The sequence below is a fragment of the Pseudopodoces humilis genome, chromosome 9 (assembly GCF_049639895.1).
Source record: "Pseudopodoces humilis isolate 2021_Gansu_Grassland_sample_001 chromosome 9, ASM4963989v1, whole genome shotgun sequence".
NCBI lineage: Eukaryota > Metazoa > Chordata > Aves > Passeriformes > Paridae > Pseudopodoces > Pseudopodoces humilis.
Genome location: NC_142208.1, coordinates 27,105,655 through 27,177,743, shown reverse-complemented (window position 1 = coordinate 27,177,743; position 72,089 = coordinate 27,105,655). Strand labels below are relative to the sequence as shown.

The 72,089-nt window shown below is 38.7% G+C and overlaps 1 long non-coding RNA gene across 1 annotated transcript; it reads left to right on the top strand.

Moving 5' to 3' along the window:
- The first annotated feature begins 24,542 nt into the window (after nucleotides 1-24,542).
- Nucleotides 24,543-67,211, top strand: LOC148183800 (uncharacterized). Its single transcript, XR_015773237.1, has 5 exons — nucleotides 24,543-24,589; nucleotides 52,406-52,476; nucleotides 53,479-53,569; nucleotides 58,219-58,294; nucleotides 67,087-67,211. It is a non-coding gene; the product is annotated as an uncharacterized LOC148183800 (long non-coding RNA).
- Nucleotides 67,212-72,089: the final 4,878 nt, after the last annotated feature.

Here is a 72,089-nt window from a genome sequence, read left to right as displayed (position 1 = left end):
GTTTAATCCAGAGAGAAAGTCAACAGACTTTGTCAGGATTCCTGTGAAGGAAATCCTTAATGATCTGTTTATGTTTGTGTCATGGAACTTTCTGAAGAACACCAAATCTTCCCCCTTCCCTGTGAATCCTTGTTTTTCCTTCTGGCTGGTGGTGCTGAGTGCAGGATTGCTCTGCAGTCCTCAGCACAGGATGCTGGTACTATCCTATTAAATGGATGACCTTGTGTCATTTGCTGCTCCTCAGGTGTTCAACAAGTGTTTTCTGAAAGATAACCCCTGGAGCTCTTGAAATTCAGTAGTGGTATCAAATAATTAACTGAAGGTCAGAGGCAGTCCCTGCTACATCTAATTTGTAAGCAGCTCTTGAGGAGAAGCTGCACGTGGTGTACATTCTAATGGAGATCTCCATTTCAGACCATATTATAGGAGTCCTTGGGGATAACAGTGGCAGAAGTTCAGATGTTTAGGAAACTGTAAATACAGACTTCAGGCAGGTGCTTCTGTCAGTGTGCTTAATGTAAAGTGTATAATCGCTGAAGACTGCACTCAGGTACAAGCACATATCGTGTTCCATTCAGGTTAGAAGCTGCAAGTTCAAGCATTAGGATGTAGCTGTCTGCAGAAAATCACTTTACAAACAGCAAGAGAGTATGTTCCATTTCAGGAGAAATGGTAGGGTACCTCCTCAGCTGGAAATCTTGTGCTAGACCCAAAAGAAGCCACATTTGCAGTGAGCAGTTATGCTCAGCTTCTAACTGGAATTCCTGAAAAATAAGACTTAAATCAATAAATTTAGATTACAGTGTTACCAAGCTGAAGAAAACAAAAAAAGAGGAATTTATAGTTAATATCGGAATGTTAGCCTGTTTGAGATCTCTCATAAGTTAGCATGATTCCAAAGTAGATTTTTCAGATATAAATTTTTGGTTTTATCTTCTTATGTTTATAAATAGGTGTCTTAAAATGTCCCTTGGGAAGCAAAATTTGAAAGCAAATATAACCAAGGAACTTGTCCCCTATAGTTTCAAGAAAAGTTATATTACATGACTTTCATAATACTTAATCTTTAGATTTATCTAGACCTATTTCTTTAGATTTTTTTAAAAATTAAAAATACTTATTCATTACACACTAATAAGCCTATTTGTGCTGTCTGAACAGTCTGCAAGTTGTATAACAGATCACTTAACAATTTTTTCAAGATTTTAATTAGGCAAAAAATAATTAACTGTTGAACTGGTTAATCTGACTTAGTGTTGAGCTGAAAAGTCTCTAGCAATCCAAACCAAATTTTCCATTGGCAAAATGACGCATTTTCTTTGTCCAAAGTTGGTTTCTTTTGTTCACACACAGGGAGTCTTCAGTGAAGAAAAATAATTCAGCCTTACTTTCTCTTGTATTGGATGTTACTGAATGATTTTGATGTGTTATTTATCTCCAAAGGAATTTTGCTGGACTCATGTATCATTATATATCTCTATATGACGTTATCTTTCTAGGTAATTTTCCACACTTTTTCAGTATCCTAATGTGTATTTAAAAAAACACTGATGGATAAGCTACTGGATAAATAGATTTTAGATAATCTCTTCATGATTTTTCACCCCTAGTTCTCTTCATTTAACAGCACACTTGTTCTACACCGGAACTAAATCTTATATTTTCCTGAAAAAAAGGTACATGAAGGTTATGAAAAGACAGCTTTGAAAGCAGGGATTTTAGTTTAATCTAATTTTGGACTGGTCATTTAAAAAAAAAAATACAGCAGTGGGCAAATGGTGTTTTTCATTGTTTGTTTCAGCTTTGTGATCCTTGCTTACCTGTGATAACTGTTTGCTCAGGGAGATAAATCAGCAGTGGGGCTCTGTTGAGATCAGGGGACACAGCACAAAGCTCTGCTGTCCCCAGATGGGGCTGGTGCTCCACGGTGGCACAGTGAGGTGAGACAATGTGAAATTCCTTCATATCAGCTGCAAAGTGTTTTTCATGGGATAATTGATAAGATGGGGAAAAGAAGAGAAGACAGACACCCTGAAGCAATTGGAGGGAAAGCAAGAGATGGATCAGCTTCATATTTGACTCTTGGTGCAGTTAACATTTGAACAGCTGAAGTTTATGGGGATTATTCCAAGTCACACATAGTGTTCTACCTATCTGCAGGAATCAATCATACTGCTACTGATGATAAAAAAAAACAAAAACAAACAAAGGTGGAAGGTGAAGAAACATCAGTTTCTTTCATTGTTGACTATTTGGCTTCTTTCCTTGCCGCAGATGACACAGGGAAATGAAGACAGTGGAGATAAAAGTACAGGAGCTTCAGACTTGTCAAAAAAGACACAATACTTTCTGTATACTTTCTGACAACTAAACAATAAAATTATATGCTCAGTACTTTCTTTTCTTCTGTCAAAACTAATTTGAAGAGAAGGCATAGGCTAGTGCTAGGTCACTGCCACACCTTTAGAAATTTGTGCTGTGTACAGATCAGTTTGAAGAACTTAAATATTTCCCTGCCTAGGCTGAAAAAGAAGTCTTTATAATTCCATCCAGGGGTGTCCTTTTAAACAACTGAGAGACCTGCAGATAAATTAGGGCCATCCATGGAGAAGGAGTAGGGTTGTGATTCACCAAACCCTTCTGGGAGCTCGATACCCAGCTGCTACAGCAAGATTGTATTAGAATGTTTGATATCAATTTCTATAAACCTGTATGACTGCAGGTGAGCTCTGTCTGAGAGCCCTGTGTCCTGACATCAGTGGGCAAAGATCTAACCTCTCAAATTGTTCAAACCTAATTGTTTGAGCAATTGGAGATTCAAAACTGAATGCTGGTTTAACTGTGTAACCTCATATCCATCCTAGGATGTGGAGAATGGTGATAAAGGTCTTTTAACTTCCCCACCTACAAGAATTTCACAAGCTCTACGGTTTTCTCCCCAGTGTGCCAATGCTGCCTCAGTTTGGGAAAGTTTTTTGTGCTGATTCATTGGGGATTTTTTTGCTGTTTTTTTTTCCTAGCACCTGTACAATATATTTGAAGAAAAAGACACTTCATACTGCTGGAGATGAGGGGAGTGTGAACTGATTTGTGAGTTAGAGCAGTTATCTTCCCCACTCAAGGAATGATGTCTTGTCCATAAAGCTGGTGTGGTTCTGCTGTTGGCTCAGTCTTGGCCAGCTGTGGTGATATCCCTTCAACTGGCTGGCAGGCTGCTTCATCCTGACCTTTTCCAGCCAAAAGGGGGATATCAGCTCTCTGATATCACCTCTAAAGCCAGACACAGTCACTGGATACACGAATCTCTGTGTATGTCTGAGGAATATTCAGCACTATATAAATAGGATAGCTTCAATGTACCTTGGGCAAAGGCATGAGGAGATACGTGTACCTTGTTTGTTAAAAGCTCTGGGTCTCAAGCTGAACATCTGGAAAGGAAATAAAGGTTTTGCTTCATCTTTTTGCAAAGCTTGAGTTAGTGTAACTTGTTTGTCATAGGGTTTTCTCTGTATTATTGGTCAGGATTCTAAAAGCAGCACTGTATAACCCTTTCCCACAGACTCACAAAGTCTTTAGGAAGCTCTGAAAGAAGCTCAATTTCAGAGAACAGAAAATAAGTAAGGCTCATTAACACTGAGACCAGATTTTCTAGAGCTGGAGGGGATTTTACACTGAAATTCCTTTGAAAATCAAACGTAATGAGCACCTATTTCTTTAATAGCCTTTGAGAATTACCCCTTAAAAATTTGTGCTGCAAGATTCCTGGAAGAAGTTAGTCAGTAAAAGAGTGACCAGCCTCAGGACTACTGTTATACAGGTTTTATAAGTATTTCACTATGTTCACAAGTTTCCTAACTTTTCTTATGAAGAAGTCAAGCAGCAGGTGTATAGTTTTTTCTGTCTCACCTCTTGCTCTATGGTAAATGTCTTATCTGTCAACTGGGTTTCTCTCTCTTTCTACCTCTACGGAACTGAGGGGTTTAAGCATGAGGAGAGAAAGAAATGGCTTTAATTTAATACATCACTTTTGTTCTCTAATATTCAATCATCTTTGTACTTTACTAGGGAGAATACCCCAGACATGAGGCATCAAAAGGTAGATGACTACAGGGAGAGGATGCTGTCACCAGCAGCACTGGGAGGGTGTTATTTCCAGCATTTAAACACCCTTAGAATCATTCTTCATCATGGTGTTAGAGGAGTAACATAGTCCTGGCTCATGCTGGCAAACATCAAAAGAGTAATCCCAAATCCTGTCACAATGCAGTGAATAATCACCAGGAGTTATGTAGGCTGCTGGATACCCTACCAAGACAAGCAGGAAAGCTTCAGCATCTGGCTCTGCACTACAGTTACCAAGGACCTGCCTGGGTCTATCCTGCAGAGCTGCCAGCTCCAACAGAGGCTTTTATGGGAGAGCCACCCCTTGGAAGCCCTGCATTGTTTTACTGAGTGTCTGCCACACTGGTAGTGGAAATAAAGGCACTGCTTGGAGGCAGAACTGCTGGGGGAGAAACAGCAGAGATCACTCTGTATGTGGTCTGTGTGTGTGTGAGGGAGGCCCAAGAAGAGAGAAAACCAGAGGAAAATAGAGGAGAAGGGCTTTGGTGTTTCTGTACCCTGGGGAACAGCTGACAGGTGGCAAAGAGAGTGTGAGCTGGGAGAGCCTGCTTGTAGGGTCCTGAAAGTAAGAACCTGCTAGCAAGATGCCAGTCAGGACTAATGACAAATGAATCTCAGGGCTCCTGATCCGATGGTGATGCAAAGGAGTTCAGGCTGACACTGGAGCAGAGTTTCTCCATGAATAGCTCAACACCTCGTGCTGCTCCCTGGGAGCAGGAGGATGCAGTGTGATGGGCACTGTACTGTGCTCTTGCCTCATACCAAGGGCTTTAATAGTCCTAGGGACAGTCAAAATAGCAGCCTGTCTTTTCCTAATCAGATCTAATATTTAATTTCAGTTCTCTAAAGTAGACATGAAAGGAATACAGAAATTGTCATTACAGTTTATACATAAAATTGTACCAGCTGGTTATCTGTAGCTATGCTGGTTGTTTTCAGGTGCTGTGAAAAAGAGTAAGCAGCTCTGCAGATGATGAATAATCTAACGAAGTCAGGAAAAGCTGCATAATTAAGCAAGGTTGAGGTAAAACCACAGCTATTTTGGAAGAGTTCTAACTTTAACAAGGCCAAGATTTTACCTTAGGTCTTCATAGAATAGTTTACCACTAAAGAATTTTTTTTCCTGAGCCCTGAAGGATGAAGCTTATAGCCTTAATTTTATTTATCCCTTCTTATGTAACCATGAATGCTCTCGTTAGCCACATAAATGTCTAACACTCTTTCAAATACTGGTAAACTCAGCCACTCATTAGTAGCCCAAGGGCAAAATAATTCTTTTCACCAGTGCTGCAGATTTATAAAGTTTGAGACTTATAACATTTTTCTCTTAGGTGGGCCAGGAATATGCTTGACTCATTTTCTTACAGTTAGAAAATTATTATTAAAAAGTTTTCAAACTTTAGCTATTGGAAAACATCTGCATTTTATTCTGTGGATCTTTTTCACCTGAGAAATAGTTGCAAATATTTGTTGAGATCAGCTTATGTGGGGGTTTCAGGGACATCTTTCAAATTTCCTGCATTTTGAAGAATATCACACACATTTCTGTGGGGATGATTTACTTCCCTTCCACACAGATCCAATCTCCCTAACTCTGACTGCTGAAAACTATTTCCACTGTGAATTTAAAAATATGGTAGCTAAAAGAAATGGCTTTCTGTTTCTCCATGGCTCTTATTTTTCAGTGTTTCATTTGGAGTTTTCATTGCATGTGTTTTCTCACATTTACCCTCTAGCAGCTTTTTGTGTGTGATTTATGATGTAGTCAACATGTTTTGAGCACACTTCAGCTGATCAAGAAGAAGCTATTTTAAAGAGAAAAGATGACTGCAGACAGAAAAAAAAAGTCTCAAAAACATTAAAATAAATTTGATGGTAATGGTAATAGCTTTGTTCAAACATTACTGTCTGAGGGGCCTTGGTAAACAGCTCTGTCATTGAATGGTTGTGTGATACCAAATGACTTCCCTACAAATATTGTTTTCCCTAATCCCTCTCATGTCTTCCTTGTCAGCACTGATATCTTCAGAGGCAAGATGAGCTGTTTGCTCTTGTAGTGCCTGCAGTGAGGCTTGGGATGCAGCTGAGCTGGTCACAGTTCACTGAAATCAAAGAGTGGGATCCCTCTCCCTCCTTCCTTGGCTCTGGAACTCATCTGTTTGCATGGGGAGCCAGTTTCCCTCTCAGGGCTTTGTTTTTTGCCAAGATAATTTTCTTCTCTTTTGTTAAATGGAATTGGTGCACCATGGGATCAGACCTGTGCCACAGCTGTCTCAAGGTAAAGCACTGCCAGTGCATGGCATTAGCAGGAGAGGGTTGGATGATGTGTTGCTGATTTGGTCTGAAAACTGCTGTAATCTGTGTAATGATGAGTTGTGGCATTGCTCTAGCCCAGTACAAGCTTCCACTGTGAGTTTGGATGAGCAATGCTGTGCTCTTGTGCCCGACATCTGTGTTACTACAAGAAGGTAATCTTGTTAAGATTAAGATTAAGATTAAGAAGGACATCTGTTACTACAGACAGGCTTCAAAATCAATGGTGTGGCTGCAAGCTATTTGTTGAGAGTCTGAAGAATTCAGAGCACTGATTGTTACTGTATCAACATAAGCCAACATTTCAATTTACTTGCTTTTTTTAAGCAGATATCCAAGTTTCCAAGTATTCAGTCATCACTTCACCTCCCTATTTCTCACTAACTTTGTAATATTTTATCAGTGATGGATAACTCTGAATTTAGGTTGTTACCATATGTGGGTCAGATTGCATAGATGTTGGAGCGTTGTGTCAGGCTGGCAGGTTTGACAAACCAGGCCACTGTTTTGACAGAGATGTCTTTTTATCTTCCTTTCTGGGCTGAAACTCAGTACTTGTCACAGAGATGTTCCTTTAGCAGCCTCAGGAAGGAGCTGAAAGCTGTCAAATAAGAAACTACAGTACCTCAGCTTTGTGCTGCTAATGTGACTGAGGAAGGGGACAAGGTATCCTGGAAACATTTCTGTCCCTGCTAGCCTGGATGAGGTCCTGGCTGTGTCCCCTCTCCTTTCTGTAAGGTACAGCTGCCCACAGGTGAGATGCTGTGTTTTGGCAGGTGACAGGGACATAGGGGTGCAGACATGCAGTTTGTTGCTAACCAGTATACAAACTTCCCCGTTGCTTTCATTGTCTGCAGATGTTCTGAATTTTCCAGTGAGCAGTATGAGATTTCCTCTTCCCAGTATGCAAAGCAGCAGCTCACCTATGACCAAAATTTGTGTGGTGCTTTAGAGCAGCCAATTGTGCAGAGGCTTGCTGATTAAAGACACTTTTGAAAATGAGCAGCTGTTGTCAAATGTGGCTGATGCAGGTTTCAGAGACATTGCATGCTGTGGGAACACACCCCTCACTGATTTTGGCTGAAATACCATCGTTTCTGCCTCTGGTGCATGGCCCTTGCTGGCTCACCAGTCCCACCACTCTGGAAGGAGCTGGGCAAAGATGCTCCATCTCGCTTCAGGAGAATCATCTGCAGTAGCACAACCCTCTGGGCCTTTCAGAAGCACAGCTGTGTCCAAAGTGGATTCAGGGACTCTCATGCTGCCCCAGTGACTGGCAGAGCTGTGGGGATGCAGCCCCAGGCAGAAAACTCTCACAAGCAGAGGGAAGACCTCTCCCCAAACCCAGTGCCATGTTCACCAAGGCACATGGCCATCATTTGCCTGTGGACTCACACTTATGGGCAGTGTAGTCCATCCAAAATGTGTTTTAACTCCAGAACACACAGCCTGAGAGCTGGGACCTGGCTCTTCAGCCCATCCCATGGGCAGCCTGTTTCGTGCATGTTCATTGAGCTGTGTCTGGTTTAGTGTTTTAAGCTTGGAGAGAAAAGGCTTGTGAATTTGGACACAAAAGTCTCAGTCCAGTGCTGATTTTTCACTGAGGGTTCTCTGGCACCTTTTTTCCTCTATTAAAGATTGCTGTGTCCTAGAGACAATTTCCCTATTAAACAGAAGAGAATGACTATAATTTTGTCCTGCAGTACATATTCCAGATCACAAAGACATACCACAGCTATATTGACCATTATGGTTCCTCTGAGTTTTCCTCCATTAACCATAACAAAAGTTAATTAATTATTTAGGAAATGCAGCCTCTAAACACACTTCTAGTTTCACAGTTTTTTGTTACATCCTGTAGTGAACAAGATGGAGAGAAAGGATTGTTTAAAAATAGCTTTGGGGTAACACATTACTGAAGTAATTTCAAACAATCTGAAGGAGTCATTTGGAATGACAGCTTTTATTACTTCCTCTGTTAGTAGATTAGGGGGTAAAATGCAAGTCATTGAAATTAAGCAAGAAATATTTTTCCAGGTGTTTGTAGATGATACATTAAATAATTTAGTAGCTGGGAACAGTGTGTCATGCAGTCATTCAGCAGAAAGAAGAAAATTGAGGGTATAAAATTCCCCCAGCTCCTGTTCTGGTCTCACTGATGTTTACATCAGCAAAGAAATGGAATAAAAGTGACAAATCTGGCCAGTATATGGCTGTTTCATTCCAGTCTGCATTTTCTACTTGAAAATATACAACTGAGAGGCCCCCAGGTCTCTCTCTAATATCTTTCTGTTGCTCTAATTTTTCCTTCTTTCATAATTACAAGTGCTTCCAAATTATTAGCTACATGTGCATTCTGATTTTATGCTCTTCCCTTCCTAGAGGCCTTCTCTTTTCCTAAGTATGGGTTATGTATTTTGTACTCATTAACATCTAGTTTTGCCTTTGATCTTAGCTAATATCTCTACTATAAATTGTTCCTAGACTGGGCTATAACATCTTTTACAAGATCTACAAGTATGAGCATATAAGAGTGAGGTTATCAGCTAGCAGAGATTTTCATTTGCATCACTTTCATCAGGAAATAACATAATAATGCCACTGCAGTTCCAGTGCAGATCTCAGTCTGGCACAGATAAAATAGCTTATGGCTGTAGAGATTCATATTGATTCAAAACAGCTTGGTTAATGAAGATAATAGACACCATTATTCATTTTAAATTGGAGAGAGTGATGATGATGAGACAGACTACAAGTGAGTAAATAACTTTCATATATTTGTGCAAATTACTAACCCACTTGTAGCTTGAATGGCTATGTAGTTCATTTAATTTGATCATCTTTCTCAAAAAATATCTACGAATTGAATAGACTCTTCTCAAACATGAACATCAGTTGCTATTGTTGGTCCAGAAGGGTCATCTGAGTCTTAATCTGCAGATGGCTTGTGAGCACTTATTGAAGGTTTTATTTATTGAACTGTCTACATTTTTATTTTGGCAAACAAAAAGATTTTTTTGGTTAATGATGTCAAAATTAGATTTTCACCTTGGCTCTGCTTCAGAGAATCCAAACTAGTGACAAATTGGGACATTGGACTCTGAAAAGAAACTTCTTTGAGATGATGAGAAACTGAAAATTTCTGGTTTCATATCCTTGTGATTGCCTGCTGTAATTGGACAGTGTATCAAAAGAAGTTGTGTTATATCCATTCGTGGGGGTTTTCAAGACAGTCTCATTTGAAGTGGCAGGCTGGACTCAGAGGTCACTTTCTGGCAATATTTCTGTAGCTTTGTGATTTAAGTCATTTGGGATTACCCAAGAATCCACTGTCAGTTCTTCAGAATTTGAAACTTTCCATTTTCCTCTCTGAACGTTACCTAGTGTAATGAAATGTTGGAAAGTCCACAAAAGAGAGAATCTGGATTTCACTTGTTTTCAGTTTTTCCCTTTAAAGCTTGTCTGATTGCATAAATGTCATGTTCTTACATGATGCATCTACAAAGGAACATTTACACAAGAGGTCACAAATGTCAGGAGTGAGGTAGGTTTTAGGAGAGAACCAGATACTTGTAGAGATTTTGAACCTTTGATAGTTTACATGGAACAGAAAACAATACTGGATTAATCTAAGTTTCTCTGGATCACTGCAAATGTTTGAAAACTGTGATCCACAGCTCAATAATTCTCAAGGGAGGAGTTAAAATAACACTTGGATTTTCCTTTCCTTTTTTGCCTTTATTAATTCTGAGTCTCTAAAGTTCATTTCCTGTTCCCTCGTATTTCCCAACCCTTCAGCTTCTTGGTACTTTTAGAAATGTTATTCCACTACTTAAATTAGGTAGCATTATCTTTTCAAAAAATTATTTTATTCTCTTTTTTTTCCTCTTCTGGTATGGATCATTTGCTGTGAAGCAAAGAGAATAGTCATTGTTTTGGCAGTCAACACTGTATTTTATAAATTCACCTCATTACAGGTTTACTGATTTATATACTTTGCATATGGGTGTGTATAGAAATATGACTGAGTGAATGGGGAAATTATACTCCATTGATCTGGTCTGCTCCATCAATGCTTAGTGCTTTTTATTTTTGTATTAGTCCAGTGCTTGGAATAAGCAGCAGCCCCAGCCATCCCTCTCACAGCACTGTAAACTGCAACAAGACTGTAGGCTGCACAAATAATTGTTTTTTCATCTCTAGAGCACTTGGCTTCTGACCTCAGCGTTGACAAAAATTTCTGAAGCCCTGGTGCTGCTGGGCTTCTTGGGGCTCTAAGTGCTGTTCTGGCACAGAATTTGCATTAAGTACTTTGAAGCTCTTGGAAGAAAATCTTTCATTTTAGAAAGCAGCTGAAATAAGATCAACCTTGGTGTTTGTGCCTTCATAAGAAGCATGTTGTTTTCTTTAAATGTAAGGAGTTGGCCTGACATTTTCACAGGCACAACTGCGATTACGAGGCAGAAGTTTCCAAATACTAGACTTGAATTATACTCAGTTCCAAGCAGCTATTGCATTCTCTTCTCTGAGCTGTGTTTTGTTAATCACACATCCAGGTCTCAGGGCAGTTTAGAGAAAAACAAGTTCCTATTCTAGAAATGGTATTCTAAGAAGAGAATTTCGATAACCTTCACCCAAAAGACCTTTCTAAACCAGCTGCATAAAGAAAATATGATAATGTGTGAAAAAAGAATCCTGAGGCTCATCTTGCTCTGGTTGCATGCAGATCAGCTTTGCATTTGTCCTTGTATCTCCATGTATATTTAAATTACTTGCTTCTTCTTTGATAAAACCTGATTGTGCATCTCACTGGAAATCTGAGGTCTCAGTTTACATTTCTACTTTGTTGATAAGTCAGAGGCTCGTAATTTTAGACAAGGATATTGTTCTCCCCTGCTGTAGGGCAATATGGCAATATGTTGGAAAAAAACACACTTCTGATTTTATAAAGTAAACAGAAAAGCTTCTGTTTCCTTTAAAACTATATACAAGTCTTTTTGCAGACAAGCTGTGCCCGTGTGCCTGAGTTTGCCGTTTTCATTTCCTTTCATGTCTGCTACAAGAACTTTTAAAGTCAAGTTTTGACATATATTGGTAGCAGTGGCAAATCGAAAAGCACTTGAAACACACAAAGTGGTCTGAGGCCTTTGCTTTGCAGAGGAGTCAGGCTCTGAAGTAACTTCTGAGTGGTGAAAGATATCTCAGTACTTGAAAACCTCGAGCTGCCAAACTACCTGTGAGCTGAGGGAGTCTGCTCTGATCTACACTTCAGGCTGCCCTCTTGATCTGGCCATGCCTCTGATTCTATCTGTGTAACTTTTGATGCCTATTTTTCCTATAGATCAATAGTTTTGGAGTGTGGGTGTCTGGCAGACTGCTTCAGGCAGATCCTTACTACTCCTCAGTAAGAAAAGAGAGGCCAAGCTGAAATGTGGCAGGAGATAAGGACAGCAGTGAGAATAAGGCTGAGATAGAATGAATAAGAAAAAGAGGGCTAACATAGGCTAGGTATTACTGGTGTCTGTGTTAGAGGAGATTTGATAAGGCTACTGTATTGCCTTTCCTTAAAAAGTTGCAATAAATTCCTGTCTAACAATTGCTTATTTGATGTTTAATTAAAAAAACTTGGAACTTGCAATTTTCTTCTTAGTCTAAGCATATTATCTTCCTCCTCCTTCTGGGAGGGATAATTTAAATAGAAGTTTTGTTAAAGTAGATTTGAAGGGATGATAGAGGGCTTTTACAAGCCTCAATCAAACAGGAACAGTTTTCTGCAGATTTTTTTTCTGAAAGAGATGGATGCTGTTTTGCAAGTTCAGTTTTGAAGCAGTGGGATTCTTTAGAATTGCTCTGCTCATTAAAAACCAAACTTGCATTGGTGAAAAACAGCTCTCTGTCTAACTTCTTTCTGGGAAGAAAGGTAATGATTGAGGAAAGAGGGAAAAGCATAAATCAGATATTCCTTCTGTAATTCTCTCATTTATGAACTACTAGTATTTTAAATTAGGGTGATAATTGCTGTGCCTACCTTCTCCATGGATAAATCACAGTATACAGCTTTTCACCACTACAGAAATGTAACCACCTCTGAGGTGAGAGATTTGATCCCAGACAATGGATGAGAAAACATGGTCACCCCAATGAACGGTGGCATATCATCCTTGTCATTTCAAACTCCTCTTGTAGTCTTCCTCCCAGCTCATCTTGTGCTTCCCCACAACACAGACAAAGGAAAACAGCTTTTCCTTTCTTCCCTGGATGAGGGACTATGTGTGTATTCTGTTATCAAAGGTCACAGACACAGTAACCTCTCTCCTTAGTCTCTCACAATGGACAGACTCAATATTTCTCTGCATAAAAAAAGGCACAGTAAACATGATATTTTATATCAAAGGCACCATTGCCTGGTTCTGCATCAGAAATAACATGGAGCTCAGGATCCTTATTGATTAAAGCTCTTCCAGGACTGCAAGCAAACACTTGAAGAGCATTTGTTACTTTCTATGGAACCGACAAAATGTTCCGATAAATATTTGTACTTTATGGCTAGAAAGAAAAATCTATATTACCACAGGTCATATTATTCTGGGATGTATTTGCTTAGTGTTTCTAAAAGAAACACATAACAAACACAGATGGTCTTGTGCCCATGTAAGCTGACTTTGAACTGGACTTTTCCCAAAGGTCAAAACCTCATTGCTGACCTGAGCTTGCTGACAGCTGCAGGGGTAGCAGCAATTGTGACTCACCTTGTGCAAACACACATGATATTGACCCAAAATCTGCACCTTTGGGTATCTGTTTAAAGCTTTTTGAAAAAAAGCTACTGTAATTGCTAAGAAATTGAAATTGCTAAGAAATATACTAAAGAAGAAATATGCTTTAAGAAGAAATACACTAAAATGGGAATGTTAACAAAACCTGTGAGCTACTGCAGAATAATCTAGGATATGGTACAATTATATTAGTAAAAAATGCAATAAAAAAAAAAAATTATATCTAAAGAATGAAAACATGAAGTGAATGGACATGTCTTTTCTATTTGAAATATCTCCCGTTACCAGAAGGGAGAGGGTTGAAAATATGGTTACCCTGAAATCTGCATTTTCTCAATGTTGCTTTCTCACAAATTTTCACACACTTTCAATATTATTATGTCTCAGTATCTTATATCATAGGTAAGAAACTGTTATCTAACATGATAGATGCAATCCTTTGAATGTCAACTCTTATATTCCTAAACTGTTACAAGTAACAGTGTTTGTGTGAACCATTAGTGGTTTTCCCAGTGGTGAGCAGTGTATTGCACTGGCACTTCAGAAACTGGATTTCTGTTTCCACTTCTGGTGCTGAAGTATGAGACCTTATATTTTCCTTTCCTCTGTGCCCTCTATCTTTTTAGATTTGTGAGGTTTTATACCAAGTATTATAGTTTAATTCATACTTTAAAATGTCTATTCAATGGGCCTTGATTTCAGGCAATTACTTTAGAGGATCTCACAGAAGAAATGCATGATAATGACTATAAAAACAAGAAATGGGACACCCAACAATATCCATTTTAATGAACTTGAGAGAACATGTTTTTTTCTGGCTTTGCTGCCTGGGGCACAGCTTCACTCTTTCATTCCTGTTGTGTTGAAAGGAATATCAAAATTGCACCTGAAATGTAAGAACAGGAGGTAAAAGAGGGTGTAAGAGAGGTGATGAAGTAAGGGCAAGTTCATTAATGTTTTAAAAACTACATCTGACTCTCTAGGTGTGTGTGTGATAACTTTATGCCTTGTGATTTTCATACTAGTCTTTTCCTTCCCTTCAATTAACAAACTTTGATGTGCTGCTTTAGAAGGAGAAATGTGCAAATGATTTCATCATGGGATTTTTAATTTCCCTGGCAGCTGTGGTCCAGTCATACTGAGACATTCAGATGAATTCCTGCCTCTTCCCTGCACAGGATTTCTTTGGGGCAATAGCCATGGGAGCATACCTTCCACAGTAGTTGCAGCCAGAGCATCTTCCTCCCTTTCCTGCTTGTTGGTCAATCCCCATCTTCATCCAGATTATTTTTTTCCCAGACAATTTTCAGACAGATTGGTTTCCTAATCAGGTTTCCATCTCAGCAGATTAAGAGTGAGAGCAGGGTGACTAGGGGCAATATTGCCAATACCTTTGACCAGCAAGCATTGCTCCCAGTGGCAATCTGATAGAAATGTCACAGGACTGTGACATTTCCTTCCTACCTCATCACAAAATCTGTGCATTTTCCTTCTTCAGTATGCAGGGCAACACTGATCTGCCACATGCACTGATCTGCAGCTCTTACAATCATTCTTGTCATAATCAGACATACTATAAAATCATTAGATTAATTAGAGTAACCTTGCAGTAATAAGAAATGTGCAATTACTGCTGGAATTACATGAAACTGTTGTGTGCAGAAGGTTTGCCTTCTGCTTCTTGTAGAAACACAGTGAATTTAGGCACCTTCCCCTGTCAGAGCTGGTCCTCCTTGTACAAGACCAGCAATGCAGACAGATGGAGATGGTAAATTCCCTCCAGGACTCAGCTCTTTTACATTTAAACTGTCTATATATATATCTGTATATCATATAGACATAATTCTTGAGCTTAAACTGAGGCTTGTTGAAAGGCTTCTGCAGAATAGCTTGAAATTGGCCTGTCTCTTGCCTTAGCCATTCTTGTGACAAGAACATTTCCTGAAGCTTTTGTGTGATCCTCTTTAAAATGCAACATTATTTATAATATTTGGTTCTATACTTGAACAGTGGTATAGATGAATGAACCACTTCTACAACAAGTGATCCAAAAACATGAGATGATAAAGAATTTCCTAGTTTGCAGGCTGACTGTGCAATAGATTTATCCTTCTTAGAGTCACAGAATGTTTGCATGACTGTGAATTACTCTTGGGAGCCAGTGCTCCACATATGCAGCTCTGCAGGGAAGGTAGAGGGGCTTTTTATCAAGACATTGTGAAGCTGGAGAATCATTATTGCAAAACAGGTTGTGTGGAAGAAGTGCAGTAATAAAGCAAGGAGATTTCTGTAGCAGTTGCATTGTTTGAATTGAGGAAGCATTGTCATAATTTTGAAAACTTTCAGTATGACTTTCAGCTTGTATCTTGTTAGTTAACGGAGCAACATTATATTGGCTAGATGAGATCCTGAACTAATAGCTCTTTTTCACCTCTGTTTTGCAGTGTGATTTGTTCTTAGCTCCTACCTAAGATATTAGTCTCCTGTACTGTCCTGGTATTATTAAGAAATTATTATTCTGAGCACAGAACTAACTTTTACTGGCAGAAAGAGCATCTTCAGGGGTTGCTATAGCAAATATAACGTTGAAATCCCCTTGGCAGCAGTGAGATGGAGCCCTGTTAATATGCAGAGTATATTCCCTAGTTCAGAAAATCATGCATTATTTTGCTTGATTGTATTAACGTCCCAACATATTTATTTCAGCTGCATGAGTACAATTGGTCAGATATGAAAGAAAATTTTCCCTGTTGAGTTGCATTATGTGTAAATTATATGGGAAAGTAGGTAGTGGCACTGTAGGCAGGTAGCATTGTATGGGTTCGTAGGAAGCAACAGAAGCTTGTCTGTGTAGTTGTGTCCATCAAAGATTTTTGCTTCCATTTCCTGAAGTGAATGGCAGGACCTCAGTTTTTACTGTTCTGCATCTCTGACAGTGTTGGTTATCTGAAATTTTGGTGAAATCGTGACCTGTGCCAACTTAGAACCAGTACTGAGCTAGGTTTTGCCCAGTCTTTACACATTCACATCTGTGGTTCTTTGGAGTGTAAAAAGTTTCTCTGCTTTTCCAAGTGCTGTTTCCTAGCAAAAATCCTGAACAAGTAACACAGCAAGCCAGAGCTGATGCAGCTGTGTTTGCAAGTAAGGGATGAGCCAGTGTTCCAGCAAGGCAAGTGCATTTCCTTGTCTCTGTGTTGCATGAAGGTGTCTTGTAGGGTCTGTATTGAGACTTCTGACTTGTAAACGAGTGCATTTTGGGCCTCGTTGTACTGGCAAGGCACTAAATAATTAAAAGAAAAGAAATAGAAGTGCTCTCTGCCAAACAATTGCAAAATAGGGACTTGAGTGTACTACTGTAGATATGGGAATGAGTCCTTCATTCTGAAAAACAAAAATAAAGGGACTGTGCTTGCACGAAAACAGAACAATTTTTTAGTGATTAAAAACCACTGAGTGAAGACAGCAAAGATTTATCAAAAATAAGTTAACTTTTTCTTCTGATAAAGTTTAGGTAGCTGAATTTTCTTAGGCCTAATTCTCTGTAATTCTGTAAAGTGTATGCTACAGTGACACAAGGATATTTACTAATCAGTCATGGCTGAAAAAGAAATAACAATGAAAGGAAACTGCTGGACTGAAGGATGATCACCATTGGATTCCTCAAATATAAGCCTTGCTTAATACTCCCATTAATAAACTTGTCACAAAGTATAGAAGCACTTGAAATAAATTTGTTGATCTCACAGAGCTGAAGCTGTCAGTACACAGAAATACTGAAATGCCACACCAGAACAACTGGATGACAGAAATAGCAAAAAATTAGCTGAAATTTAATGGAGGAAAGCACAGGGTCAAGCACAGAGGGATTAATGAGCAGAACTTTTGCTACTTGTTCAAGTGGCTCCAAGTGGAGATGAGAGCTGGAGAGAAAATCTGGGTGGTTTTCTTCAGCACCATTTGATTGGGAGCCACCAGTGTGTGAGAGAAGATGCAAAGAGGACTGAGGGGATGAATCAGGCCAAGGGACATTGTATTGTGCTCTGACAAAATGAAGTCTGAGAAGGAATATGAGTATTCTCTGCTGGGGAAAAACCCAAGATGAGTAATTTCAGGCACAGAGAGGCTGGAAAATTTGACCATAAATAGATCAGGAATAAAATAACAGAATTGCAGCCACCTAGAAGCAATATGGGTCAGCTTCCTATTAGAAATTGTGGGTCTAAGAAATATGGTCATTAGATACACAGTTTATAAAATATATGAATGCAGCCAAGAAATTAGGCTTCATGTTTGTAAACAAGTGTTTTGTCTAGTAAAATTAAAGCCATGTAAAACCAAAGTAAAAAAAAAATAAATAAATCTTTGTTGAACCAGCCTGTCCACTTAATAAGTTGCCTTTTACAAATTAACAAAATGGAGGTAAAGGTCTTACAACTCCTTCAGGGTTTTAAGATGGAGCAGTTTATGCCATGATTTTTTAGACTTTTTTTCCCTCTTCCTCATTCAATTATTATATAGTTGACACATTTTTTCTGCAAGCCGTTTTGATAGTAAACTTTACAGCAGATCCTTCTGTCACATCTGCCAGTGTAATTTAGCTAATTTCAGTGCAGTTTTGTGAACCAAGGTCCTGGCTTTCAGGCCCTGATGAATTATCTGTCAGAAGTAATTTTTGCCACTCTACATTTTTGTAAAAGACCAATAAGAAAGGCATAAAAAAAGTCAGAAGCATATCAGGTGTACATTTCCTGCTCTGCCACTAATGAAGACTTTTAGGACTCCAAGTGTAATGATGTCCCCCTGTAAAGCTTCAGTTTTGCTGCTGATGTTGTTGGGAGAAGTATGAGACCACGGGGGACTACTATGAATACTTGTTACCATGGCTCAAGTCTTCAGCCAGTGTTAATCAGCCTTATTTTCTAGATGTCAGGGAACCTAAACTGATTTATACCCCTGATCCCCAGTATGAGACTGCCTGTGAATAGCATCTAATATGGCCTTGATTTTTGTGTTTCCAGGGTCACATCATCACTGCCAATTTTTCTGGAAGACTATTTATAAATATGGTCCATGCTTACTCAGCTTCTTAATTGATTTAGATATTTATCAGAAGCCATACAAGATATTTCCAAGCCGTGTTCTGTCTCTGAACACATTTACATAATGTCACTGCTTCCATTATTTCCTTGTCATTTCAAACCATGTTTGCAGTGAGTGGCTGATGAAAAACTCATTGAAGTCAATGAACACAAATGAGTTTTACTTCAGTATTTTACATGCTTAGTATAGAAAGAAATATATTACTCTGGCCTTGCTCTTCACTGCTGATGCTTTTCTTGCCTTCTATTTATTTTTCTTGGTTTCCTCTTTAACTTTGTTCTCTAAATTTGGTAGGATCTGCTCAGGGGTAACTGACCTGTCCTGAGACAGGTCAGCAACTTCCAAGTACTATTTAGCAGGGATATGTGAGATGCTTTCTTTTGCCCTTTTTTTGCACCTAGCAAGGGGTAACTTTGATGAGCTGTTTTGCATTTCATATGACAATAAATTAACACCAACTGCCCTCTCCCTGGAGCCTGCAGTGTAAGAACCATTTCTCATTGCTATAAAACATCTTCACTCTTATGGTAGCAGTGAAATTATCCAACTTTTAAGATTTATTTCTGAATGAGCATTTACGCACTGACAAATTACAGCTTGAACTGATTTGCACTCCCTGGAAAAAAAACAATCTGTACATTACCATTTGTTTTTTTCTTTAAAGTATCCCTTGTTTTCTCAAAACACAGAGGGCTGGTATTTCCACAGGACTTCAAACCTATTGATTTGCTCCTTGCTATGGCCACAGATCACTTGTTAACCAATCTCTGGCCAGTTTGCCTCTGTGAGGGACTGGCTTTGTTGATCACCAACATATTTGGTGCTGGGCTCAGGCAGAGCTCCTACAGTGCTCTCGTGTAGTCCTGCTGGCTGAGGTACTGTACTGTTCTCAGAGGTGATGAAACTTAGAACTCGTGTTTAAAATGAAAATCTCAAAGCACTTCCATAGAAGGATGTGTCCCTAACCTGCAGGCACTTTTTGTCCGGATAAATGCAGCCATCCTCCTGGGGAGTGGTTGGTGCTCAGACCTCCAGCTGGGCCCTGCCCTGCTCATTTCTTTACTCTCTTTCAAAGATTTCAAGAGCCTCTTTTCTCGTGTTACAGTGACTAATTTCAAAATGAGCTCCTTTACTCACAATGCAGCAAGAGGTAGGCACTTTATGGAGAGTAGCAAAACCTGCTCCATTCCTTTTCCTTGTTTTTTAACCTCGGTGCAATGAGGCAGTGTCAGCTCTGGCAGGCAGGAGGAGGCGGCTGTGATCAGCTGTCAAATGAAAATCCCTTTTTTTTGACACCAACAGCAGGCAAGGAAAAATGCTCAGATGGACCAGAGATGACAATTTACATAGGTAAAAGTTTAAGAGACTCTGGCAAAACATGGTTGTGGATCACAAGGAATTTTTTTTACCTTCTATTCTCTTTCTGGAGATGGGAGAATGGTAGGTCCAGAGTCAAGCAAAAACAGGAGAAAAGTAGTACAGTCCATCTTTGTTTGAAGCAAATCCATAAAAGGTGCTCCTGCTAAATCAGAAGGTGAATTTTGCTGCTCAGTTAAGCTACTAAACTAACCGACCAAGAATCACTGAGAAAGTTCCTTTTTGTTCTGCATTGAGATGCTCTCTGTTTTCTCTTACTCTTGTCTAAGTCAGCTCCTTGCTGCAATCTTTCTACAAGGTGTCAAACCATGGAAGGGTGTTTCATTTTCCCTCTGTGTACAGTGTAAATGAAGGACAATCCATGGAAGAAAGGAGTTTGTTACATCCAAGCTGATTCAGCACAGTGGATTAAATATTATATGGAATAATTGTATTCTCCTCTTGGTTACTGTTGAGCAAAAAGCTGAACCAGACAGGGAATTTACATAAAGGGATTCCTTAGTTATTTATTAACAAAATTACCTTGTTGTTTGACTTGCCTTGGTTTTAAAGTGCCACAATCAGGACAAAAAGGCTTTAAGTAGTGCCTTGTATAGATCCCAAGTGAAGGACACCTGGGAAAAGAATAGGGTCTCAGTGATGATCAAAATGAAAAGAAACCAGGAACCAGTTATGTTGCCAAAGGGGAATTCAGAGCTTTGCTGTCCTCAAGTGCCTGGTAATGCTATTTCTTCATAAAGTCCTTTCAAATATTTCACTTTAGATCATGTTTAAGGCACTCTTCAGTATTCCTTTCTACAGCAAGTACAAGATCCTTAGAAGCTTAGTGGATGTTTCCTAGTTAATACATTTTTCTTGTGGGACTCTTTAATCCTCACCTGTCAAGTTTTTATGCTCTGTCCAAATATGCACAAGTACATATATCCTATGAAAAGTCCACTGATGAACAGTTGTATGTTTCTTAATCTCCTCCTGTATCCCTTTCCAGTAAGTGTTCTGAGCAAGTGGTTATTAAATTATTTATTGTTCTTGGGTTCAGGTATTTCTTGTATTTTACCCCTGCACTCTGTATTTCTCTATCTGCCAGAGGAACAATTCTTTGGGAGTGCAATTGTTCCCAGCTCAGTTAGGGATCAGTTGATTTTTCTTTAAGGAAACAACTTTATAGGCTCAGCTTCTTTCACTTCTGATTTTTAATTGTGTGTTTTAGATGCCTGGATATAACTTTCCATACGGGCTACAAGTATTTTCTGTCCCCATCTTCAGTTTCCCCTTTTAAGTGTTCTTTCCTGAGAGAACTTCTAGTATGGGACTGCTCCACTGCTGAGCTGTCCTCTGTGCTCCTGCTTTGGGAACTACTTCCCACTGCCAAATATCCATATACCCTAGCTTGCAGATGTTTTCTGACCTCCACAACAGCTTCTCTTTTATGACTAATAATCATTGATATTTAAATAATGTAGTGAAACATAATTTGTAATTGTTTCTGCCATTTCTCCTTTTTCCCCCCAACCATCTTAATAACCTGGTACTCATCAGAGCATTACTGAAGAAAAGATATTTTAATTTGGAGTAATTTTATCTGCGTACAGTGCAATAGATATTCTTTTTCCTGTATTTGGCATTTGTGAGGAGCGTTATTGTGAAGGCAAGTGTTTTAAAAAGCTCAGTGAGTTTGGACAGCTTCAGCAAAAGCAGTGATTTTAGATACAGAAAAAGCACCTTATAAATAAGACATTAAAAAGTTCAATGTCTTTGGGTTATTTGGAAGGAAAATAAGACATGAGTTTAACAATCTCCAAAATAACCTATATGGAGAGAAGACGTGATAGAAAGGGGTAAAAGGGTAATAATTTAGTGTCTGGAATTTGAAGACACACTTAATCTAGAAATAAAGTGCAAATGGTTGCTAAGACAACTTATAAGTTGGTAAGCTTTTCATCACATTAGGGCCTTAAAGAAGGACAGGAGGCCTTTTTGAAAAGTCAGATCAGTCAGAAATAATCGGCTTCCCTTGGAAACATATTTAAGTCAATTTATGGTGGTAGTCCTTTCTATCACTGTTCTTGCTCTCTTCCTCGTGTCCTTTTCCCCTGCTCTTTTTTTTTCTTGAAAACAAGAATATTCAGCCAAGACTTTATAAATTAAACTTAACACTAGAAAGGGAATTTTGAACTGCTGTACTCATCTCCATGTGCAGTAAGACAAAACCATGAAATGTCCTCGTTTTTGTGCTACCTCATAAGGACCAACTTCCCCTCATGGTACAATATATGGTGATGACAACACTATGTTGTATCCTAACTATCCACTGGAGTTGTTGAATGTGCTTAAGTGAGCAATTATGATCCTTAAAACACCGATAAGAATTGGATTTTTTTTGCTATGAACTGATGAGTCTGAAGTTACTGTAATAATAAATTCTTTGATTCAGGAAATATTGTTTTTCTATTTTTTCTAGAAACAATAAGCACCTCCCAATTGCCCTACAGTTCCAATCAAACATCATTCAAGTCTTCCCATAAGTCTTCAAAGGCACCAGAACTCTCACAGGACTAAAAATCTTACTCAGAAACATATTGCATATTGAAAATACCAATAATGAACAATATTTTTTTTTAAAAAAAAAACACTCCAAGAAATTCTACAAGTAAGTTAGCATTAGTGCCTTCCTCAAGAAGAATAAAATCTGCCACAATGTTTTCTGCTTTGGGTGAGAATGGGTGTTCTCAGTAATAATGAAAGACATTGTGTATCACATAATTATGAGCATTTGCTGAGAGCAGCCATGCTCAGAAACAGAGCCATGTCACTCAGACAAAACAGGAATTATAGCCAAATTCAAAGGAAGCAAGCCCAGAGAACCAGGAAACTAAAGGACCTGAAAACTGTTCTCAAGCTACTTGCCATTTCTAACACAGAACATTTAACAGATAGAATCACAATACCAGTTAACAAATCTAAATCAAAAATGTTTTAGACTAGATTCTTAAATGACTTTCTAGGGTCTTCATCAGTATATCTACAAAGATTTTTGCTTATGAGAGCACTTGATGTGATAACAATTGAAAGAAAAGTTAAATAATCCAGGTAATTTCCTCTTGGTTAGCTACTCAACTTTAAAGAATATTTTTTAAAAATAGAACAAAACTAGCAATCTTAATCACGTCCTGAGCTAGACTGAAATTAGTTCTGCTGTTGTCTTCAATTTCTTTTTGCTTGAAAGAGAAAAAGTTGCTGTATTTTGGCCAAGTAACCATCCATTTACTTATAAGCAGTGGACAACAGCCAGCTGAGAGTTGTTAAAATTTCTGCAGCAGCTAAACAGAGAGAGTTTATACATCTTTAGTATGCATTGTTTCACATAATGTAATTGAAATTGTAACAAATTTATATTAATACATCTTAATTGAGAATTATCACTTATGATACTCTGACTTTTGCTCTGGCTGAGCTGGAAAGTGTAACATCTTCAGCTCCAAGGCTGAAGGCAGCTGGTGTGGTTCCATATAGAAGTGTCATTTCAATCATTCAATCCATCTATGGCTTAATTTCGGAACAGATCCTGAGTCAGAGTCACAAGACTTGTAAGTTCATTAGTTTGCATGGCTGTGGTAATTGCTGTCCTGTAATGCTCTTTCAAGTTTCAGCTATAACATAATGACTTGATCCTCTCTTTCTTTATTTTTTTAAAGCTTTGCCTGAGTCAAGATCTTTGAATTATTACAGCTGTTAATATAAAGATCTTCCCTCCTCAGCTGGGGCTAAAGCTATGCAAATTATATTGTAATTGATAACAGTCTTTCTCATGTTTGATCATAGCTTTTGAATTATACTTAAAAGGGAACTGATTTTGGTGAAGAAGGCAAAAAATCAATAGTTTAAGAAGAAAATTCTTCACAGAGGTAAATATAGTCATTGACTGTAGTGGATTTTGACTTTGCACATTTGATTTTTTCCACATTTTCTCTTAATTCAAATTATCCTTTCAGCACTTGTATCTCAATCAGAAAATCTCTCTGATTTAATTCAAATAGACTCAGATGTTCAGAGTATCTGAACAAGGTTGTTTTTACTCTTTTGTACTGAACAGCCAGTGACTTGGAAAGTGTTTATTACCTTGCTCTATAAATTGCTCATCTAAGGCTCCCAGGGAAAGGCAAACACACACTGAAGAGTGCACTTTTACTGTACATGACATAGGTAATGCTAAAGCAATATCCTACAGAAGTGTCCCGGCTTTTCCACTCTACATGGAAGATGTGGAAGAGCTTCCAGACACATCACTTGTGTCAGCCACCTGATTCTTAAAGTTTTTTGTTCCAGTGGAATTGAAGAACTGATACTAGGAAAGGTGAAGTTGTGACATCATTTCTGTGCTCTTCTTTTCCTCCCCTCTTTAAGCAAAAATCAAATTCTGTACTGACTCTTCAGGCTTCTTACTCTGCATTTCCCATTCTACCTGCTCTGCTGCAAGACACCTGGAAGTAAAGAATAAACAAACCACAAGCACTGCTTTTACTCTGTACTCAGCCTCAAGGGTTGCTTGTTTTTACAAAAGATCTAATGATGGCATTGTTACTTCAAAAAAAAAAAGACTGTGACCCAGAGGACTCAGCACCTTCCAGTCAGAAAGACTTGGAATGAGGACAGGTCTGAAAACCCTGAATATTCACCTGAATTTTTCTCCAAATGCAGTTGTTTGGGGATCATCAGTGATGTTTCTAGGACCCTGTTGGTTTCTTCCTAATCCTTTGCAGGTGAAAACAATGTCTTCTTATTGGGCCCCTCCCCATTTTGTTATTTCAAATTATGCCATTCCCTAGAGCAGAGAACACCTTTAAGGACTTGAGAATTTTGCTAACACCTCTCACAAATGGACCTTGTCAGAAAACTCTGCTGTAAGTGAAAAATCCAGTTTTATGAAGGATAATGAATGTTTTACTACTGCTCAGAATTAATACTGAATTCAACTGGATATACAGAAAGTTTTTGAAAGATAAATATTTTCTTTTAGATGCCTTGAAATTGAATAATGTTTTATGCTTTTTAATATATTGTTTATAAGCTCAGAGAAATGGAGAAAAATAGAACAACAAATCTGTGATTAATTTGAGGCTGTTTAGATTAATTCCCTTTTCTCTCTATCTAAACAGACATTTTGGCTAAATCAGTTCTTTTACCCAAAGTGTTACTTTTATTTTTTGATCAAGCTGTGTTTTTCCTCTAGAAAATAGTTAAAATGTTGCAAATTAGTCCTTTGTTATTATGCTGATTTTGATGTCAAATACATAGTTTAGATCCTTACTTCTAATAACCTCATACCTAAATCATGTACCTGAGATGGTTAAATCCAGCCTTAAACCTGATATAAACTCTCAAGTGATGAGATTATATTTTCTTGATGCATTCATTGTTCAGAGTAACACGGGGAACATGAACATGATGTACCTTGAATTATTACCAGTGTTACAAAGTTACTGTCATCCAGCTACTATTTCTGTATAAGTGGCTTCTGTTCTCAAATTCTCCATTCATCTGAGTTGGAAAAAAGTCTGTGGGCAGGAAATTTAGCACAATCATTCACAACAACATGTATATTAATAGCCTGGTATACTAGGTCAGGTTGTTAGGTAAATTAGGCTATATCACAAATAAAAATGACAGGTGATTTCATCTTGTGGCTGATTAATCAATTTTTGTCAATTTTAAAAAAGGAATTTTTTAAAACTTTTGCAAAATCTTTCCTTAAGCCATCTTTTTGTCCTCTTCTTCTTTGTATTATGCAAACTAATTTTTTTGGAAGATATTTTTTTCTTGGCACCATTTTTTTTTTCTATATCTGAGTAAGATTACTCACTAAAACTTCAGGCTCTTGCTTTCTCCCTCATCTTCACAATGCAGAGAAAATTGTATCACACAATGAGTTTCTAAAGAGAGCAGATTCACGACACAAGCCTTATGATGACTTTGCAGGAATGGATAAGGGGAATAGATTTAAATGTAACTTCTCTTGACAGTTTGTGAAGACAAAAATGCAGATAAACCTGCATCTTGGTGCAGGACTATCATCCTGAAGCATTCAGCTGAATTCTAAGGGGCAAAGGAAAACTATTTTCAATGTTTCTCTGAGGCATTGATTGGGTTGTAATTATCTACCTGCATGGTTTTCCATGGAGGAACAGGGCACTGCTGGCTATAGTGGAAATATTTGCTTTTTGAGATGGGATTTACTTACATTACAATCTTGTCTTTTACTGCTGCATGCAGCAATTAATGAGAGTGAATACTGCTGACTGATTACAAGTCTAGTGATGCACTCTCTTGCTTAACCAGCAATTATTATATTAAAATATACATCAGAACCAATTCCTTTCATGCTATAACCTTTGCCCTCCTTAAGCTCATCTGTCAATAACAGACTGCATTCTGAATTACCAAGCCTGAGAATGAAGTGTTTTGTCCTTTGGAGCAGGAATGTAGCGTGTCTGTGGTGTTTGCTCCTCCATAGCTTTAGATTTTCTGGAATGGAAAGTTTAATGCTGGAATTGCTGTTCATTCCCATCTTGGTGCAATGCAAACAGACATAGAAGTAAATCTAGTGATTTCTTCTTTCATTCACCTGAAAGGTAAAGCCCAAAACAACAGAAAAATATCATGTCTGAATCCAAACAGATCTGAATCTCTTTTTTTGATGTATTCTTTTTTGATAAAAAGCTAATTAATTATTTTCCTGATCCCTGAACTTGTTCTAGGCATTGACTTGGAAGCTGGTTTTAATTAATGAAGAGTTCAATGCCAGCTGTTCATGCCAGAAGCCACCTATGCCCTGGAGTTCATTAGGGGCTTTATCTGGTGGTATGGGGTGACTGAAAATCCATGGATCTGCTGATCTATGGAGCAATCACAGAGCTGTTCTCCCTGGGAATTTGGGGCTGATTGGGGAAGAGTGAGCACAGTCCATGCCTTAGAGTGACTAGGGTGTTCTAAATCTGAGTCATTTTAATCACTGCATAAGTCATGGAATAAATAACCATGGAAGCAATGCATAAGAATGTGAAGATAAGGACAGACTTAGAAGACACTATGGAGATGATGAAAAAAAGTTACCTGAATTTGTGAGAACCAAGGCATGTCAGGGCAGTGTTACTGGAGTTTTTGCTCTGTTTCAGCAGGACAAAGCCAGCAGCCCAGAAGGGATCCAGTACATTGGGCACCAGCTCTGCTGTGAGAGGCAGTAGGATGGAGGTGAGACTTGCTTAGTGCAGACGTGTCTGAGACATGGGAGAGTGGAAGGCTGATATGCAGGGATAGAAAACTGGGAAATGCTGCAGGGAGACCTGCAACAGAATGAGGAAGCTGAGAAATGGGAAACCCAGAGATTTCCCTTGTGATAGGGATCTTCTGTGGCAGTAGAAGGAGGTTCAGAAGTAAGAGATATACTGGGTTCCCAATGACTGTGCCCTCTAGTCCTGTAGCAGGACTCTGGTATGGGACTGCTGCTTCCTTTGCTGTATTTTCTGCTTTGCTGAGCCTTAGCTGGGTGACAGAGCTATAGCCTTGAGTAAGAGAGCCTCAAGCACTATTATTGTATAAACTTTCTAGGGTAGCCAAGGGAGACAGTGCCCTTTTTCAACTTCTCATGATATAGCACTTATGTGTTTTAAAGATAATGAAAAATTCTTGAATTATATTTCCCCTGGAATATGTTTTCCTCAAACAGAAGCAAATAACCACTTGTTTTTTGGAATAACTTCCTACCTCATGTAATACTGTTTTTTTTCAATGTTAGAAGTTATAGAAAACATTAAGAAAAATTCATAAGGTCTATGGGTTAAAAATTACCATTTCACAGTAGTCCTTCATGAAGGGACTATTCCCTATTGAAGACATAAACCCAAAGTTGATGTCTATACAGAAGTCAGCATGAAAGCACAGGACTTCACAAGGGGCTGCCCATTGCGAGAGACACATCACCAGAAGTGGTCATAGATGTTACAGCAACCAGGAGGAAGAAATTTGTCTTTGATCTTTCCCTTAACAGTCTTCTATGCACTCTGGGAGTGTTCATCCCAGCTAAGGTCAGAGTGTTCAAAACTGAGCTGAGAGAATTACGTTGGACAGGCTCTGTCTGCAGTGTCTGACAGTTTCAAGTGCTGCAGACTTTCTGAAGGGCCTTAGACAGTCCTTATTAACTGCTCCCAGACTGTTTTTTTTTCTAAAGATCGTGCCTGAAATAACTCCCATAAGAATATAATCTTATTTTTAATGATTCCCATGATCAGCCATTCCAAGAAGATGGGATTTACATAAATTTCTAGTTTCTTCTACTCTATGCCACCTCTTTCACTATTCTGTTCCTTTTTATCTATTAGGGAACAGATAGACAGTAAATACTGCTCCATTTCCAAAACAAATTTTTTTTTGTTTGTAACAAAAAAGCAAACCAATAAATCCCTACAAGAAAATTGTTTCCCAAAGAATGCAGAGCTAATGCTATAAAACATAATTACACTGAAAAAATCTATAGTGAATTAGAGTTCTGTTGGGTTCTGAGTTTGTCTGCATGTGTTTTATTATTATGTTAGATGATATTCCATGGGACATAAAATAAATGTTGTATTTCTTAAAGGTTTATGAGACATGGCAGGAATTTCTGAAATTACAGTCACATTTTGGAGAATATATACTCATTCACTTTTTATCATGTTTGTGATTTTTCCTATAATCCTATGGTGGACATAAAAGTCCTCTGTCTTCTTGGAGGAATGCTGCCACATGCAAATGCTTTTGACAACAGCTGAAAGTCTCCTTTCTGAGAAGAATCCATGAATCTGATGCAAATAGTCATCCATCTGTTCTCAAATATAGTTAAGAGTTTACTATCCCAAAAAATTGTTTTAATCTAAATAGTCCAGTCCATCTAGATTAGAACTACAATCCCTGTAATGCACATTGATTCCTTATGTCATTGTTTAAAATCAATGTCAGAACCACCCCCCTCAAAAAAACATAAATATGAAACAGAAAATTAGTGATGAGGATGAATCCAACGAGGTAGAAAAATCTGGCCTAGCTTCCATACTGGGTGCTAGTGCTTTTTTGTAACTGGCCAGTATGTTCCATGTGTCAGTGCATGTTTTGTAAGCTAAATATCCTTAGGACAAGAATCCACTCTCCTTCTCTTTTATCTGTATCTTGCTCTTTTTGCTTGTTTCCTTTTAGTATTTTCATTTCAGATACTGAGCCTGATGTCATAACATTAGTTTCTCCTGGAGTTTTTTTGCTACTTTGTCACCTTTCTGTAGCAGTACAGCCTGTCCCTTAGTCATAAGGACAAAGTTCAGAATGGAGGGCACCAGGATTTAGAGTTTAGTCTTTAATAAAAGTTAAAATAAACTGCCTTTCATTCTACTGTAAGATACTTACTGATACAGCAAACAAAGTTTATTTGCTACAGGAACTGAGAAAATTCTATTAAGTCAGAAAAAGGGATTCTGAGCTTTTACCTTTGTTGTCTAAAATCTGATTTCCTCTGAATTCCCCTCTTATAAAATATAGTGGAGAAGTTGGTTTCTCTGTTCATATTAAAGGGGAAGCTAAATAAAACTCCCAAGAGTTACTGTGCTCAGGTGTCCTGACAATGCAAACAAATTGTAGTTTCTCAATTTACCTAATGTTGGCATGAAAATGTTGTCATAAAAGACCTTTCAATCAAGACCAAGAGGGAAAGGATACAACTCTCTCCAGAGATGGGAACTGGAAGTTTATGCATATTTCTTTTGAAAACAGACTTTGTACAAAGACTATGGCAATTTTCCTATGCTTCATCTCCAACGTAATTCACCTTGTCAGAGGAGTCAAGAGACTTCACTGTTCTATAAAATATCAAGGGTTAGGACAATAGGTAAATAATGAATAACAGAGAGATTTGCTTGCTTTGCTTCCACTTCTCTTTAAGATGCAATGGATCAGAAGACAAGTACCCTGTGTAATGCTCAGGAATTCTCTGAGGTAGTTGTTAAATCTTAAGCTACTTATCAGACGTCTTGTGTTGGTGCTCGAGAGCCTTGCTGACCATGACTAATTTGTCCTCAAGTTCCATTGAAATGTCTTGGGCTCCTTGAAAGGGCTCTGCCTAATAATGCATTACAAACACAATCCCATCTGTTTAAGCTCAGTGTATCTTTGGCCTAGTTATAGCTGTGAAAGAATATGTTCCTGGAGTGATACTGCACAAGGAGTTTATTTGAAGATTATGTGTGTTCAACATAGACAACCAATTATTATGTCTTTATAATTCAAGCTCTATCCTTGACAAACTCAGGAAATTATTAAAAAATATTATTTTAAACACTAGCAAATAAAAATTTTAATATACCTATACAACCTTTTATTTTATTACTGTCTTTTTACTAGTAGTTTGAATTAATAAAAAAATATAATTGACAGGTTAAAACATGGTTATATATATTCATGGATAGATAGCTAAGAATCATAATTACTAGATTTTAATAACTTCATCCCATTTTAATTGTCAACAGCTACAAAAATATCGTAATATATTGCAACTCCAAGTTTTTATTGTCTTGGCACAATCTTATCACAATTTTAGATACAAAAAAAAACCCCAAAGAAACAAACAAAAAACCCCCAAACCTCAAACTCTCGTTTCCCACACCAATAAGCTCAACAATAAACAATGACATAAGGCTATCCTCTTCTTCCCATCTCTTTTCCTTAAGAGACCTCATTGATGGAGCTCAGCTGGGTCACTACGACTTTCATACAGCCTCATGAGAAACAGAAATACACAGGATCAATTCTCAGCATACAGACCTGCAACAGTCACACCAGAGGCTGGCTGAGCATATGGCTGTAAACCTCACTTTCCTACCAGCAGGATGTTCCATGTGCTCATCAAAATCTTGCAAACCAGATGGGGTGGATTTCTTGTCTTGTTTTCTTCAAACATTTCAGTAATGTCAGTAAGCTGAAAGTGTTCTGTACTCTCCAGGCCCTGGTACGAAGCTGCCCTTGGTTGGCCATCACCATCCTCATCCAGCTTTTTTTCCTATCTTCTTGGTATTTCTTAACACCTAACACAAAGAAATGTTATGAGTTTGGTGCCAATTTACCTTAGGAAAGTTTGAGCTATATGACCCTTATGCCCCTTGCCTTAACATGAAAAAAACTTTTGTGTCACTGCATACATGCAGATTCAGACCCAAATTCATAAAATTAATTATTACAAAGACTTCTAGGCCTAAAGAAGATGTGATAAAGTATGCCACTATATTTCTTTTTTCCTTTTAATATTCAAACTCTAAATAAAGGCTAGGGTAGGGGACAGTAGAACATACCTCCTTTAACTGATATCTAACAGATATCTGTCTTGAGAGGCAAGGCTGTGACACTCACCTTTGAGTTACCTCTGTTGTAGCTGTTGTGGCAAGCCTTTCAGAGACATTCTTTTGTGAAGATCATGTGTAAACATTTTTACCTTTGACTTTGTGAATTTGAAGCAAGATTGAGCTAGGAAGTCCTTCAGAGTGTTGTGGTGTATGCTTTAAGCAGTACACACAAAAAGGTGAAGGTTAACAACTTCCCCAGTGTGGTTGTGCTGAATGTTAGAAAAGAAAGAGTTGTGCACCAGTCACTGAAACAGACTTCACTTTTCCTTACTCTTTGCCTTCCACCTCATCAGAGCACTGCTGTTTACTTCATCTGGTAACAGTCTAATAGTCTCAAAGAAAGCTGCTTTCATAAGATTTTAGCTGTCCAAGGTGCCATTACACATCTGTACGCAGTTTGCAGTGCAGTCAGTTATCACACATTTGTACGTATCCAGGGACAACTGAAGGTTTCACCCTTTAAATAGAAATAATATAACTTTATTGATATTTCTGGACTAGTCTTTTAGCATAATAACCTTTCCTGAGCTGCACTGCTGGCATGGTTTGGCCATGCTGTAGTGAGATGTTGATGGGAGGTTAATTTAAAAACAGCCTAAACCAGGCTTAATAAATGTAGGCTGTGACAGAGTAGAGTTCATTGTGTGAGGCCAGATTTGCACCACCCCTCAAATGACAACCAAGCTGTTGCAGCAACTTAGTAATTGAACACATAATCTACTCCAAAAGTGTCTTTGGTGATAGAAGGTGCCAAGTGTGATCTTTCCATCCAAATGGGCTTGGTGATGTTTATGCACACCTGACCCAGGAGGAGGTTGGAGGTAGCTGGACCCTCAACACACAAGGATTGCTGCTATTTAATATCTGTTTCTGGAATTTGGAGAATTCACCAGCCTGAATCCTTCTTTCTGGCAGTGCATGGTGAGCATGAGAGAACCACAGCTGTGCTGTGGTGATGAACTCCACTCCATCATCCCTGTGTTAGGAGGCTGAGGAGGATCTGAGCTGATCTTTACCCAAGGGAAGTGTCTGACTAAACCAAACTGGCATTGCAGCCGTGTGTGCAGCTGAGCTTTGGGTCTCTGACTGTGTGTAACTTTGTTTGCACTCCCACAGAAAGAGAATTGCTTATAGATTAACATATGTTGAAATTATTTTGACTTCATTTTGATATATGAAACTGTTCTCTATGTTCACTTTCAGTACTCAGAGATCACTGTAACTTTAAATACAATTCTATGAGCTTTTTTTTGAAAAAAAAAACCTCTTAGTAATAAATAATTAATTGAAATAATAAATAAGTAATTGTAGGAATTATACATATGTGCTTCCCTTGAGTCTCTGCAGTGTTATTTTAATTAAGGCTAAGGTTCCTATTTGAATAAATGAATGACAAAAAGAATATTTTTTTTAAAGTCATTTTGATTCCTTCAATATCAATGTTTCACTAAGAAAGTTTATTAAAAAGAATGAAGTGATTCAGATAGATTTTTGGTTCTTGGCAAATGCAATCTGTGTTCTTTCAGAAATCTAATTTTCTAGATTAGTGGCTCATATCTGATATTATAAATAAGTAAATGCTTATTGCTTTTGTAGTACAGCATGGAAAACAGTGTAACCAACATGGATTTTTTCTTGGGTCAAGTGTTTCAGCAGTATTAATGTTCAACATGCTGCAACTATACAATGCTTCTGAGAGTTGTTTATTTATTTACTCAGGGCTCTGATTTTTTGGCAGAATAAAAGGATTTTTTACAATATGCAGCAAAATAAGCAGATAAGCCTTCTAGCATTTCCACTTGTTTCTTCACAAAGTTGGTTACAAGAAGTAGTAGCTTGATTCATAAAAGAGGTAATTAAATAGGAGAAATAAAACTGGAAGGTCTCAATTTTTCTAAACAAAATTGGAATATTTTGCTTTTAATAAATGTATCTAGTCTCCATTTTGTAATGGAGTAGTAGTGATAAAATGTCTTCATAGAGTAATCTACTCATAGAGTGTAAAGAGATTAAAATGAATTGATGTTTAGAAACGAACAAAGGATCTAGCCCTTTTGACTCTCACAGCATGCATGCGGCACAAATCTCATTGACTCAGTAGGAAAGAGATCAGATGAAAGGGAAATAGAACTGGGCAGTATTTTTAGTGATCAGTTTCTCCATTCCTTTGCCCTAGATCCAGATCAGCCTTAATTAATTCTGACATGTCTTCCAAACCTGTTCTTAAAACCTTCGGTGCTTCAATGTTCTATATCAGATTTTCCTATTATTTCACCTCTGTCTTTCTGGTTGCACCACAATCCATAGCATGTTGTAAAGAGAATAGTCCTCCTCTATAAGTGAACTTTATGTAGCTCAGGGTTTACTGTCCTTATTTATTCTCAGCACTGGGGGGTTTTTAACCATTTTTTTTCAGAGGTTGTGCTTTCTATACCTGAAGTAATTATTTTGTTTTCCTGGCATCTGCCTAGTCCATCTGTGCCTTTAAGAAACTATTCCCGAGCTATCCAGACTTCTTGGGCTGTAGCTCTTTAGTAGCAGAGTAGGAGAATTATTTCACACATCCTATTTAGATGTCCTGGAATAAACTTAGAAAAGTATACTTTGCCTAAAATATCCTTTAGCTCATAGTACTAAAGCCAGTAAAGAGCACAGAGAAAAATATCTGTGTGAATTGTGGGAGTGTTTGTGGTCCAAAACTGATGAAATGTGCTTTTCATATAGATGCAAGCAGAATTTTTTCTGTGATTGATAGTTCAAACTACGTGCCTAACTTGAGATGACATTTGAATTTCATTGTTGGTGATGGTTTTGTGGTTTTTTCAAAAAAAGGAAAGGGTTTATTTTTCTGTTACTGCCAGGTTTTTAAGTTAAGCTTCCTCTTTTGCTGGCTGTGTTTCATAGTGAAAGAAGAGAAAGGAAAAAGTTTCTATTATGAAGTAACCTGTAACATGTAGCTGCTAAAGGACATAATATGAAGCTGGGACTAGAAACTGTTCTGTGAACAGGTGTTTTTTCTGTTTTCTATAGGATTAAATTTATCTGCCCCCTGAGTTTCTGATGCTGTGAGTGCACAGGGCTGCTGAGGCCAGCAAGTGTCCCACTCTGTGGCCCCGTCCTTCTGGTGTGCATTGTAGGGTCCAGTCCTGTGTCACACCATGGGTCAATATCAGCAGTAATTTAAAGCTTTTCATATTCATGAGGCTCCTTAACCTTTTCACCTTTGCTATGCTACCTGCCTGCTCTGACAGCTGCTGCTGACAATGGACTAAAGTTTAATATCGGCTTTCATATACTCTTTTTAAATTTTTTTTTATAAAATACTTTAGCCTAAACATATTTTGTGCTTTATTTTCTATATTTATGTGGGGTCAGTCCTGGTTACTTAGAAATATTGACTTACTAATTGGTATTTGAATGTACTTTGTGGAGATCTGTATTAACATTTAGCCCCTAACTGGAATATGTGGTTTAAAATGCTGAACACATTACAGAGACGTGTAGTTTAAATCAACTTCTGCTCATTTTCATAAAATTAGCATTATTGAACATGATGAAACTTTGCTTTGGTCATGGACTATATCCCAGTTTTGTAGTTTCCAGAAGCTTAACATTTCTTCATTTGGTTTGAACTTTTATTTTGAATAAGAAATCTTTTAAGCATTGAATAGCACATTTTCATAGAAGGAAACCCCCTTTTTGTCCAGCTGCAGGTTAGATTCTGTTCTTTGCTCTTCGTTTTCTTGGTTGCAACATACTTAGCTTTTAGCCAAATTACTTTGTAAACATACCTCAGCAAACAGTAAGTAATACTTATTAAAATAAACAAAAAAATCCCAAACAAACTGACATATTGTTCACAACTTTTGCACCGCTGCCTTAGCTTAACAATTATAGCTCAATCATCCAGGATTCAAACCAATTCATCTTTACTGCTACTCTTCACTCTGTCCAATTCATCTGTCCAGTCCCTGGAAAGGATCAGGATCCAGTCTAAGAACTGAAGCTGTGTTGATTTAATCATTGCCAGAGACACTTGATCACCTGAGGCTCAGCCCATTTCTGAACTTTAATCTTGGATATTCTGATGCCATGACAAACTAGTTTAGAGCATGAGAAGGGTTGTGCTGGGCAGCACCAATGGTCCATGTCACATTCAGGCTCTGAGAGGGGATGTAGGTGGGTACCTAGGCTGGGGAAGTAGAAGGCAAGCACATAAATTATTTCCCCTTTACAATCTCCTCAGCTATTTTCACATCAGGGGCTTTGGGATGATTTCTGGGAATGTAATAATCCTCAGTGCATTGCTTTTGCATTAGTTAATAACATATCTCCGTTAGCTCAGCTGAAATTTGAACAGCTACAGAATCCTTTAGTAGGGATGGCCACATGTCTGCTACCACAAAGTAGGTGCAGGGCTGGAGAAAGTGTTGAGAATATGGTGGTTTCCTAAATTATGGTGTGGATTATGTGATGCTATGTAGCACAAACATCCCATCCACAAACCACTAAAAGGAGATTACAGGAGTAAAAAGGATGCAGACCACAAACAAAGCCTTCAATTCATAAATATGTGCATAAATAGAGTGCACAACAAGGTTCCAAATGATGTATTTTTCTATTTTTTCTTATAACTCCCAAATGAGATATTTAATAAAATTCCTGTGCTACTAGACAATGGAATTTGATGGAATTTGGATTGAGGATTACAAATATATCTGGAGTTACTAAGTGATAACAGCTTTGGCAGAAGATATTAAACCTTTTGGTTTCGGGACCTGAACTAATCTCTTGCCCACTCTGACTCATTCCTTCCTCTGGGGTGGTGGAGCTGTCCTGACACACAGGCAGCTCCTCACAGCTCCTTCAGCAGCACCAGTTGCCCTGGTGACCACAGTGAACCAATGAGAAATTCTCTGCTCATCCTCTTACTGTTTATTTGGGCTCAAAACTTTTTTCCTTAAATGTAGATTCTTTCAATAATACTGCCTTTTAAAGACAATGTCAACAGAGTTCTCAGATATGTGCTTTTAAAAAATTAGCAATTAAGCAGGTGAATTTAAAATGTCAAAACTTTCCCAATTACTTTGCAGTTTTTCAGTTATTGAGCAGAAGATACTTCTCCATTAACTCTACAATAGAGTTAATAGAGTTACAAGTTCTCTGGCTATGAAAAACCAGTGTAAAGAATCAGCCTTTTTCAGATCATGATACATAATATGTACTGCTGTGTAACAATTCGAAAAACCTATTTAAAGAGTATGGGCTTACTATTCCTATTAGTACCTTCCTGCAGTTTTCAAAATTTAATTTGTGGCTCTATTACCAAAAATATTTTCCAAGCAACAGTAGAGGAAAATCCTCTTAAGCACTGGATCTCGGATTTACTAATTTCATTATCGAACAACATGCTAAATGCAGAGGACAAAACATGTGGTGGCTCTCTAATGATAACAAGTAGCATTATATAAGGTTTTTTTTATATTTTAGTCATGGTTGTTTGTGTTGTTTCCAGCTGAGAGGAAGAAAATACCTGCTGGATGGCACACTGAACACATTCCTGGTAAATAAGAGTCTGTTTCCTTAAGATAAGATAAAGGAGAACTAGGAATTTATGAAGAGGAGCTGGGATTCTTTAGAGAGAAACCACACATTTCCACTCACTGAACCACTTAGGTAGGGGTAGTGCTGGCTTTTATTGTAAGAAAAAAATAAAGCCATATTCTGATATGATGAAAATCAGCCTAAATATGAAGTTAGGGAAATATACACCATCTGAAAAACAGATCTGAAGGTGGGGTTTTTCATTTAAGTGAATTCTTAGGCTAAGACTTGAAGACTGAAAAGGTACATTAATCTTATTTCTGAACTTTATCTAGTAGCCAATTCCTTTTAATCATGTTACAGAAAGACATATGAAGTTTAACCATACCATTAGTGCTAATTGGGTGTGCAATGTGTTAGTACAGGAGCATTTTTGTTTTGTCTCCACTGGCAATTAATGCAAGTAATTTTGACATCTGAAAGATACTGTAATTTGAGCAATTAAAACATTACTGCCAGTGCAATCCTGTGATAAGTAAAGTAAAATATCATTACAAGCCTAATTTTAAGCAATTTTTTCATATTTAAGAGAATGTCTTATCATTTTCACAGGAAAGGCATTTAATGAATTCTTTACTGATACCCCAGGCAGCAGATCCCACAAAACTCATCATAATGTCAAAGCTATCATTAGACACAAAAATGTCTGCATGCACAGAGCATCTGCTCAGCTGACAGAAATCTGCTCATTGTCTCCCCATTTCAGAACAACAGAAGGGAGAATGAGATTTCCTGAATCACTGATTCAATTAAAAGCTTCAGGAGCCTTAAAAGGTGCTTTCTCCCTTCCCTGGTTCTATCTTTTATTTCTTTTGAGGGAGTGCAGAAGAGAGTTTATACCTCAAGCAAAAAAAAAAAATAGCCTTCAATTTCAGGGGCCAGGAAACTGCCAGGTAGATCCTCAGCATTTTGTTGGTTCCATACTTCATTCTACATGAACACAGGCAGTAAACACAAATCTGTGCAAGTGGATTAGAAGGATGATTGCTTGGTGATGCATTTAAATTGTCAAGATAGAAGTGCTTATAGCTAACCTAGAAAATAGATTGGGTCTCCTGACAAGGATTTGGCTAGACTTCAATATAAATTCAGCCCTCCAGCTCCTAGGGTGTTCAAAATTAGCTAGCTTCAGATTAACATCGAGATAATCTGAAAAGCAAAGCAGGAAAACATTTTAGAAAGCATATTTAAAAGCATATTTAGCATTTGAAAGCATATTTAGAGAGTAAAGCTAAACTTTGCAAAAAAACTCCCCGGAAAATTTACGACCAATGCTTGCTTGTCTAGTGAGCAATTTCTCTGTCATTTTGTAACATTAATCCCAGAACATGAGGGTCTAGTCATTAGCCATTCATAGATTAGCAACTGAAGAGAGCTCTTGGACTTTTCAGTGTGAGCCAGCAAAGTAGAAATAATGAAAAATCAAAGTGTATTGCCACTGCCAAAATGAATCCATTATCTTGTCATGTTTATCCTTTTAATAGGGTACACTGAGCAGGTCACACTGTGAAGTAAGAAACTACATGTTGAAGGCACCAATTTATAGTCCAGTGGTTTTCATTGAATGCTCCAATTTCTAAAATGTGATAAGCAGAGAACATAAGGACAGCCATACATGAGGCAATTTTCTGTGATGTTGTGTGCTTTGAGACTACTCTGCTGCACTTCCATTATGATCAGAGTCCCTGAGCCCATTAATGTCTGGACTTCCATTGGACAATTGTCACATTCCAGTGGTCTCAATCAGCTATTTGAGCATCTTTGATTGACTGTAAGTAGCAGTGGCTAACCTACCTTTCCTGCTGCACAGATCTGTGCTATCCAGTAGCCAAACCCCCAGTCTAGGGGGAAAAGCAGACATATGGCTAAGTGTTTTGTTGGATGGGGGCCATAAGTGAGAGAATTAAAGAATGGTGTTGTGTTTCTCCCTTTGGTGAGAATCCTACATAGCACAGGCAATGCTTTTCTAAAATGAATCCCTTAGTCCCATCATGGATGAAAAGATGTTATCCATTTGCAAAGAAATACATCAATGTTTATACCTTTGCAAGAACAGAAGTGGGGAAAGTAATACACAACGCTAAAAAAAGAAAACTAACAAGTCAGTGAGGTCTAAAGGTGTAATTGTTGAGAAAATCCAACATTGTGTTTGTGTTCCATGTTACACAGAAAATTTGCTAAATGGATTCAGTATTTGATTAGTGTGTGTGGAAAAATGTCATGGTCTGAAGTTACTAATGTAGCCTAACTTCTGATTGCACTGAAAAAACATTTGACAGTGAGGGCTGTGGAAACAAAGGGATTCATTTATACCTGGTTTCACACCCGTGCAGATCAGCTGGCTCCGTTGATGTAACTTGCTCATCCTGCCATAATCAGGCTCCAGGCCTCAAATACACAATGAATTCATATTTCAGTAGGTAGATCCAGATGTATTTTTCAAAGACCCAAAACTGGGAGCTCTTTTCCTCAGAACAGAGATGTGTTTATGCTGCAGAATGCCAGACAGCACACAGCAGTGGCTTTGAACCTGTGGGCAAAGGAATCCACATAGCACAGCTGCGAAAAGCCTACTGTTAGCAGAGTAAATTTGCTCTCAGGGGGCTGGGAGTGCATCTCTGTTGGAAAATTTTAGGACTTTACAAGTCAGGAAAGACTGAAACTGCTTGCTGAGAGTCTATCAGTTAGCTTAGAAACCAGAGGCAATCTACATCTGTGTGACTACATAGAACTTTGTTTTGTCCCATGTCTTTCAGGAAAATAAAACCATTGGAAGGAACAAGATTATTTGAAAATAGCCTGTAAGGAGAGACAATTCCACTTAAGATACTTAAAAAAAATCTAATGCAGAATGAAAGGGGAATTTATTCTCCTTGGTGTTAGAGAAATCACATCTCCAATGCGTAAAAATTGTCACTGTTTCTTTTAGTTTTTAATGAAGCAATGATAATTAGCAGGTGTGGAGAATTTTCCTACTTTTATTTTTCAGAACAATGTTCAGATTTCCCAGGGCTCTGAGGTTTTAATCTTTTCCCTCCCTAAATAATTCCGTAAAATTCCTATGTTTGAACTGTAGGTTAGTTATTTATTGGATCCTTCCAGGATCCAAGGCTGGCAGAGCAGGTGCACAGCACGTTTGAAAACAAGGCAGAAAAAGGAGGTTATGGAGGAATGCAGTAACTTTCTCCAACATCTCAGAAAAGGTTTCTGTTAGAGGTGGGGTTAGCAACAAATCCTTGTGCTGCAGGTGAGTCAGAACCCAGGGAGACATGCAAGGAAACAGCAAAGGCTGGCTTTCCTCAGACCACAAGAGTTATGCAGTGCCAGATCCCTGCTGTGCTTCATGTGGGACAAGGGAAATTTCACCCTAAGATGAACCCCCTGAGCTGTGGCTCCATGCACATTATGGAGATATGGCAATTGCCTTCTTTGTTTGGAACCTTACCTCTATCCTGGTGTTTGTGGAAGATAAACTTTATTGTAAAGGCAAGCAAACATCCCCAGTTAATTCCCTCAAAAAAACTTGCACCTCAGTGGAAAAAAACAAAAACAACCCCTTGGTTTATGGACTTTAGCAAATCTCTTAACTACTGAAAATCAACTCACTCATCTTTTTTTTTTATAAAAAATGAATATCTAATCTTCTCTCTGGTCCTCCACATGTTTTTTTTTCTGTACCTCCCTTCTGCTACCCCCACCCAGACTTTGCCCCAGGAACATCTCAGAATGTGTTTGCAGAGGTCCCAGAGGTACTGCCTGGTGCCTGGGGGTGGCTTTGTGATTGCAGTGACACATTCAGATCTCTGGCCACTTGATGGAGCTGCAATGAAGAATGTGAAAGAGCAAAACTGCAGCCAAAGAAGTCTGAGCAAAGTGCTGGGCTGAGACTCACAAGAATTCATGCCAAGCACTCAGGTGATCAGGGAGTTGGGTGTAAAACAAGTGTGAGAGAAAGAAGATCTTGCTATTTCAGACAACTTGTGTCTGGGAATGTAAATGGAAAAACGTTGCTTTCATTTTTTTCGGTTTCAATAACAGGTGATTTAAGGTACACGAGCTTGGAGCACTTAAATGAACACTGAACTGCTTGCAGAAGTGTGGTGAAACTGAATTTAGCTGTCCATGCTAGCAGCAATCCCACAGAACATCCTTGGTTTTGCCTGATGAAATTGAAATTTTGTACTGTGAGGAAGAGAATTTTGTAATTCGGTGGCAAAAATGATGGAAAATAGAAAAAGTCTAAATTGAAATTTTTGTAAAGTATCAGAAATGGTCATTTTCAGAACTCTAGAAGAAAAGCATATTATAGAAGGAGCATAAGTTCTGTTATGTGTTCTTTCTGGGATAGTATTTTAAAATTTCAAAAATTATATTGATTTTGAAGGGAACTCTATAGCAAATGAAATATAGAAAAATTGAATATTTTTTGAACACACACTTTCTAGAGCTGTCTATTAACCACAAATTTTAGAATGATCAGCCTGGGGGAGACAGTCAGGTGGAAACATTGTAGGAAGTGGATTTTTTTTTTTCATTATTGATGTTTTTTACAGTTGGATTTGGTTTATTTTTCTTTATACAATTGACATGAATGGAATGAATCTTATGGGACACTTTGTATTCTGCCCTCCAGGAGGGCACAAGGATCCATGAGAGACCATGGATGTGGACTAAGGTCATGCAGCAGGTGGGATAGCTGGACTGGATTAAGATTTGTGGGGAGTTGGGTTTATTTTTCTGGGGGCAGCTGTGCAAAAAATAAAAATATTTCATGTGGTTAGAAAATAATAGCCACAATTCAAAAAAATATATACCGGTGATTCTTTATTTCTGTAAACATTTCCATTGGAATATTTACCAAGGTCCTCGAGTCACATTTGAATTCATATGAAAATTAATAGAAAATAATGCTGTGATTGGACCTAATTAGGTCATCTGGTCATCTTCCTGGGGAAGAGGTCTGTGCTGACTTACCAGCAGGGCTGAGGATACAGTTGCTATGGGGAAACATGTTTCTTATCCATGCTGCCCACATCCTGTGGATAAACGGGAGATCTCGTGTACAGCAGCTGTCAAGGCACATTTTATAGGTACGCAAGTCACTGTGTAAAACTTCTTATAGTCTTGCACTGCTTCACTGCAGGACATGCTTAATTAATACACCAGAGGGTCGTTTATTCTTTGCAAAATATGAGCCCATCCATGTCACTGAAAGCTCTGACATTGTGGAGATGTGAGTCACATCAGTGAAAGCTGCCTGAGGCTGCATTTAACCTTGTGCACTGAAGCTGAAAAGTAATTAATAAATGCTCTCAAGTGTTATGTTTTTCCCTCCCACCAACTCAACATCTTAATTACAAGGGAATAGGTACAGAGAAGACTGATCTGTTTGTAGCTGTCCTGCCCTTCTTTGCAACCTCCCTTACAAAAAACTGTTTGTAGTCTCAGACTAAAGTACCTTCTGTAATATCACCAAAGTAATCTCAGACCTTAAATATGTAGGAACGCTATTCTTCTTTACATTGCAAGCTTTGGATGGATTATTTCTGGTTCTTTACTCAGTGCCAAGGATCCTGGTCCCAAGTGGAGCTTGGGTACTGTGATAAGACAATAATGGCAATAATAAAAATAAAGCTACTATCTCCATATGGTCTCTATTCAGACATTCTAAACTTTACATATGTTTCTTCTCCTATTCAAAGGAGTCAGCCCCAAGTGCTTTCAGGGATCCAAGTGACATTGATAACAGGGAAACACTAGACATAAAAATAGGCATGGAATTGCAATTTCAGTTTTGTCATTCCTATTGCAAGACAAAAAAAAAAAATATTCAAAGTTTAAATAAAATTTGACTAATCATAATCATAGGACAAAAAGCAGGTTTTCATGTGTCATGTACTCCCTTAACTCCAGAGAAATGTTGATACTTGTAGAAATGCAGAAAGTTGTGAGTAACCACAAATTCTAGAAGGGATCAGCAAAGGATCCCTTCAGTTTTGCAGCTGAGACCATGGAGTGTTGACCTGGTTCTGCAGCGTTCTTCCCACTCTCTTAATGAGGAGGGAAGGCAGCCCAATAGCTCAATTATTATTATTCAATTATTATTATTCAATTCAATTATTATTGTTATTCAATCCAATTAATTTAGTTTGCACATCATGACTTATTTTAAAGAGATTTAGACAGAAGGGGAGGTCTGAGAGTGTTGTAGCTGGACAAAGATACTGCACTGTTTGGAGAGGTCAGAGCTTGTGGCTGTAGATAAGCTCTAGGTTTGCTATCAGAGGAAGAAAATGAATAGGAAGTCAATGAGACCACGAGTAGTGAAGGCAAAGTGAGAGAATGGGTCAGTGTGCTCCTGCCAGGATTGGCTTCCTGAATTCCTTTATAGATTCTATTCCATTATTAGGTCACAACCACTGAAAATATCTAATTGTGAAACAGCCTGTTGGAAAGGAAGGGCACCTGAAACTGAGAAAGCCTGGTCCAAAACTCAAACTTCTAGATATGTAGTCTTGAGGCTATGCCATTAAACTGACAATGATTTTACAAATTATTCCTGAAAAGTGTGGTGGAAACCATTTGTGTTGCCAACATGAGGTGAAGGATTCTCTTGGCTATAAAAGGAATGGAGAGAAGTGGCTGAAGTGTAGTTGCTTGCTACTTTGGTATGTAAATTTGGTCAAATAAATCCTGACCTTGATCTTTGAAATAGCAGAGATGATGTGTGAGGTCTCCAGGTTCTTATACTTGGACTTTTTATATACTTGTTGTGTTTTTCATGGACTTTAGGGGCTGACTTTGCTAACTTTTTCTCTGCCCCAGGCTAAGCTAGTGATCTCATGCAAAATAAAATCAGAGTTCTTTTTGTAATCACCTGAGGCCAAGAGCTGGATAAACTAAAAAACACTTCACTCAGCCAAATATTGATAGTTTTGCACTACAGCCACGGGATCTGACAGTACTGATTTGTTGGCTTCAGTTCTCCTCTGCTACATCTTCATCACTTGCTTCCCTCACAAGCTTAGTTCAATGTAATCTTGGAAACAGCCACATTTTACACTAGTGAATAAATATGACATGCAGCCTTGTTTTTCCTCTTCCTGATTCTACCTTCTATTGATTTATTAAACCCCTGAGTTTTGATGACAAAGTATGTTTCATCATTCTTCTCTGAAGGGGCCTTTATCTTAAGTAGATCATTGTTGATGTTGATTCATGCCTTCTCTGGAGAGCAGTGATTTTGGATTGTCTTATATTCATATTTCCTCTCAGGCTCTTCTGAAATAAACAGTTCTCATGCCTAATTTTATTGACATGTTTTTGATCTGGTTTTGGGCTTGTTGCTGTTACCCCCCCTTCCATTCTGAATTGCTTTGTCATTTTTTTCGATGGGTGTTTGTTGATGTATGATTTGTTTAAATGGAGGAGTATTAAGGTATTCTTTAGTGCTTTCAAACAGATCATACTTAATTGAACAATAATGCATTATGCTGGGTGTTGTTCCATAGGCTAATTACCTAATCAGATAATGCTGGGGAGGCAAACTTGTAGCAGACATTAATTATCGATGCATGGACTGGTAGCAGATGGCAGTATTTGCAGTGGAATATAAGTTGATTGTTCAGTGGATCAATTAAAGTTTCCATAATTTCATGCCCTCAGCTCAAAACATGGTGTAATAACAACTGTGTGCTTTTCAAAAAAGGAAAATAGTATTTAGGTTTGGTTCTTTAACTGAATAGATTTTCCTGCAAGCAGAAAGAGAGAGTGAAAGGAATAATCGATTTCCCAAAAATTACTTTAGTGGCTTCTATTTGCCTTAGAAGTGCTCAGAATGGGCATGGTAAATAATGGGTAATTATTGTGGAGTATATTAACAATTGAGGAAATAGGGACTAGGTCATGTGCTTTTCTTCACAACTGCTTTTATGTAGAATTCTATTCCATTTTGCATTGTCTCTTGGTCAAATTAATCTACATCACTCCTTTTTGTCTTAGCCCTGAACTATATGAGAACCCTGGTACATCTTCTCTACAGATTGGACATGGTTTGAATAATCTCAATGCCAAAAAAGCCACCCATGAACACAATTCTTGTCTGGCCAAAACCTAAGACTGATCCAGCTCAAATCTGAGGGAAGAACACGTAGCAAACTTCCACCAGGAGGGCATTTTCTGCTGGGGAGACACTGACCCATTATCCTGAATAATCTTCAGGATTAAGATGTTAAGTGAAAAAACTCGGCAGCTCTTTGCTGTGAAAACGTGGTTTTCCCCAGGGTTGAGCTGCAGTGATTTGTAACTTAGGGAGATTTAGGGAGGTCAGGCAGAGCCCTCCCATGCCGTGCTGTCAGGGGAGCACACACACCTGTGCTGCACAGACAGCTCCTGAAGAAACATCTCTGCATCAGTGAGGAGCTCCAAGGGCTGTGAAGCACATCTAGACTTGTTTGGGCAGTATGGCTCATCAGAAACAAGCACTGAAGTGAAAAGGACTTTGACAAGACATCCCTTATTTCTGTTTGCTGTGACAAATTGGTGAGGAGTGTGAGAGAGAGGCATGGCATCACACCATCTATTCATAAAGGAAGCAAAAGCAATAACTGCTGCGACACTAATGAGGTATAAAATATCTCACCTGACAGCCACCAACACAAACAGGCCTTGATTTCTTTTTTTTATCTCAGCAATATGAGCTCAGCCTAGATTTTATTATCTCCTGCTGGCTGTAAAATTTATGGAAGAGACAAACCCAAGACATTATACTCCCTCTGTAAGTTATAAATAAGTTTAAAGATGCAACAGTTAAGTTTATTGTCAGTTTTTTTAACTTTTGAATATCTGATTTGGTAAGCAATAAACTCACAGTACCTGGCACTTTTATGCACACATCTCAGTTTTTGTCACTGTTGCCTTTGCATAGATCACACCTGGAGTCTCATACCTTGGCTCTGTGCAAGCCTCAATCTTCCTCCCACAGCTACCAGGGTAAATTAAGAATAACTTTACTGAGGATTACAATAAACTGCTATAAATTGCTTGAAAGGAGTGTATAAATTAAAAAATATGTATCATATTTTTATTTACATAATTTCAATCAATAAAGACCGGTGGCTGGTCAGTAAGAAAGAAATTATTATTCCCCCCGGAGTCCAGAAGAATCCCTTACAGGAACGATTCCCTTCTTATTTAACAGAAAAAAATTCCTTTTAATTCCATTTTTTTCCTTTTATTTTTTTTATTTGCTGTGAAGCTCCTCAAGAAATGAAGGCTGGATCTTCCTGAGTAACAGAGGGTACTTGGATTTCCTGCCTGTCTTGCCACCTCAAATTATTTCAATGTGCTTGGATTTCTTAACTAAGTACTGGGATTACCATTTCCAAACCACCTTCAATATAAAAATTAAAAAGCCATCATTTATGGGAGGTAGGAACCAGATTTCTTCCTTTCTTCCAGTTCAGCCAGGAAGGTTGGAAGCTGTCTCATGACAAAGTGCATGTTGTCTTCCCTTGATTTAGGTATGTGAAGACACTCCATCTCTCATCTGTAGATCTGTTTCTAACAAACACTTGAGAAGTTCAATAGTTTTTTCATGACTAAGGGTCAGTGGAAAGCTTAAAACTTGAAAAAGGTACTTAAGTCTTGAGTTTCATGTCATCAGTTGGATTGCTTGGAAAATATTCACAGTCCAAGAGAGGAGGAATAATTCCCACTGTGTTCTGACTCGTTGCACCCTTTTCTGGGCAAAGCTCTCCAGCTGTGAGAGCACCAGCCTGATGAATTGACTCTACTTTTATTTTTCTGTTCTATGACACAGAGCTAGTCCAACCAAATCAATCCCATCAAGACTTAGAGGCACTTTCCTGCTGGCTCCCTGGTGTTTCATGACTTCCTTGAGGCTAAGGCTTCCTAGTGTTGATAAATCCAGTGCTCGGTTTTAATTTTAAAATATTGTTTTTCAGAACTACATTCAATATATTTCTCATAGATTTCATCAGTGAACAAAATGTGTTTCTACAGTAACAAATAGAACAGTGTAATTGCCCATGCAACCTGCCATAAATCAGTTTCAGGTGGTCATTTTTAAAATGTGGATAGTATAAGGACTTGGAAAAGTTTGCTGTTTCAAAGTAAACTTGCAGATTTCAGAGCGTCAGCTAAAAGATCTCCCATGGAGTTTTACTCTGTGGATGTCTCCGAGATAAATCACGTGCCAATTTTTTTTGATGCTTGTTTATGTGTCTGTCATTCCTCTTCCCTGCCAATGGGACAAGTACAATCAGACACTGGACTTGCCAAATTTCTGGCTGTTTGCTGCTGTGAACCTCAGCAAGAGCACAGGGCAGGAGAGGAGGAGCTCTTTGCCAGCTGGGAAGCCAAGGTGGTACTTACAGGTGAGGGAGAGCAACTGCTGTAGCCTCCCTGATCTCCTCCAGATGTAATCTCCTCCAGTGCTGTATGCTCCCATTAAAGAGCTGTGTGATGGAGCCACGATTATTTGTAACAAACAGCCAGCAAAATGTTTATGTATTTTCAACCAGATTTCATTAAATATTAGGGAAGAAGGCTGGACAGAGCCCTGAGAACTCCTCTAGGCTGGAGTTCATGCTGGTCAGCACAGCTTCCTTGTGTTTCAGACAGCTCTTTCTCTGTCCTGCTGCTAGGGAGCTTTAACTGTGGGGAGTCCTCAGCCTCCTCAGCTGATTTATTACAGACCTTACCCACAATTAAAAGCAAGCTAAGGCTGGCTTTTTTCCCCTGACAACATCTAATATAAATCTTCTCTCTGCAACTGAATTTAAAACATTAGATTGACAGAATATTGCGTGGATTTGTGCCAAGGACAGTGCATGATGTTTCCAGCAGGCTGGATAAAAATGGAGCAGTTCTGCATTGGCTTCCACAAGGCCCAAATCAACCTTTTCTGCTGAGCTCCTCTAAAAACCCAGTTGAAACAGGTGATGTTGGCCAGGGAATCCACTGCATCTCCACAGAGCAGTTGGATGTTCTGTCAGCACAGAGTTCATTTCCCAGGTTCAAAGCAGGAGCGCTGCTGGAGTGCAGTGAGCTGCAGGGGAGCACAAACTCCCAATATCTCAAAATCCCAATATCCCAGCCTCTGCTGGTGTTTGGTGCCTGTTACACCAAGCCGCTGCCTCAGCCTCCTTTCATGGAGTTCAGTGTGCTGGGAAATGATGATCCATATAAGGATTTGATATCGGTGTGATAGCATACATTGCAATAGCATTATATCTAATTTAAAGTATATTAACCTGTCTCCTGCCCTGATTACTAAAATCCTGTCTGCATCAGTAGAAATCTTCGTAACAAACAGCTGCATGGAAGGCACAGAGAGTTGCAAGAGCAAGAAGTATGTGCTGATAATCTATTTAAATGCAAATACCTGGCTATTTGACCTGGGATGCAAATGTTGAAATATATTCAATATTAAACTCATAGATCAAACTATCAACAACAGTAGTTTAAAAATATGTGCATATACTTCTGTGAGCAAATTATTTCAAAGTTAAATTCAATAAATTTCAGCTGCTGCAAAGAGAAAAAAGACTGTTCCTTATTAAACTACAGCACAACACTCAGGTCCGTGCAAGAGTCTTCTCTGTTTGAAACTCCCAATTTTATTTTGTTTTCAAAAATCTCAGAACAGGGCTGATTGGTTCATTTAATTGATTAGTGAAGTGTTTTAAGTAGTGTAGTAAACATTACTCAACCATCATGAGCTGAACCTGAAATTGGAAGGTTATTTGATTTTTATTGTTATTCTATAAAATACACAGATATTTGGTTTAATTTATCTTTTGGGTTATATTCTCCATATATTTCATTTAAAAATATTTATCTTTCACAGTCCTGGAAAGTGAAGTATATTTTCCACCTGAGGGTGAAAGAACTTCATGGTCAGCTGGTTGCAAGCACTGCAGCATTAAGGGGAAAAAATAAAAGTAAAAAAATTTTTAATTATCTGACTGACTTAAAATAAAAATTCCATAAAGATATTTTCACTGGGCTTTTCAAACAGTCTCAGAATCTGTATGTTCAAGATCTCATTTCAGAGATATTTACAACTAGTTTGTCCAATTTTGTATAACAACAATTTTTATTTTAACTTGGCTCATAGTCTGCATCACTGCATAATGAACAGCTCTGAAAATTGAGTTAGTTTCTGTTTAGGGTAACTCAGCTCTAAGGAAAAAATATAACTTAACCTGGACACTTTGTAAACTGCTTCTAAATTTGGTATTTTTGGTCTTCTGAATTCTTGCAAAGAATTTTGATCATTCTTCACCTTCCTTGGCACAGGCTCGGTGAAAATGGGGCTTGGGAGAGGTATTTGCTAAAGAACAGCTCAGCAGCAATCTCGGATGTCTCTCTGACAGAAATGTTTCTAAATTCCCTCAGATGCTCAGTCTGTGGCTTTGCTGCCTGTCCCCTGCAAAGGATTCTCAGGCTCCATTTCTGGTGCCCTTTTTCACTGGAATTTGGAGCCATCTTTCACCTTGGAGTGAGATTTGCCACAGTTTGGCTGTCTATATGTTCCATTCGAGTGCAGTCTCCATGAGGTTTTTATTGTGTGGCCAAGACCAGGGGCATCCTTCACCCCAGGCCCAGTTCCACCCTCTCACCATTATTTTACAGTCTGTTACTTTTGCTGCTCTCCAGCAAGATGCGGTTGCTGCTGAGGAGAGGAAATAATGAGCCGTACTCTGGTGCTGTCCAAACTCCATTTCAACAAGCCCTCATTTACCATGAAGAATAAATTCACACAAGAATTACACTTGAGTATGTGAATATACCTGGCCAAGGTAATTAGAATATAATTCTTTTGCCTTAGCTCTGTTTGTGTGTTAGAAAGTGAATAGTTGGATGCCAGGGAAAAGGATTCAATGTGAGTAGTTTCTATTATTGCAGATGCAACTTGTTAGCAAGAAGTGTTCCTGAGGCTCTGCTGGCTCTTTATATACCTGTCTTTGTTTACAATGTAGATATGCAGACACCTTCCAGTTTATAAAAAATTACAATAGATAATTTTTCTCAGTAATGCAACTTTTGTACTCCTGAGATCACATATATATCAATTTGTATTTTTCTTGGCTTGTTATTTAAGGATCATCTGAAGTCTTCATGGCAGATTGTGAAATGTTTTTCCTTAAAACAGGCCTCTTTCAGAATGATTTTATACTCCTCTCTTTGCATCAGCTGAGCATCCAGACCACAGTGATGGCTGTGGTTAAACTGGCTCTATAGAGGTGACAGTTGTCAAACCAACCAGCAGGAAGGGCACACAGCCAAACTGGAAAACTGGGTATTTGTGGGTCAGGAAAGACCACCAAGAAAAATGCTATCTTTATGTTTAAACTTAAAATAAGGTAGGCTGGCACTTAAGCATTGTCTTGTCTTTTCTTGTCTTGTAGTGAAAGTGCTCTTGCAAAAGAAGAAATTGAACAATTAGTATGACAGAAAGTTTTGCTTCTAAAACTTTTCATATAATCAGCTGCCAAGCAGCAAAATCATTATTCCCATCTTGCCCAGAGATTTCACTTCTCAGGAAAGAATCTTTCCTCCCTCTCTCCTCTAGAGAAAACATCTGATACAGCTTTCCTACCAGCCTCTTACCAAAATAATTCTGGGGTCCATTAACATCTGGAGTTTGAATGGGTACACAGGATGTTTCAGCAAGGAGTTTTTTAAGGTGAAAGAGCAGAACTGCTGTGCTGTATCTTTAGAGAATATACTGCTGGCTCAGTCAGTGCAGATGCCACATTAAAATGAAACTGGATTTCAGAAAAGATTTCTTTACATCATCATGATTCAGATTAGCACGTTGCTCTCCAAGTGCACAGAAGTCGACAGGACATGAAGAGCTTTCATAACTAATGACTTAATCATTGCGTTTTGACTAGCTTTTTTCTTAATGCAGGCATTATGACTCTGAGCAGATTGGTAGGTGGGCCTTTGATTTGCAAGAGTAACCCCTGTTAGCCCTGACACCTTTTGAACTTTCAATTCAAATGTTAATTTTGGGAAGGAGGGAGTTGTGAACAAGAGGGATGAGGGAAAAAGGAAGAGAGAAGCCTTTCTTCAAGCTCACAGCATTGCAGCAGGGTTCTCCCAGCCCCTCAGGCTGGCACAGAAATGCACCTGCTCCACATTTACTCTGCCACATATAGAAATAACACTTGGACACCTTAGTAATGCTTGTGGTTTGTTTCATCCTTCTCTCCTTTCACTTTTCCTGTTCTCATAGGCAAAATTGCCTAGAGAAATAATGACCACAGACACCAAAAACTGCCACTAATTTGGGGTAACGAGACTGAGCAATTTACATTCTGATTAGTCAGAGCAGCTCAGCATTGCAGGACCTGTTCTTTCCTGTCTGTCTCTCCCTTTCTAGGCTGTGCTGGCACACATTTAAATCCAAGAACAGTCTTTGCCACGGTAAGGACAGGGAACACTTTAACCTTCCTTGTGTCATCTGTGCTGTCTCCCCATTCAGCAGCAGACCCAGCTTTTCCCAGAAGTTCTCTTGAAACTATCATATCTCTTGATTTCCTTCTTATTGGTCTGGACATCCTTCGCTAGTTTTTCCTCCGTGTGGGGTTTACTCTTGCCAAAGCATTGTTTTCATATTCATGCCACTTATCTCTTTTTTTCCCCACTAACTGAGTGTTCTCTCTTTGCATTTCATTTCAGTTGTTAAGAAGCCCCTTACTTGGGCAACTGGCCTTCTGAAGGAATTCCCAGTCTTTCCCAGGAATTAAATGGGTCCTTCTTAAGCTCCTAGTAAGTTTTCTGTAGTTGTCACCCAGCAAACCTCTCACTCCCATGGCTGTTTCACAGCTGATTTCTTCCAGAAAATGAAGATGTGGAAACCTTGAACACCTTTTAGGGGCTTGGGGAAATATCTTCTCCATTATATGCATGAACTTCATTTTGTTCCCTTCAAATTGGTCCCTGATCTTTTTTCTTCTCCCCATGTCTTTGCTTTTTTCCTGAAATAATGCATTAACACATCTGGTGAGCACACATAGCTGTTGAAGAAATTCAATTCAATTCAATTTGATCAGGGTGATTTGCTTAAGATCTGTTTCCAAAGCAAAAGATATCACACATCTATTATGTCTGCAAGTCTCATAGCCTGGCCTGAACACTCTTATCAGATAAGCCAAGTGAACAGATGTATGCAGAAACTGCAAGTGTGGAATTTTGCCAGTCTCAAAGGAGAGGAACAATGAATTGGAATATTTAATGTATTAGAACAGGTCTATTAATGCTGATGGTTCCCCTATTTTTTGTGTTCATCTTGACCTTTCCTGATAAAGGACCTTAATTTTGCTTCACAGAGGAACCAGTCCCATGACTGTGGGTCACAGAACCTCTTACCACTCCTCATGAACTCTTCCTGCAGTGCATGTTTTTTCATTTGGTATTGCAAAGGATTGCTTCATACTACTCTTACCCATTACTTTTCTTCACATTTTTGCTAATTTCCAAAACTGCAAAATACACAGAATCATCAGGAATACCTACATTTTATAAACAACTTCCCTTAGTAAATGAATTCCTGCCAATTTTTAGTTCATACAAAATCTATGTTATTAAAATAAATGTGCACTGTCTGTCATAACTAGTTTTTTAAAGCAAACTCCACAGAATTGTTGGTGCATTATATTTCAGCATGTCCATACGTGGGGAGCAGAGCTCTGAGACTGGACCAGAGCATTATTCTCTAGAAGAAATCTTTGAAGGTTAGAATATCAGATTATAAAGTTCCTAGAGAACACATGGTGTGTAAATTGCATTTTTCTCATAGCTTGATCAAATTTGGACAGTTTTTTTCAGATGGCAAAACACAGTGACAAGTGTCTATTCTGTTTCAAATGTAAACGACCTCTACAGAGACAGTGGGGGAAAATCATTATTCAAAAAAATGAAGAACAAGGCTCTTTGCAATCAAATTGGTTTAATGTATTTTCCTTTCATCACGATTTCAAAAGAATCATTTTGGTTGAAATTACGCAGTCTGTCAGTTGTGGGTGGGCAGGCAAAAAGATATAATGTATAAACTTTGTGTCCAAATGGTAGCCAAAATTCTGATTAATTGATCAAGGGGGATGGGTTACACAGCAAATTCACTCTCAGGGCTGTCAGCTGTGCTTGTAGTAGATGTCACTGTGTACCAAGCCATTAGAGAGCAGCTCCTGTGTCCTCAGTCAAGACACTAAAGAAGTCAGGGTAGTACACCACTGCTAAGAGTGCCAACCTGACTATAAAGTTAAATTATAGGCTGGTTGCTGGAACAGAAAATCAGAGTTAAATTTTCATGGTAACATCTGCTGCAGTCATTTGTATTTCACTGCAGAAGGGACCGTAATAAAATTATTTTGCCTTCCCATCAGTTGATGTTTGAATTAATAAAGTACTGTCCTCATTTAGATCCCATTCTCAGGCTCACATTCTTGTAATAAGAAAGATGAATCAACTGAGAGTGAGTTGATCAAGATGTGGAACAATGCCTAGCTAGAGCAAATGAATATTATAGCTTCAAAGGACAATAGTACTGAAAGGTTTAAAGGAGTCAAGCAGGGATTTGAGGATATTTGTCTACAGAAAAACAATGATTTTATTGAAATTTAACCTGCACCAGTAAGGAGCTGAAGTCAACACATGTTCATTTAAACATTAATTTAGTAAATTTTGCTATGGCACTCTGGAATTGGGTCTACTTATGTCACTGCATCCTTTTCCAGCACAGGCAACCAGCTGGCAGAAGCCTGATGTACAGGAGATTGGAGAGCACCTCTGCACACCTGCATCCTTGTGGTTCTGGAGAACAGCCTGGTAGGTTTGCATCTGCTTTCCTAGCAGTGGGATCACATCAGCACTCAAAGTCACCCTCTGACTGACCTGTCAAGATACATTCACTTCACTGCAGCTTTAAGTGAAAAGCTCCATTTTGTGACAAAATTACACCTGGTTTTGAGGCCTTCAATTTCACTTACCAGTGCTTTCAATAGGCTGATATAAATATAATAATCCAAAACTTGATTTTGACATGCTAAACAACCAGAGATTTTTCTTATAATCTGAAGTTCCTTTTGTCTTGCTTTGCTTTTTTGTTTTAAAATTTCACTTGCAGAAGTACCTTCATCTCTGATGAAAGGGAAAACAAAGTATAAAACTAGGCAAAATTTCATCTAGTTTTTGGGAGATTTTAATTTTGTGAAAATTGTGATATATTTCCTTTTGTGTCCTTTTATGGAAGGTAAAAATGTTTCAAAATCTGGTAAGTTTTCTTTGGGTAAGGAAATTATTTCTCTCTAAGGTTTTGCTCTGGTCATGTATTGTGAGGTAACCAAAGCAAACAATAAATAATAAGGAAGGAAAGACTACAGTTTCCAGACTGTTTTGACATATAATGTGAAAACTACATCCCTTTCCTTTTGGTTTCAGTGGGACTTGATGACTGCATGGCAATTTTTAAATCCACAATAGAAATATAAGTTTTGTCATGGATTCTAAATGTTCAAGGGCAGTACAGACTGCTGGCAATTTGCTTGTGAAAACACTTGTTTTCTTTCCTGTCTTGCTTTGCTTTCATGTACATGGCAAGACTATTCTTGGTCTTGATAAGAACCACTCTCTTTTCCAGTGGAGTGAGTCACTTGGACTTTACAAGGTCAGTGTGATCTCCCAAAAGTTCTCCAGTTCCATTGCAGCAATCAGCTCTCCTGCCTGCTCAGAACATGATGCCTCCATCAGCCCAATTTGTTGTCCTCCTCAAGGGCTGACCCTGACCCTGCAAAAAATAAATAGAATGGACAAAGTCCCAGCTTCACAACTGAATGAAGTAATCTGGTTCGAAGTTTCCGATTCGGTCTTTTTAGCAGAATCTATCATTATTTTGAATTCTATCCGGTCTTCCAGCAGTTTCAAAAAGTGTCACATACATGCAGTGCAAAGCTACTGCTATGGAACTCCATGTACAGTATCACATGCCTGAGAGAAATACTGATTTTTCACAGAACATGAAGAACAGAAAAATAAAGAAACATTTTCACATGACCTTGGCCTTCTGCAAAAATAGCCTTACGTTCATATCTTGTCTTACTTGTACTTGTCTGGAGGCCTTTGTGGAGCTTTCCTAAAGACCGTAACATCAGCTGCAATATGGAAATATTTAGCAGCTCTCTGTAGATTTAGATTGCTATTTCATTTTTATGTAAGTTTTTTTCCCTGTGTGAATTGAGACGCATTCTGGGGCATTGTGGGATAGTTTAGTCAGCTAAAACTAACTTTAACATCACAAGATCAAATGTTTATCTCCCACTTGGGTACTGTTTGTTTTGACATCGTACTTAAGGACTTCTGTGCAAAGGGCAAGAAGAGAGAAGAGACTAAATAAAACAAATCTAATGAGACTGAATACACAGTAAAGTACTTGAGCCTTCACTAGGTTCCTCAGACTGCATGTTTCTGATGGATTTAAGATGATCTAAGTGGGCAGCAGTAGTCCCACCATGTTCTCAGCTTTAAACCTCCTGGAAGCTGTGGTTACAAAATCTGGGTTTGGACTGCAGGGAAGCTTTCCATACTACTTCATGAAGCTGACATGAGAAACAGGTCTCTTGTCAGTTCAGAGATCTGAACTATGACTGCTGAGAACTGGCTGCTTAATTTAAGTTAATTTTTCTTTTATTTGGTTAGTATGTGGAAAAAGTCCATGTCATGTTCTTTATATCTAATGTAACATCAACACTAGTCAAAAAACTTCAGTTGCATTATTTCCAAACCTAGTTTTCATAAATTACCCTTCTAAACTCATAACTGGAAATGTAATCAAGAGGTTATTGTGCTTTTTGGTGCAGCAAGGCAGCCATAAATGCCATGAGAGTTCATGATGCTCATGAGTCCTGCAGACCATTCCAGCATTAACAGAGGTTGTTTGTGTTTTTGTCCCCACTGACACGTCCAGCTGTTGTCATTACGAGTGAAATGTGCATTTCAAACCTTTGTGCTGTAGTGCTCCCAGTACCTTGGGTGAGACACTGCAGCCAGAGACCAGGAGGTCACAGACATCCTCCAGTGAGTCAGAAAGGGTGGCAGAGGATCATGAGAGCTGAACTCCTGTGTGTGCTGAGACTGTGTTTAGTCTGCCTGATTCAGGTACCATTCAGCATCTGTTCTTCTCATGTGGCTGGAGACTGCAACATAAAATGTTACTGTGGCATTTAAAGGCATGAAACCCTTGGTAAAATTGAGTAGGATGAACTTTAACACTAAGTTCTGGGACACTTCATTGATCTTTCAACATGGAATTAACAGGGAATATATTTCTTCACAAAGGCTTGTCTCTGGAGACTGTGGCTGTGGAAGACTAGTTAAATTAATGGAGGGCAGGATATAAATCCATTGATTAATTCTTTTTGGATGCTAAATCAATAACTCTGGTTGTGCAGATTAAATTCTTTGCATCACTTGAGGCTTTATTTTATAGCACAAAAAGAACATAAATAAAGAAATTAAAATTAAAAAGTGAAGTTTCTTGTAAAAGTTTCAAAAGGAAACGTATATTTGCAAAGATGGATGTGAAGAACAGGCAATTTATGTTGGCCAAGATAAAAAAGAGCAACTTCAAATTATTTATAAGTTTAGCTTAAATTTAAAGATGGAAATATGGATATCCTGAAATTTTAAAGCTGTTGATACCATTTTACCACCTGGCATAGCTTCTGCCAATGTCACCCCCTGAACTAAACAGAAACATCAAAAAGAAATGTGAGCAGAGTAGAGGATGGAGAAAACACCTGAGAATTTTTAATTTAGTGCTGAAACAGTCATTACTAATGGTGGAAATAACAACCTTCTCTGCCTTTCTGCCTTTCCTGCAAGCCTTTGAGACCACAGCCTCCACCAAAGGTGTCAGCCAGCCTTTGGTCAAAGTTTTATTGAAGGCTGGAGAAATAAAGTGTGCCATAAAAAAAATTTAATGTTTTCCACCTGGAGGATTACTTATTTTCCCACTACTGTCCACCTCTGAATGTGTGCTCTTTCTATTCTTGACTCTGTTTCCTTTCTGCCTTTACATTTTACTAAAGGAAATAATCTACTTTGAGGAAGAGCACAGGCTGTGCTGCTCTCAGCCTGTGGCCAGGAAGGCAGCTCTGTGTGAAATAACCTGTTAGTGATGTGTGTTTACCTTGGCTGTTGGTAGGGATGTTTACCAACCTTTGTTTCTCTCACAGAGACACTTCATGCCATGGCCTGCAGAATCAGAAGCAGCACATTTATCTTTGTTATTCTTTATTCCTCACTCTCTGGGCATTTGACTTATTTTATCTCCAAGAAAACATATTCATACTTGTAAGAGAAATTAACAGAGGAAGCTTCTGCTAGCTCATTTTAGGTAGCAATGACTTGCAAGAGGGCAGTTAAGGCCACCTCCACTACCAACAGAAAGACATTCAGAGAGGCAGCATCACAAAAAAATTCTTTGTACCCAAAGAGAGAAGAAAAAAGAGAGTGTTAAAGTTAAAACTTTCCTTATTCATTTAAATTTTAAATGTTTTAACTGTCTGGGATTTTGTTAGTTTTCCAGGGATGCTTTTTCTGTTGCTTAAATAGAAGGCTAGTAAAAAAATCATTTGCCACAGACCTAAGCTGACCAAGGTTTCCACTCAGTGTTTAACCTTGCTTAAAGGAAAAAAATATTTTATTCAGTCTTGATCCTCTCCATTTTTTTGTTGTACTAAACATAGTGCATTAATTGACTCTGCTGGATCACAGTGGGAAGCTAGGGGTTTAACCTTGATTAAGGTGGTTTTGTAGTTTCAGCAAGATGCCTGTGGTTTGGAACATTCCCTAACTGTAAAACAGAACGTTATCTTCAGAAGAGTAAATTTGCTCTCCTACCTATTGGCACTGTGTTAGAGTAGTACCAACGTGGCCTCTCAAACAGATCTAAAGAGGGAATCTGGATGTCCTCAACAGCCAGAAGGTTGTGGCTTAACCCAGCTGATAGCAAGCACCACACAACTGCTCACTCCACCTCCTCCAGCCTCCATGGGACAGGGAGGGAATCAGGAAAGTAAAAGTAAGAAAGCTCCAGGGTTGAGATAAGAACAGTATTATTATAATAATAATAATAATAATAATAAAAATAATAATAATATAACAGGAAGAGGGTGAAATAAAACTCCAGAGAAACAATTGATGCAAATGCAAAACAATTGCTCATTACCAACCAGCTGATGCCCAGTCAGTTCCTGAGCACCCAGCCCCAGCTTTGCCCCTGGTTTACATGCTGAGCATGGTACCACAAGGTCTGGAATATCCCTCAGGCCAGGTGGGCTCAGCTGTCCCATGTGTCCCCTCCCAGCTCCTTGTGCCCCCCCAGCCTCCTCACTGGCAGGGCACAAGAAGCTGGCAAATCCTGTAAGTGCTGCTCAGCAACAACTAAAACATCCCTGTGTTATCAACATCATTCTCAGGCCAATTCAAAACACAGCACTGGACCAGCTACTAGGAAGAAAATTAACTCTATCCCAGCTGAATCCAGGACAATGGGTAATTGCTTTTTGCCTAAAATTATCCCCAAGTCAAGAAAATTTCAAGAGCAAAGCAGTCATACTGTTGAGCTAAATGGTACTATTAGCCAAAGCCTTCTTTATCACCAGTCTGATAAAACACCAGCAGAGTCTAAAAGATGTTTTGCAGAAGGACATCATCTGGTAACTGGAATTTGAATAAAGCATTAACAGGCCTAGATTTTTTTAAATCTTCCCAATAATTCCCACGATTAAAAATCTATTCCAGACGCTGTTGCTGTCCATGGGAAATTGTCAATGAGCTTTGCCTTGAGGTGCTATAAATAAAGATAATTAACCTTTAGCTAATATACAAATCACAGATTTAAGAATTATTATAACTGCTGAGAGTTGAAGATGAAAGACATGAAATTAAAAAGCTTTTTGCTGATTTTTTACCATTCAGACTGCAGCCTTGACATGCTCTTGACAGTCCCTGAATGTTTTCCTTTCCTGTCTCTTTCCTTTGTGTTTTGATTTGTTCAGTCATTAAAAATAACCACCCTGTAATGATTTCAACTTTATTTCTTCTTTCATTGAACATGTCAGGTTGTGACAGATGTGTTTCTATCCTGAGCCCTGAGGATGTAGAAATTTCATGCAAATACCCTTAATTACATGCAGCACATTTGAATAGCAAACTCCTTGGCAAAGCAACACTCTGCCAGCCCATTTTTGCCACAGAGGCATTCAGACTGGCAGAAATCAAACCTTTTCTCTGTACCTAGAAGTGCTGCAGACGCTAAATGACCACTGAATTTAGAGGTAGCTCTCTTTGTTCTGAAGACAGTATATTATGATTCTATTCTGGCTGCATGTGTCCTCCTATTTCTACTGTATGAAATGCACAGGTTTTATGCATGTGTCAGCTTCACAGTAGTTCTGATGGTAAGGGTGTCACTCCTTTATGTCAGCAGGAAATAACTGGTTTTTGGTCAGGCTGTTGCTGTATGTGGAAAGGCCATCCAGTACACAGGGAGTTAGAGGTTTCATGGCTACCAAATTCTCGTGCCTGACGTGATTTTCATCCACTGAGCTCAGCCTTAGTGCTACCTGTCAAGTGATAACTTCTTCCATAAGAGAGGAGCCCTTTTTTCTTATTGTGGCTTTTGTTCTGGGCCCTTCCCAAGACTGGAAATGAAAATTGGAAAAATATCATATGAGCTAATCCTTTTTATGGTGGTGTTGTCTACATCTACCAGATGGATCTTGTTTTTCCAAAGCACAGGGCTAAAATTTGGGAATCTGATTGAGTGAATCAGACAAGCATGCAAAGAAATGTAGAATCAAAATACCTTGGTATATTTTACTTGGAAAAAAAAAAAGTTTTAAATTTTCACCAGTATTTTTTTCATTGAAAGTTCAGAAGAATATTTTGGAATTTAGGAGATTTTGTTGATTTGGGGTTTTTTGCTGGTAAATTATGATTTTCTGATTGTCTATAATGAATACCTATAAAGTACTTTCATATTGTAATTATTCAGATATGATGTGTTGTTGCCAAGTACCTTCAGACACATGTATGGTACCTTTTCTTCTTGGGGCAGAAGAGTCCTTTTGAAGCAAATTCTACTTACCATGCTTTGGTCCCTACAGCAGGGGAATTTTGGGAGATGCAAGTGTTTTGTGAGCCTGTCTGATGTAAATCTGACATCAAAAAATGACATAAATGACATAAAGATTAAAATAAATCCAGTGATATTTGGTCCTCAGTACCAGCTGTTTTGCTTTACAGATCCATTGCCAGTGGCGTGACTATAAGCACAGATATTATTCAGACTAATTAGATTAAATAGTTTACATCCAAATTGAACAAATAATTACCAATGCGAAGTTTTGTCCAGGCTACCCTCATCTTTGAAGTTCACAAGACCTATCCAGCACTTTTATAACATTTTTTCTCATGAGATTTCCCATGTCTGGGTTCCCAGACAGAAATTCCTTTAGAGTTGCAGTGTCTCATTTTTGGTTCTGATTCTGGCTGGAACCTGGAAATTCATAAGGGATACCAAATGAGGAGGAAAGCTCCATCAGGATGAAACCATGAATGGAGGCAAAGGCCATTCACACACAGGATTAGGACTGTATGCTGTCAGATTCTTTTACAGAAGTACAATTACTTGAAGGAGAATTGGGCATAGATCTGGAATGTCTATCTTTGCTACATTCTTTGTTAATTAGAGACTACGATGAATACCTCATTCCAGCTACCATGCTGTAAGTTGAACAGGCTTTTCTTGCCATTAACAGGCACTGCCCATCTCATCTTTGACTCTGCATCTCTGCAGTGTGCTCTATCCCACAGCTTAGAATAAGCATAGGAGTTTTCTGCTGGACTTGTGTAAGCTCTTTCTAAACTCTGTGTGGTTTTAAAGAACTGAACAATGAAGCAGAACTGGTGCAGGGTATACACATGAAGAATATCACAAAAGGACTGAGAAGTGTTTACATTTGATGCATCTTGCCTTTATTTCTCTTGGCTTACCATTTCTGTTTCTCCTTTCATATGAGAACATAACTTATTTAGTTCAGTCCCACAGGTAATTGCTTGTGTGCCTTCATGTGTTCAGCATCACAGCACAGACAGATTCTTTCAATCCCTGACTGCACCAAGCAGATCATGAAATTTTACAGTCAGGTCTGACATATTAAGCTGCCATGGTGCAATTCCTCCATAACACGATGAGAAATACTCACTGCCACCTCTGCAGCACCTGCTCTGACCTGCTGTCTGGAGCAGCTCATCCTGCTATATCAACTAAATTGGGTATCCTGGGACACAAGTCACCCAGGCCCAGTGCCTAATGTGTGGCTGAATGCATGCCTCTTACATTTCTTGTTAGTGATTCTGGGCACAGAGGAAGCATTTTCTGAAGATGTATCATTAGTTTATTGCCCATTAATGGCCTGCCTTATGTGTAAATGTCTCTGGACAGTCCCATGTGTTTAATCTGCTTCCTTTATAATACAGAGATATTATCTCTGGCCCAGGCTTCACTCTGCTGTGGTTGCACTCAAGCATAAGAATTTTTCCCATGACCCTTGTTTTGGATTTAAGGCATTGAAAGACCTCAGCATTTGTAAAATATTGTTACCAAATCAAGTCAGAAAAGCAACCAGAACTATGGTTGGGAGGTTGCAGAATAATAGTTTATGTCAGCCAAGTAAACAAGTAATCCTGAAATTCACATACAATATTATCAAAATCACCTTAGATGTGATGATTTTTCATGTAGGGTTCTCATGTTCTCTTTAGATCAAGTAGATTTGCATAGTTGTCATAAAAAAAAATTTGAACTAAAATATTAGTGTGCTGACAAGCGTATTTAATTTCTCAAAAGCCAAGAAATTCCTTGTAAAGGCATCTTTGCCTACAGAGGGCTTTAGGTCTCTGATGTAGAGAGATGCATGGGAACTATTTTGTCACAGCTACAGCAAGAGAACAAGTGGTCTCTGAAACAAAATTATGGGTGTCAAGACTTGAATCAGCAAGGAAACCACTGGTCTTGTTTTGCCTGAGCTATTTTTATGCTAAAAGTATTTGTTCTCTTTTGATGCTGATTTTATTCAAGTCCATTGATCTGTTAGTGGTGCCATAGGTCTGACTTCTTTTATGCTGCAAATTCCCTAGCAAGCATTTACATTATCTTTTAAAATCCAGAATCTTTTGTAACAGAGGGAAGATCAAGAAGATCATATGAATTCTGTAGTGATAAACTGGATGCTCTCATATTATTAAAGAAAAAAACCAGAAATACAAGATTTCTCTTACTGACACCATCAGCTTTTTAAGGCTCTCTTTCCAAATAAAGGACTTCAGCAATGGTCTAGCCATCTGTGCAAACAAATCAGGATAACTCCACTCTTGCCAAAAACTGTAGGTGGTTAATATGGTTCAAAAATCTAGATAAACAAATGATCACTTAAAAAAAAAAAAAAAAAAAAAAGTCAAGATCAACTAGGAACAACCAGATCAGTGAGATTAAATCACCTTTTTATTGTGTATTAGCAGGATAGTGGAAGGAATATAGCCAGCTCTTGCCTTTCAACAGTGTGTTTATAATTTCCAGATGTCAGGTGCTAATTCCCTAAAACGTGTCAGGTTCATCACTTGAAGCTGTCTGGAATTTGCTGACCATCTCCCTCTGGAGCTGAGGACCTGGAGGATTTAGTCCCTTGTCTTTGATTTTCTATCATCTGCTGTACAAAATAAATTGTGATTTCATGGCAGTTAGGGGTCTCTCCCACAAAACTGCCCATTGAGCTGCAGGAAGGACTTGCTTACACACTTAGTTTGGTATTTCTTCCTTTATGACAGCATTTGGCAAGTTGTCCAAATTGGAATTTGTCCCTGGACGCTAAGAATGCCCTCTGGACGTTTGTGGAAATGTTGGAAGTGTTGTGGCTTCTTTCCCAGCTCCGTCCCCAGGATCCCCCTGCCCTGCCAGCTGGTGCCCACGGAGCTCGGCAGAGGAGCCATTCCCCTGATGCTGTGCATCTCCAGTGTTCCTTCCGGCTTTGGTGGCAAAATTGTCCAGTTTTTACATGTTCAAATATCAACTCAAATGCCTGTTTGCACAGACACACTGTTTACCTCATCACTGAAGGCTCATTCAGTGCCTCCAGGGCTGATAGGGGAGCAGCAGTGCCTGACTGTGTCAGGCCATGATTGATGTTTGCACAAGGACAGGCTCCCAGCTCCGTGGAGTCTTGGTGCTTTTCCATTTCCCAAGATCTAAGTCTGCTCCCAGAGCAGGGTCACATTTGTCTTCAAGGCTACTCTAATGCAAACAGGAGTCTTTTGAGGAGAGAGGAAGGTGCATCCCAGAAGGGCAAAAAAACCCCACTTCAAAATGAAGAAAGGCAACAATCTTCCTGCAAGAACATTTGAAAAAAATAAACATTTCTTCCTACCTGAACTCCTGATCTCAACAGGCACCATGCTTTCGTAGCAGCTTTTCTTCACTGTTTAAAGGAAATAATTCAACAGGAAAATTTTGGCAAAGTGAGACACTGTCTGAAACAGAACATTTTCATAGGTAATATTAATGGGAAAAATCAGAACTCCAGCATTTTCAAGAGTAAAGTTGCATTATGTTTGTCAGGAAAACTACAGTAGTCTCTTTTCCTGTCTCTCTCCATTTTTTGGAGGTACATGAAAATGTCTTTCTAGATCAGATTATTTTTGCTCTTTTTGCTTCTTTTCAAACAAAAAATGTTCTCTCTGATGCTTTCATGTTTCTTCAGAGAACAGCACTAATTGGCTTCCATTGCAAGAAAATAACTCTCTAGAAGAAAAAATAGTGCTTGTTATTCCTTTACATCAATTTTATGTTTCTTAGTTGCATCAGCACAGGGGATGACTGGTTCTGTTTTTTGAGAAAGAGTATGGTTCCTGCCTAATTTTTATTTATTCATTATTACTGAAGGTAGATAAGAAATAAATAGAGGGTGTTGACAAATTTTAGTTGGGGACTGTATACCTTTTTATTTCCTTTGCTCTGATATAAATAGATTTTATAATATCTTTTGTCTCTTTCAGGCTTAGTTAACTTCTCTAGTCACAAGAAAATGTTTGTGACACAAAAACTGAATATGATGGAGACTGAATGGTCCCCACATGTAGACAATGTAAACAATGGGAACATGGAAGTCCACGTGTGTCGTAAGATTTTTTTTAAACCTTTGCTTTGAACACTTCAGTGCAGAGCAAATGTCACCTAAAATCAGTAGCTGAGAAGGATGATACCCCACTGTTTTGATTGTGAAACCTCAAATTACTCTTAGAGGAGTTCCCATTTGTGATAGGGGCTTCACGTATCCTAAAATCGCAGTGCTGAAATGCTGCTACAGACCCAGAGAGCTCCTGCAATGTGTCAGCTCAGCCCATACTCTGCCTAGACTGAGGAGCTTCAAAGAGATAGCAGAGGATACAGTCTTGGCATTCCCAAGAACTAGAACTTTTCTATAACTAGTTTCCTATTTGGATTGTAAGATAATCATGATTTTTCTACATAACTCTTGGTACATATTTCCTATTTAAAGCCCAGGTGGCCAAACAGTGCTTTGTGGGCTCAGATCCACAGGTCAGCTGTGGCTCTATTTTAGGATTATAGCAGCCAAAAGGCAGAGGTTCCTCCAGCTACACAGTGCTGTCACCGTGGTGTAGGGACAGCAAGTTACTCAGTAACTCAGCCTGAACCTTCTGACTTTCACTGCTTTGATTGTTTAGGACACACTAAAGTTAATGTGGGTGTATTTCTTACCTTTTGTGGGTCCCTCTGCTAATTCTCACAGCTGCTTGTTTTAGAGCTGATTCTTATTCTCAGATTTTTGATACCACCCTCCAAGGACTTTTGGAGAATATCTCTAAACCCAGGCACCCAAACAGTACCACCCTTTCAGAAAAATGGCCAAAGGATACTGGACCTTGGATGCTATTCCAGATACTATGGATGCCTTCTGTGCCTCTTGCTGCATTCTGCACTAGTCAGCAGACGAATGGGACTCAACATGCAAGCAAGTGAAGGACCTGCTTTATCCATCGGTTAAGGGTCAAAACTTCAGGTGTCATAACCTGGAGTGGCTCTGACAAAGTCACCTACTCTTGTCACATTACCATCAGTGAATGTCTTTAGTTTGCATTTGGTGGATATTTGGCCCTACTTTTGTAGAACTGCCAGCTCCAGAGGAACTCAAAGATTGCCCAGTTTTTTGCGTTTCCAAGAGCACAGCTGAAAGGAGGTGAAAAAAGAGATCAAGCTACTTCTGAAATGCCCACATATCTAAATCCCACACGAGTTGATGGCTTATTTGGCCATGTATTGATGAATTATGAAATTTGAGTCCCATTCTATTTAGCAAACTGATACAGGTGTGTCCTTGCAGCTAAGTATTGTCACCAGGTTTTTCTCCAGGCAAGACCAACCTGAAATCAGCTTTGTTGTGACACAGGAATGACAAGTCTGTCAAAACAAGGGAATTTCTAAACCACAAGATAGCACTGGTTCATTTAATGTCTGAGAATGATGAAGGCATTTTCATCAAAGGAAGATGAAAAATTGCAGCCATGTCACCAACTATTCCAATCAGTCACCATTTGTGCTCTAGGGTATACATTTCTCAGAAGAAGGACTTATTCCTGAACTAAGCTGGTGTTCACTTCATTCCCTAAAGCACAAAATTAGATAACACTTTTAATTTTATCCCAGGTATTATAACTGCATCTATCCAATCCTTTTATCTCTGCTGTGACATTTTCATATCTCATTTTTCTACCAGTAACTTCAGAATAATGCAGATGGTTTTTGTGTTCCATGTGTATGGCCATGCAGAAGCCTTGTGGCCAGCTGAGTTATTAGACAGCACATCACAGAAAGCTTGTTCATCATCTGTCTAGAAGAAGAAATTTGCTTTCTGACAAAGGTTATTATTAGATTTTATCTTCAGTTCAGTAGAGTGTCAGAAATACCATGAAGTGCATTTGTGGCTCTGCTATTCTTAACATTTTATATAGGGTGAATAAAAGGACAAAACTCCAAGCAAACCAGAATTTTTTAATTACATACACACAAATTACCAACACCCTTGAGCATCAGAAGCATTAATGCAGTGAGAAGTTCTCAGCATAATTTCCTTTAAAAAAAAACACAAAAAACTAAGACAACAACAACAAAAAAACAAAACTAAGACAACAAAACCTGTATAAAACCTTTGCAATTTTGAAGACAATAGTGAAAATGAAGGGAGATGTAAATCAAATAAGGATCATATGGAACATCCTTGGGAAATCATCTTAATCACTTGGAATATGTCCTCAGGCACACACCGTATGCTGGGTGATTAAGATAGGCAGGAACAATTACTGTTGAAGAAATGGATCAGAAAATTGTTGTTTCATAGGTCAATCTGAAAAGACTAAAAAAATAGCTGAAAAAAAACTGTTGGAGAGCAGAAAAATAGTATCACTTGCTTTAGTACAAAGTTTAGTCAAATTCAATTCAGGTCAAGTGAGCAACAGTCTACGTGAGAGGGAGTTAAATTGGAGGGAGTTAAAGCAAAACCAAATAAACAAACAAACAAAAACCCAAAAAACCCCACAAGCTAAAAAACCCTGGCCAACTCTGTAAATGTTCCTGTTAGCACAGCATTTAACATCAAAGTATCTTCCTCAGGCTACTGAGAATAGCAGTATCAGCTGGATATTTTATAATGAGCCTAGACAAAGAAGAATAATTAATAGATTCTAAAAGGCTAAATGACCTGCATAATGAGAAGCAAAATAACATTTTGATATTCTTTTTTCTCATCTGACTTGACAACTTTTCTGGGGAAAAACATTGTTCCTGTTTGGGAGAAAAGACATTTTTCCTGATTTGCAGGACAGTTTTGAACACAGCATTATAAGTTCTTTAAAAGCCCAATCAAGGCAGTGCAGTATCTGGGGGAGAAAGCCATGTGATCTTCCTTGTGGTGTCCCTCATCCATCTTCCCCTGTGCTTTTTTTTCCTTTGGAGCTCTGCCAAAGTACACAAATTGGGTTTTTCTCTGTGTAAAGCACTGGGAGATCCTTGGATAATTCCTCTCTATTCGTATAAGGAAGGTCTAAATGATTCAGGAGGCTGAGTCTCACCAGACTCCTGAAGTACTTTGACACCTTTGCAATATCCTCTGTTTTCTCTGTGTTCAGTTCCTGCCTAAAAGATTTGATTGCTAGCAAAGCTTGCAAGGCTTAATTTCTACTTTGCCAGACCACATTGCCTTTGTGCACAGGTGCTGTCCAGGAGTGGCTGAAGGGCTGTTCAGGCTGCCTAAACTTCCCTGAGGAACCCTGCTGCTGAGCAGACGTGGTATGATATGGAATATCCCTTTGGCCAGTTTGGATCAGCTATCCTGGCTGTGTCCCCTCCCATGCCCACCCATCCTACTCATGGTAGGGGGGAATGCTGGAGAGACAGTGCTGGTGCTGTGCCAGCACTGCTCAGTAGCAGCTAAAATACTGGTGTGTTATCGACACCTTTCCATCTTCTGATACAAAAGCACAGTACCAAGGCTGCCTTGGGAAAAATCAGCTCATCTCAGTCAAGCCCAATAGCCCTGCCATGGGCAGCTGACAGCAAACAAGCAAATTAGAAGCATGGGAAAAAACCTGAGTGCAGAATTGGGCCAGGATGCCAAGGAATAAAACAGTGTTAGCAGCACTATTTGCTAGGGAGAGATCCTCAGCAGGAGTAAATGACAGAAGGGACTGTATTATCAGTGCTTAAAAATAACTTGATATATGGCATGGCACATATTCAGGATATTCATTTTTTGAGACCATTTACATGACATTTCTACAGCCATACCTAAGCTGATAAAAGGAGTAGAAATACATGTTCTAACTCACAGTGCTACATGAGCTGGATCTGTCAAGTGAACACTGCTATATTTTTTAACCTTTCTGCTTCCTTCTTTCATTTTCTCTCTGTTGATATAATTTTGTTTTCTGTATTTCATGGACAGCAAGGTTATCAGCTGAGGTCACTATCCTAATATACAACGTGCTGCACAGAAGAGGAACATTGCTATAAATCATGTCCTAGCTACACAAAGGTGAACAAAAGACAAAAAGCTTGGCCCTGCTCACAGTCTGGTGAGGTCACCATCAAAATCAAGCTCAACTAAACTTGCTTTTACAAAGAAACTTGACACAATCAAAGGTCAGCCTCTGAGATGCCAGAAGAGCTCAGATCCTGAGTACACCCATGTAAGCATGCTGTGGCTACAGCCACACATGCACAAGGTTGGGATAGGGAGTATTGCAATTTCTCCATTGTCAGTGTCACTTTCTGTCATTTGTAAAGCACACTGGCAATGTAGATCTTCACTTTATGTGTGAGTCAATCTTTCCACCCATTCTTCTATTTCACCAGGCTTCCTTAGGAGGAGGACACATTACCCTTGGAGCAAGAGAAAATATATACTGAAGTGAATGCAAGTCAAAGAAACCTGTGGGTGAAGAGGGAGTGAGGAGAGGAAGGAGATAAATTGAGCTGGACAGCAGCTGGCCTTTGGGAAGGCAGAAAGTATATAATCCCCAGTATTTTTTTTTCCTTTGCAATGCTGAATATTCTGTTGCATTAATCAGTGGCCACTTGGGCAGCAGTAGCAGCATGAAAAAAAAGGAACTAAAAAAAATGTCCAGACCAGCATTGTGAGGAATTAATCAGTCTTTGAAGCATAGTAATGATTTAATTTGTTACAAAAAATATGAAATAATAGAAATGTGTTCCCTCCCTCTTTACCCCAGAAGAGTGCTAATGTGAGTTTTTATTATTCACTTCTGTCAAATAGAAGGGTTATGCACCTTTTCTGGATAATGTTTAAATGTCAAAAATGTTTGCATTGCTGTCTTAAATTAGCAATTATTTTTGCAGTTATCTAACCCATTTGTATGTAATGCACAGATGTAGTTTGAAATTGAGGCTATAACAAACTGAGAAGTTCCCAAATGCTAGGCCAATACAGTAATGCTCTGTCCCCATTCCTTTGGGTCACACTCATTTCTCACTTGAGGAATTAGACATGGACAAATGTTAATTAATATCTCTCCTCCCCATTTAAATCCTGGTAGGGCAGAGGCACAAAGGAGAAAACAGGAGGGCTCCACAGAGGAAATTGAGTTTAATCATTAGCATCTACAGATGTAGCCTTATATTCCTGACTGCTGAATAATGCAGCCACACATAGCTTTGGGGTGGTTGCTTCCCCAGAGGTAGTGTTGATACCTGGCTAAATTTCTAAAGGAAATGTTCTGGTTCTCCAGTACAATGTTGGGTTGAATGTGGAGGTGGTTGCATGATATTCTACAGCCTGCATTGAGAGGAGGTCAAACAAAATCAAAAGTGTCCCTCTGTCCTTAAAAAACATGCCTCTCTCTCTCAGCAGTTTAATCTGTGTCTCTTGGATGTCAAGTACTTTTTTTTCATTTTTATAATTTAGAATCTGGTAGCACACTAAGTTTGTGGTGGACTTGCTCAGTTTTAACCTCTATGAAAGTAGGCAACAAGGTCTCTGCTCCGGTGCTCCTCTATTCTACAACATCAGTTGGAGGGAAAAGAGAAAGCAACAGGCAAAGGGAGAAGAGTAGAAGGAAAATAATCAGATTGAGTCAAAAAGACTTCAGGAGCCAGGAAAATAATCAGGAGCCTTCAAAGGAGCCTTCAGGAAGGGGTTAAAGATAGAGCTTTTTGGTGGTAGATGACAAGAAAAGAGTAAGATGAATCATCCATTCAAAGTCTGAGTTAATGAGACTGGAGTGGATGACTTCTGAAACATCAGTCCTGACTTCTCTGAAGGAAATTCAGATGCCCTCTCTGGTGGGGGAGTGTGACAGCCATGAACATGCTACCATAGTTTATGACACTTGAAAAGGTATCATTATTATGGAAACCAACACATGATAACAGGCTCAAGTCCCTGCCAAATGTTTTTCCATCCTTGATGGTGCCTGCAGTGCCAGATGATGTTTCAGCAGATTTGCTTCAGTGTATCTCATTCTTTTCCTTAAGGACACTGTGTTGGAAATACTCCAGGCACAGAGAAACTGATCAAAAAGGAAATCAGACTTTATCACTAGAGATCAGTAGTGTCTGTAGCTCAGGTTGAGTGTGCTGCTACTATAAGTGGTTTGAGATTTATGCTAGGCAGGAGTGCAAACAGCTGCTCCATGCTATTTCAAATGACTGCAACCAGTTTTATTATTCCCAGGCAGGTAAGGAAAATGCTGTGAAAAATACCAAGATTTCAAACCTGGACTGCTCAGATAATGCACATTACTGCCTCAGAGTCCTCTTATTGTCTATCTTTGCAAACAGCTGGCAACAGCTCTTGGTAAATAATATCTTGGTGAGTGTGAGAGCTGAGGGACCCCCAGGGGGACAGGAGAAGGAGAAGGTACCCAGCTCCACTGCCAGCTCCTCCTGGCTTTGCTATTTTCTTGCTCTCTGCTCCAGTTCTTTCTTGGTGAGCATAGGAAAAAAACTACTTAATTCTTTAACAAGCAAAACATGTGCTGACTACAGCTATATGGCACCTCTTCTGCCCTTTCCAGGCCTCTGTGCAGGATGGGAAGCTAAGGACATGCAGTGACACCACTTGATCTCCATTTCTATTATGTTCAGTTTTAGGTTTCATGTCCTGCTGCAGAGCTTTTGTGGCAGACAGCAAATGTGCTGTAGTACCTCAGAACCCACCTGCTGTACTAGCTGCCTGGCACAACCACTGCTGCTGCTCCTGTCAGACATAGTATTTTTGCCTTTTAATGTGGGTTGTTTAAAAAAATCTGACAGGCTGTCACCCAACAGCTGGTCTTTTCCCAGGTGCCAGAAAATTAATCTCCAAAATGATGCTTTCTTCCATTAAGAATTTTGTGGTAAACAACTGTTTAAAGCAAGATCAGGAAGGGGAGAGGCTTCAGCAGCAGGGTGAGCATGGCCATGGACAAGTGTTCTGTGCTCCCTCTGCTCCTTGGCCGCCTCTGCTTTCCATCACTTCACACGTCAGTGGTGACCAATGCAAAGCAAACTCATTAATCCTGCTGCTAGGGAATTAAAATCCCTGTGTTGAAATTGCATATTTACTCACATCACTTGAAATAATCACAGTGCACGACAGAACTACTGATGGTTACTTTGTCTGATCACATCCTTAATTAGTGTTACGCAAATTTAGTGAGTAATGTTGAGACTCCAGGACAAGGAAGCAGCAAACAGAATGAAGCACAGGGCCAGTCTCCAAGGAGCTTTAGCTCTGTGCAGAAGCTCACTGACCCAGGGCAGGTCAGCCACACTGCAGGTGTGTTTAAATACAATGTGGATACTTATTTACCAAGCCACAAAAAGTTAATTCCATGTTACACCCTGCTCTGGACATTGATGAATGAGAAATCCTAGATAGAGTTATTTCAAATTCTGATAAATAATTATCTCCCAGAAAACAAAAATGAGAGACTTAGCCCTTCATCTTCTAACTTGCAAATTACTAATGAATTTTAATGTCCACAATTTCAAATCTCTCAGAAGATATGGTTAACAGAAAGTCCCAAGGATCTCTCTGCTGAAAAACCAAGCCTTTTCTGTAAAAGTGAAAAGTTTTTACCTTTTAACTTCCAGCTTCTTTTCTTTTCATGTTTATGACAGTTTTCCAGGCAGAGTGGCTTTGCAGTTCCCTCAGCCTGTTCTGTGGATAGGGTGACCAGTCAGAGGGAGACAGTAACTCCTCTGTCACATGAGGGCCACCCTCAGTTTTACATCTATATGGTGATATATGAATGCCTGTGCTTTGGACCAGTTTTATCACTGTCACAGAAGGTGTCATCATCACCTACAGGAGCAACTGCTTTCCTCAGCAATGTGATGACAAAGTGTCTCAGGAATTTCCTTGGAGAATGAAGTTTGAATTTTGAAAAGCAAAATCAATTTATGCTCTCATGCGTACTCCCAGATTATGAGAGCATTGTTATGAGATCACCCATAAGAGTTAGGAAATAGATCATTAGAGTAATTCACTCGATATGGTTATGCCAAAGTTAATTCACTTTCAGCCATGTAATAAGATCCCACAGGGTCATTACTTCTTTGCTACATCATCAAAAATAATGAGATTCATTTTTCTCAGTTTATGTGGAAATAGACACTGCCTCTTATCATCCCTAGCTGAGTGAAATTGAAAACCGCAGCAGTTCTTTTCTTGAAGTTTTCCAAGGTGAAAAAGCATTATTTAAAATGTAAGAT